At 44.7% G+C, this 67,801-nt stretch overlaps 1 protein-coding gene across 2 annotated transcripts; it reads right to left on the bottom strand.

The window, feature by feature from the left end:
• Positions 1 to 22,296: 22,296 nt before the first annotated feature.
• NSMF (NMDA receptor synaptonuclear signaling and neuronal migration factor) lies at positions 22,297 to 67,568 on the bottom strand. 2 transcript variants are annotated; one of them, XM_044306573.1, is made up of 16 exons: positions 67,400 to 67,568; positions 52,701 to 52,762; positions 40,419 to 40,901; positions 39,920 to 39,995; positions 39,109 to 39,114; positions 36,347 to 36,415; positions 34,202 to 34,254; positions 33,488 to 33,577; positions 33,258 to 33,382; positions 31,609 to 31,692; positions 31,423 to 31,456; positions 30,851 to 30,921; positions 28,341 to 28,420; positions 26,997 to 27,099; positions 26,358 to 26,433; positions 22,297 to 25,116 (listed from the first exon to the last, which is right to left on the bottom strand). In XM_044306573.1, exons 1-16 carry the CDS (start codon positions 67,468 to 67,470, stop codon positions 25,019 to 25,021), a joined length of 1,581 nt encoding a protein of 526 aa, XP_044162508.1. In that variant the 5' UTR covers positions 67,471 to 67,568; the 3' UTR covers positions 22,297 to 25,018. The 2 variants fall into 2 exon arrangements, with proteins under 2 accessions (XP_044162508.1, XP_044162507.1); XM_044306572.1 differs by lacking the exons at positions 36,347 to 36,415; positions 39,109 to 39,114.
• Between the last annotated feature and the right edge of the window lie 233 nt (positions 67,569 to 67,801).

Here is a 67,801-nt window from a genome sequence, read left to right as displayed (position 1 = left end):
TTTTTTTTACCTGATTCATTGGTGGCCAGTGCGGCCCCCCTCCCTCCCCAATATTATATTCATTGGTGGCCAGTGCATAACTGTTCTAAATACCTATTTTGGCCTCTTGTTCCCATAAAACTGGACTCTGACTGGGACTGTGTGTCTGTTCAGCTCCTCTCCCTGGTGAGTAATTATTCCAGCAGCTCCTGCTAGGGGAATTCCCAGACAGGCTGTGTGTGAGGCTGGCTGTGATTGGTCTAGACTTCTGCCCAGCAACAACAGATTTACACTATGCTTTTTGTTGTTTCTGCTGTGTCACTGAGCTTACCTTACATTACAAAATGAATCTTAAATGCATATTATCTTTTTCTGCTTCTGTGAACACAAAATATAACAGTTATATGACGTGAGTGTCACAGTAAATAACTCTGCTTTTGTCTTTAACACATAAACATAGGAACTGTATTAAGGCTATTGTCAGGTCTAGCTGTATACACATATAAGCTATACTAGCAACCTAGGACAGGTCTTAGCTGGCCAGCTACATACCATTCCTCGGATACATAATCTTGTATGCCGGGTTGCAGATGGATCCTGAGAAATTGAATGGACTGGCCCCGCCCACAGGGTCTTTGTGCTATACAGCGCTTCCTTGGATTTGCTAATTTCTTTTGTCAGTTCATTCCAAATTTTTCATCTCTTACATCTCCGATCTCTGCTCTTACCAGGAAAGGGATAAATGCCAGAGACTGGACTCCTGAAGCGGAGGCCGCCTTCATCCAATTAAAAAGGTCTTTAGTTTTTGCACCTGTTCAGCGTCACCCCGATGTCTCCTGCCAATTCTTTTAAGAAGTGGATGCCTCCTCCATAGGAGCCGGTGCTGTTTTACTACAAAAAGGTTCCAAGGGCAAGATGTTTACATGTGGATTCTACTCCAAGCTCTTTTCCCTTGCTGAAAGTAATTACTGTATAGGAGACAGGGAGCTTCTGGCCATAAAACTTGCCTTGGAGGAGTGGCGTTAGTAATAATCTTCACTGACCACAAGAACCTTACATATCTGCAGACAGCCCAGCGTTTGAACCCTCGCCAAGACAGATGGGCACTCTTCTTCTCCTGTTTGGATTTTGAGCTGCACTTTCGCCCGGCCGAGAAGAACATCAAGGCGGATACTCTGTCGCGGTCATTTGACTTCTCCGACCACTGGGAGGAGCCCCAGTACATTGTAGATCCTGCTCTATTGATCACAGTGGCTCCTGTCCTGTTAAAAGACATTCCTCCCGGGAAGAAATTTGTGCCATCTGCAAGAGAAAACGTATTCTAGCTTGGGGGCACAACTCCAAACTGGCGGTCACCCAGGGATCCGCAAGACCACAAAACTTTTGTCTCGCCACTACTGGTGGCCCACACTGTCTAAGGATGTACGTGATTATGTGTCTTCCTGCACAGTCTGTGCTCAGAATAAAGTCTCCAGGACCAAACCACCTGGGTTGTTGTTACCCCTTCCTGTTCCTAATGCCCCATGGCAACACATTTCCATGGACTTTGTTACAGATCTGCCCTCTTCTGCCAGATGTACAGCTATTTGGGTGGTCGTGGACCGCTTTTCCAAGATGGCGCACTTTGTTCCTTTGGCTGGACTGCCCTCGGCTACTGAACTTGCTCAACTGTTCATGAGACACATATTCCGCTTGCTTCGTTTACCTTGGCATATTGTTTCCAATCCAGGAGTCCAGTTTACCTTTAAGCTCTGGAGAGATCTTTGCCGGCTGGTCGAAATTGAGCTGGACTTCTCTTCCAGTTATCATCCCCAGACCAACGGGCAAGTGGAGCGGGTCAATCAAATATTGGAGAACTATCCCCGGCATTTTGTTTCAGCCCAACACGACAACTGGGTACAACTGTTACCTTGGGCTGAATTCTCCTAGTACTAGTGAGTCTACTGGATCCTTACGCTGGGTTCACACCTGAGCGTTTTACAGCGCGTTCCTACGCGCTGTAAAACGCACAACAGGCAAGAACCAATGATTCCCTATGGGAAGGGTTCACACCTGGGCGTTTTACAGCGCGTACGATCGCGCTGTAAAACGCCCGACGCTCAAACAAGTACAGGAGCTTTTTTTGGCGCGTTTGACGCGCGTTTGGGCCATAGACTCTTTGGACAACACTGCTGTCAATCACCCAAACGCGCGTTCACTATTAAAAAAAACGCGCATAAAACGCGCGACAAAAACGCGTGTTTGAGAAACGCCTAGGTGTGAACCCAGCGTTAGTGTCTGTGATCACTGAGGATACCATGAACGTTACATCTCTCTTAATGGCCAAAAGGACTCCTGCTTTTTTTCCCCTTAAATGCAGGATAATGAAAGATGTGGGAAAAATCTGGGTGATAACATCTGTGTAAATCTGCTGACAATAAATGGGATTCTTGAACCATGAGGACATTGCAATGTGCGCTTAAAGCATCTGACCTTAATTGCCTCTTTTTATAAGGGGAGTTTAGCCCTTTCACATTTAAAGAAAATACTTTAAATCCCATCATAACAATAAACCATCTATTCTTCATTCAATTCTAGAAGACCATCATGTGGGCCTTTCTTGGAAGTGATAACAATGTTGTCACATGCCTGAAAAAATATGAAAGAACATATAGAAATAAAGGGAAATTAACTGTGTTAAACCATAACTAGTACTGACCCAGAGAAGTCCAGAATGCTTCATATGAGTGAAGCCATAGATGAGGCATCTGCCCCTGGGTGAAGAGGGTGCGAAGGAGCAAGTCATGCCGCTACCTTACAGCACCGTACTATTCAGATTAGTCCAGCTCAGGCCGGGGTCCACGCCAAGGGAATCTTGCCCTGTCTGCGATGTGTCTCGCCGGCCAGCAAAGAATCTTCTGGCAGTAAGCCCAAAGCTCTCATCTTCTGTGCGGCTGCCTTTGGGGAGCTACACACGTGCAAGGCGCCATTTTGTGAAATTACTAGATTTACTGGGAATCCCCACCTGTAGTGGATTTGCTTCTATCTCAGGATTCTGGTTATGGCAGCAAATTCCCTTCTTTTAGCTAAGGTTTCCATCGACAGGTCAGGGAACACTGCTATGCCTGTAAATAGGTCTGAAGGTTCGGAGTGTTTTCTTAGAGCTCTTAGAAAAGCTTCTTTAACATGAAAAAAATGAATTCTTGCTAAAATATCCCTAGAGGTAGCAGGGTCTAAGCCTGCAGGGGATCCGGTGGATCCTGTCTATGGTCATGTCCAGCTCTGATAGGCCTGGTATGGCATCCTTAAGGAGGTTTTTTTAGTAAGGAGCCGAGTTCATCTGCACCTACTGATTCAGGCACCCCTCTGAGGCTTATATTATTGTGCCAATTACGATCTTACACATTGTGCCATTTGCCTGCTAGCTTTCCAACTTCCTACTCGAGGGCTTCGTTGGCGTCTATTAGCAGATTGTGGGAAGCGGTCAGTCACGCCATCTTGCCTTCTAGATGAGAGGTGCGCTCCTCAAGCTGTGAAACTTCCCTTTGCACTTCTCTGAGTGTGTTGTGGATGTCCTCTTTCAAAGACGTGCGCAGTGACTCCAGCGTGCCTCTAAGCAAGTCCTCTGTGAGCACATGAGGACCTCGGGCATCTGTATGGGTACAGCAGTAGTCCACCCAGGGGAGGAAGCAGGCGAGCCCGAGCATGATGGTGATGGTGTTAGCTTTGGTCTTCCACTCTGTGACGCAGGTTTGTGAAAGAACTCTGAGATTTGCCAGGCCTTGACATTTTTTCACTCGTTCCATTGGAAGTCCTTCTTTAGGAGCTATATTCCTCATGAAATAAGGTGCTAGAGTAGCAGAGGTTAGCTGTGCAGGCCACGCCCCGAAAATGTTGCGTTTTAGTCATAAGCGACCATAGGATTCCTGTGTTTTCTTACTCCTACGGTTTTGCAGCAGTTGGTTATAATGGCGTCTATAAGGGAACGTGTGCCGCTGGCACAGGCCGCAGTTGTCTGGAGGGATACACCAAATAGAAAAGGACTTAGGAATACTAGAGGAATGGTCAAAAATCTGGCAACTAAAATTTAATGTTGATAAGTGCAAGATAATGCACCTGGGACGTAAAAACACAAGAGCAGAATATAAAATCAGTGATACAGTCCTAACCTCAGTATCTGAGGAAAGGGATTAGGGATCATTATTTCAGAAGACTCAAAGGTAGGCAGACCATGTCACAGAGCAGCAGGAGATGCTAGCAGAATGCTGGGGTATATAGGGAGAGGAATTACCAGTAGACAGAGGGAGGTGCTCATGCCGCTCTACAGAGCACTAGTGAGACCTCATCTGGAGTATTGTGCTCAGTACTGGAGACCATATCTCCAGAAGGATATTGATACTTTAGGGAGAGTTCAGAGAAGAGCTACTAAACTGGTACATGGATTGCAGGATAAAACTTACCAGGAAAGATAAAGGACCTTAACATGTAGAGCTTGGAAGAAAGACGAGACAGAGGGGATATGATAGAAACTGCTAAATACATAAAGGGAATCAACAAGGTAAAAGAGGAGAGAATATTTAAAAGAAGAAAAACTGCTACAAGAGGACATCGTTTTAAATTAGAGGGGCAAAGGTTTAAAAGTAATATCAGGAAGTATTACTTTACTGAGAGAGTAGTGGATGCATGGAATAGCCTTCCTGCAGAAGTGGTAGCTGCAAATACAGTGGAGGAGTTTAAGCATACATGGGATAGGCATAAGGCCATCTTTCATATAAGATAGGGCCAGGGGCTATCCATAGTATTCAGTATATGGGCAGACTAGATGGGCCACATGGTTCTTATCTGCCGACACATTCTATGTTTCTATGTTTCTATGGTGGCCATAGCGCCCCTTGGAATTAATACTGTATACAGTATATCATGCATCTTATGTACCAGCATGGCGCATCACGCCAGGCAGTGGCGTAGCTATAGGAGTTGCAGCGGTCGCAGTTGCGACTGGGCCCCTAAGCCCCAGAGGGCCCCCCTTGCCAGTGGTACTGTACTTTTCCCTTTTATAAGATGCAGTGCATCTTATAAAGGGAATACTAGTGAGCGCTACCATAATGGAAGCTCTCACTAGTCTGCAGGAGGAGGAGGCGGGGTGAAGCGCTGCGAGCGCTGTACTTACCCCTCCTCCTGCTTACTCTTCTCAGGTCCTCCTGCGCTGCTGTGTCTTGGCTGCTTGCAGAGTCAGGACGTACAGAGCGCACTCTGACCTGACGCTGCAGGAGGTAAGGTGACTGTGCAGCGTGGGACCTAAGGAGAGTGGTGGCAGGAGACAGGAGAGGTAAGTTATTTTATTATTTTACAGTCTGATCTGAGGTCTGATATGGAGGTCTTATTGGGGGTCTGGAGAGGTCTAATGGGGGGTCTGGGGAGGTTTAATGGGAAGTCTGGAGGTCTTACTGGGGGTCTGAAGTGGTTTGACTGGGGGTCTGGAGAGGTCTCACAGTGGGTCTGGAGAGGTCTAATGGGGGTTCTGGAGGTCTCATTAGGGGTCTGGAGTGGTCTCGCTGGGGGGGGGTCTGGAGTGGTCTGACTGGGGGGTCTGGAGGTCTGCCTGGGGTTCTGGAGAGGTCTGACTGGGTGTCTGGAGATGTCTAATGGGGTTTGCTGGTCTGACTGGGGGTCTGGAGAGGTCTAATGGGGGGTATGGAGGTCTGACTGAGGGTCTGGAGGTCTGACTGGGGGTCTGGAGAGGTCTAATGGGGTATAGACATCTGATTGGGGCCTGGAGAGGTCTAATGGGGGTCTTATCTGAGGTCTGATATTGGGTCGGGGTCTTACATGGAGGTCTAAAGGGGGGGTCTGATCTGGGGTCTGACATAGAGGTCTAAAGGGGGTTTGGTCTGAGATGGGCGGTCTCATTAGAGGTTTTATATGAGGGTCTGATCTGAAAGGGGTATTTTTTGTACTGGCGCACAATATAAAGGGGTGTTTTTGTACTGACGCTCTGTGTGGTACCAGTACTTTCAGGGGGACTGTTTCTGCAGGATAACATTGGGGGCACAGCGGAGACATTATTGGACGTGGCAGGATGGGGTGTTGAGAAGGTGAGGAGGAGGATGAAAAGTAGGAAAGTAAGATGTCTGTTTGTTAAACTCTGCAGAGACGAGGTGCGGCTGAAAGAAGTCACTATGGCGGTCTGGTCTGAGAGGAGAAGAAGAGAAAATAGAATATCTACTTCAGAAAAAATAAGTCACTGGATGGAAGAAGTACATATGTGGGGCTGTATGACCCTGTATGTTCTGTAGCGCTGTATGTAATATTTTCCAAGTATGTCTTTAAAGGGGTTGTCCGCTTTTTTTTTTTTGTATGAGCGCTGCCTTCTCTGTTTACCTGCTCATCACTGCCAATGCTACGGCGAGCAGGTGAACAGAGCAGAGAAAGCAGCTCTCATATGAGCGCTGCCCTCTCTGCAAACAGCTGATCGGCAGGGGTGCTGTGGGACCCTGCCGTTGTGATATTGATGACCTCAGTAGTAAAAAGAGGACAACCCCTTTAACAGTAGGACTGGAGGGAAGGGGTTAGGTTGAGAATTTGGCATGGGGGGGGGGGGGCGTTTCAATTTTTGCCTCGGGCTGCAGAAAAGCTAGGTGCACCAGCGCTGAGTGAAGGGGGGGCGGGGGGGGGCCCCAAGCTGAACTCTTGCACCAGGGCCCATGAGCCTTTAGCTACGCCCTTGATGCCAGGTGTAGCTCATTGGCGGTATACGTCATACATGTACCTAATAAATAACAGTAACTATAGGGTACCATCATAAAGAATCACATGTGGTATACGTTTTTTGCAGCTGCTCTCCGTGTAGAAAAGCGTGGTCTACTGCAATAGGAACAGAGGTATGTCAACGTGTACCGGCCTGGCGAAGCCAAACTGGCGCTCTTTCCTATGGACACGCTTTATGTGTATGCTGGGAGCTAATCCTCATTTATACGTCAAATATAAGGCTCAAAGGCAGTGGGGGTCATTTACAAAGACCGGCGTAAGGATTCCCCCCTGCGCTGTTGGAGAATGTGCCTAATTAATTGTGAGATGGGGAAACAGCTCTCATTGTTTGAACACTGTGTGGATTAAATTAAATATTCTGGACTGACATTCTGCTGTTTGGCCACAAGATGCCGCTATTTCCTAAACACAGGTACAGACTTCATATATATATTCATATTCATAAGAGAAGTGGGGTTTTACACAGAGTCTGGAGAGGAGAGAAGGAGACAGCAGCCATTAGAGGGAGCAGAGACTGAGGAACTGTGTGAGCATCACGGCATCCAGGTGTGAGAACATCCCTCAGTTACCAGAGCTGCAGCTAAGTGAAGCTGATCGTGTCCAAGACCCTGATCCTGTCCAGAGGAAGGAAGATTGCTGCCAGGAATGCTGATGAGAGCAGAGGAACAAAGCAACACACACTGCGGTACCGCATGCTTGTTGGAGAGACATTTGTTCTGTTCAGAGTCACCAGCGGATGCTAAGCAGACCCTGGTTGGTAAGATCGTGCACGCACCTCATTACAGTGTTGGCGCCTAGAGACTGAGACCAGGCCTGTAGTTAGTTAGGGCTTTCGGTTTGTGTCAGGCCACAAGTGTTACTACTGTTCATTGCAAGGACTCTATAACTTAAAGTGACATTTCACATTGGAGAGCTGATAACATTTTCACAAACTCAAGCCAGGCTGGTGTTTTTGCTCCGGAGGAATACTCAGGCATGTGCTACAGGACCATTTATGGGAGAGGGAATACTGTAGAGCTTGGTAAGATTGCAAGCTGTTGTGCTGCACCGCAGGCTAGCCCATACCACACACCCATACAGTAGTTTTTGTTTTTAGGGTAATAACAGGTAAGGTGTGGCAGTTTAGTTGTGCCCGCCAGTAGGTAAATTACTGCACTGTCTCCCTGCATCCATCAGAGGGCGCCGTGCTGTGCAGCGCAGGGGCCTCAGCCTTCGGGCTGGGTGTATGTAAATTTATTGTATGTTCCCAGCATTTGTGGTCGTGTTTATTGCCACATTTAAGTAAAATTCTGTTTTAGCAAAAGCTGGTGTTGGGGTTGCTTTCCTCGTTCGTGACTTCACTGTATCCTGGGAAGCCCACCCCGGTACACGGCTTACATAATGATCAGGCCTTGTCATAAGTTAGGCTCATAATCCAGAAGTATGCCGAATGACCCCCAATGTGCATGAACAAAAAAGTGGAAGTGGTAGTGGTGGAGGGGCTTGAGAAATGATGTGCCTGACTACTTGTCCGTTGACTTGTGCCCTGCCCTGGCAAAAGCCGGTCAGACAGTATTCTGCCGCCAGATATACAATTTTGGACATTTTGTTTGGCGCCGTAGTTTTTGCACATTCCCCCCAGTTCTGGCTTCCTTCCCTCCTCTAGAGTTTACAAACAACCAAACATTAATCTTGCCTTCCTGTTCCAGAAGCTGGCACAAAAGGAGGAGCTCGGGGCATATAGATCACTTCTACCAGAAGAGATAAGCGGTGCCTGTGTAATCTCTGTATAACTGGAAAGATCTGAGGCCAGAATGCACCAATTCATTCAGATTGCCTCAGCCAGAAGAGATAAGTGGCGCCTGTGTAGAACACCTCATCTCTGTATAATTGGAGAGATCTGACGCCAGAATGCATCAAGTCATTCAGATTGCTTCTACCAGAAGAGATAAGCGGCGCCTGTGTAACATGTCTCATCTCTGTAAGGCCTCATTCACACAAATGTATTTTCTTTCTTTTATTTTTTTTGCGGACCCATTGAAATAAATGGTTCCGCATACGGTCTGCCATAAAAACGGAAGTTACTCCATGTGCATTCCATTTTCGTATGCCCGTTCCGCAAAACAATAGAACATATCCTATTATTGTCCACTGTTCTATTAGGGGCCAGCTGTTCCATTCCGCAAAATACAGAATGCACACAGACGTAATCCGTATTTTTTGCGGACCTCAAAATTCATATGGTCGTGGGCATGAGCCCTAACTGGAGAGATCTGAGGCCAGAATGCACTGATTCCTTTGGGTCGCCTCTGCCAGAAGAGATAAGCGGCGCCTGTGTAGAACACCTCACCTCTGTATAACTGGTGAGATCTGGCGCCAGAATGCACCAGTTTTACCAGTTGGGGTAAACTGATCAGTCCCCTGTGCAAATGTGCGACTACGTCAATAAGGGGAGTGCGCCTCTAATAATCTGTCCGTATGTTACCTCAGCGGATTTTGTATTAAGACTGAGGCATGAAACGTGCGTCTTGGTGAATCTGTTTACAGGCACAATGTATACATATATAGATAGATAGTATATATCCCTCCAGCTTTCCCGTGATGGCCGCCTACAGTTGGATTTCCTGCACTAACATCACACTAGTTACAAGATATTTTCATGTTTGTGTCTTTCAGGTCCTCTTGTCGATGTTTGCTCCGCGCAGAGGTCACCAGCACCGCTATGAGGTAAGTCGGCCGCTAATTATCTTCATATTCTATAATCTGTACAGATTGACGGTTTGGTTATAAAGCCATCAGTAATGTGAGGTATTGATCTTAGTAATTACTGCTCTTCCCAAACAGCAGAGATAACCCGCAGATAATCCATATCAGCTCCACGGTATGTCCATTAATGTATTTCACGAAGAGTCTGCAAATCAGACGTGATGTAATAGCGCAGGGATCAGCCACACTGTATTCTGTACGGCTGATCCCCCAGAAGAGGCGCTGCGGAGCATACTGCTGCCAACGTTCCTGCTGCCGATGATGGGTGTCGGAATACCACAGCTGCCTGTACATGGGGCTGTGAAGCGACAGACCAGGGTGTCCATGCGGACCTGGTCTGATGAATCGGGTTATATCATGTGCATGGCCAGGTGTGTATGTGTCACTTACCAGGAGAAGAGATGGCACCAGGTGTACTATAGGAAGAAGGTGGCCTGTTCTGATGAGTCAGATTACATCATGTTCATGGCCAGGTGTGTGTGTGCCACTTACCTGGAGAAGAGATGGCGCCAGGTGTACTATAGGAAGAAGGTGGCCTGGTCTGATGAGTCAGGTTACATCATGTTCATGGCCAGGTGTGTATGTGTCACTTACCAGGAGAAGAGATGGCACCAGGTGTACTATAGGAAGAAGGTGGCCTGGTCTGATGAGTCAGGTTACATCATGTTCATGGCCAGGTGTGTGTGTGCCACTTACCTGGAGAAGAGATGGCGCCAGGTGTACTATAGGAAGAAGGTGGCCTGGTCTGATGAGTCAGGTTACATCATGTTCATGGCCAGGTGTGTATGTGTCACTTACCAGGAGAAGAGATGGCACCAGGTGTACTATAGGAAGAAGGTGGCCTGGTCTGATGAGTCAGGTTACATCATGTTCATGGCCAGGTGTGTGTGTGCCACTTACTTGGAGAAGAGATGGCGCCAGGTGTACTATAGGAAGAAGGTGGCCTGGTCTGATGAGTCAGGTTACATCATGTTCATGGCCAGGTGTGTATGTGTCACTTACCAGGAGAAGAGATGGCGCCAGGTGTACCATAGGAAGAAGGTGGCCTGGTCTGATGAAGCAGGGTGAATCATGTGCATAGCCCGGTGTGTGTGTGTCACTTACCTGACGAAGAGATGGTACCATGTGTGCCATATGGGAAGAAGACGGCCATATCTGATGAATCGTGTTACATCATGTGAACAACCGTGTGTGTCACTTACCTGGAGAAGAGATGGCACCAGGTGTACTATGGGAAGAAGGCGCTTGGTCTGATGAATCAGGTTACATCATGTGCATGACCAGGTGTGTATGTGTCACTTACCTGGGGAAGAGATGGCACCAAGTGTACTATGGGAGGAAGGTGGCCTGGTCTGATGAATCAGGTTACATCATGTGCATGGCCAGTTTTGTATGTGTCACCTACCTGAAGAAGAGATGGTACCATGTGTGCCATGGGAAGAAGATGGCCAGGTCTGATGAATTGTGTTACAGCATGCAAACAGCCGTGTGTCTCACTTACCTGGAGAAGAAATGGCACCAGGTGCACTATGAGAGGAAGGTGTTCTGGTCTGAGGAATCACATTAAATCATGTGGACGGCTGGGTGCATTCATGTGAACAACCGTGTGTGTCACTTACCTGGAGAAGAGATGGCACCAGGTGTACTATGGGAAGAAGGCGCTTGGTCTGATGAATCAGGTTACATCATGTGCATGACCAGGTGTGTATGTGTCACTTATCTGGAGAAGAGATGGCACCGTCGACAAGAAGGTGCAGACAGTGCAATGCTCTGGACAATGTTCTGCTGGAAACCTTGGGTTCTGGCATGATGTGGATGTGACATTTACCCCCTTCATGGCAACAGTGCCCCCTAATGGCAGTGCCCTCATGCAGAATAAATGGTGTCTTTTGTTTGCTATTTGCTTTTTGTAATTTAATTCTAATTACGCCCCTGCCTCGCCATTAGTCTCTCGCCCATACAGTTTTTAGAAGTTTTGTGGGTTAAAAGAGCCCCCTGCATATTTCTGACTTGGTTGTTGGCATTGCCAGAATCCCCCTCCTCCGCGCACATACAGTGTATTATCTACCTCGCATCTGTTGCTGATGGCAGAACTTGTGGTGATGTTTTGGTAATAATGTTTTTGTCATTTAAGCATTTCTCAAAAAAAAATATTTCTATAAGTTCACCAAAGGTAAACCTATTAACTGTGTGTTATTTTCGTGCAAGGGCTATGCAAAAAAAAAGCCTTATCGTGCTCTGCATCTGTTTACCCTGTAGGCGACCATTATAATGGGTGCACTTGATAAACGCGGGGCACTAAGTCTGGATAATAATTGCATTGTTATGGCTTTGGGTATAAGACGGTTGTACTATTAAGACCACAGGGGATGCGTGTGATGGAACGATCCCACATTAGGACAGACTATGTTATTGTTAATACCAATGGGAAAAAAGACGAAGAATTTGTATTGACCTGTAATTCAGTATATCATCATGGTAAGTTAAAGGGGTTCTCTGCTTTTGACAATCCCTACTTATTAGAAGGCCTTCTTTTGACAAGCTGGGACCCCCGGTGATCACCTGTGATCTGTGAAGAAACTTGGCGGTAGGTAATTACTTTCCCTGCAGCGCCCCCACAGGTGAAATTAAACATTACACAGTGTCCTTTCAGGTTGTCTGTGTAATACAGGACAGGTCCTCCAGAGCGAGGGAGAGGAGCTTTTTATAACCGCCCTTCATTCTGGCCAAGAGACGTGGACCCCCTTTTATGAACAGGGTGTTTAAAAATACGTTTTCTAAACGGGACAACACCTTTAAGTTACACCTCAATACTGGATGTCCTGGATGGATGCGCTTTCTTCGCACAGCTTTCTCTTTCTTAAAGGGGTTCTCCTGGAATGATTTAAAGTGGCCTCCAGCAACCTGTCCTAGTATGTGAGCAGCACTGGTTGCCTCCACTTGCACAGCTCCCTAGGTGGGTGATGGGGTGTGTCCTCACTGCACACTACACATTGGTGAGCGTTTCTGTCAGGCTGCTCAGCCAGGATTGCATACTGTAGTCAAAATTATACCTTTACCATCTATTGTAGAGCAGTGCAGTAAGTCCCCGCCACCTCACTGTCAAGGCCTATGGTGTATGCCGTGACACTGTTGCCACACCTGCTGTTGCCGATGGCAACATGTTGCTGTTTTGGCATGTTGTGGCAGTGTCACGGGTTTTGCTGTGTGCGCCGTGACTTGCTGGCCACGCATGCTGTTGCCTGCGGCAACCTGTTGCCTTTTGCGTGTGTGTGCAATTCCCCTTTAAGTAGTGTCTCCCTGCTGTGTGGTGTGTGTGGGGTTAATTCACTGGCTGGAGCAAAGTGGTGAGTTGGGTGAGGTCTCAGGTCTCTTTATATACTTTGGCTTGGAGACTGAGATCAGTTTTGGTTTGTCTGCCTTGCATGAGAGATGGTTGCGCTGTGCATGGATAAGATCTGAGGGCCATCCAAGTTTGACATACTGTCACGGTAGGGAGTGGGGGAAACTCCCCACCGTACAATGTCACCAAATACTAGGCTATAGGAGCTGGTCACCTCCTAAAGCTTCCCTAAAATAGCCCTAGTCTCCTGGCTGTATGAGCCGCCTTCAATGTTGAGGGGGCTCATACCCACGAACCTAGAGGTCTAGGAATCCCTGCATCGCCCTCAACATCGTGACAGGGCAGAGACCTCCTGTTCATCCATCACCACGGATGAAAGGCGTCTCCAGCGGCCCAGTAGCAGACAAGGAGAAAGACAATGCAGCAACTGCACGGCAGGTAAGAACACAGTGTAACAACTGAACATCAAACACTTACCTGCCGCTTGCAATTGCTGCATTGTCTTTCTCCCTGTCAGCTACTGGCATCATCCGTGGTGATGGATGAACAGGAGGTCTCTGCCCTGTCACGATGTTGAGGGCGATGCAGGGATTCCTAGACCTCTAGGTTGACTTTATGTTAGGATGCCTTTCCCGTGACCCTCGCGTTATACGCATTTTGGCCAACACTGATTACTGGTTGTTCACCCTTCTCGACCCCCGCTACAAAGAGAACTTCTCATCTCTCATTCCTGTGGTGGAGAGGACGAGCAAAATGGTGTAATACCAGAAGGTCCTTGTGGAAAAATTGCTCCAAAAATTTCCAGCTGACAACGTTGGCGGCAGAGTCCGTAGTTCCTTGGGCAACCGAGGGGAACAAACAGCAGTTCCAACAGAGGCAGGACAACACTCTCCAAGGCCTGGGACAGTTTCATGACACCCCGTCAGCACCCTCACCCTGATGCGCGGCCTAGTGTCACAAGGAGGTATATGTTTTGGAAAATGGTAAAGGAGTACGTAGCAGACCGTGTCAGCATCCTCAGTGATCCCTCAGTGCCTTACAACTACTGGGTGTCCAAGCTGGACACGTGGCACGAACTGGCGCTCTACGCCTTGGAGGTGCTGGCCTGCCCTGCCGCCAGCGTTTTGTCTGAGCGGGTATTTAGTGCTGCTGGCGGCATTATAACAGATAAGCGCATCCGCCTGTCAACTGAAAATGCTGGCCGGTTGATTCTTAGCAAAATGAACAAGGGCTGGATGGCCCCCGACTTCTCTGCTCCACCAGAGGAAAGCGGCTGAACATAAAGGCACTTTACATGTGGCTCTTATGGGATATTGAATACTCTGTATTCCCATGGACTCCTTCCACCACAAACAAGGGTATATGGTTCAATCTCTCTTTTCTCGTCCTTCTCCATCATATCAACATGCTTATTAGGCTGCCCTCACCCCTAATGTTTTAGAGGGTCAGATCAGCAGCAGACCTTTACCCCCCTAATGTTTTAGAGGGTCACCAGCAGCAGGCCCTCGCCCCTAATGTTTTTGAGGGTCACCAGCAGCAGGCCCTCGCCCCTAATGTTTTTGAGGGTCACCAGCAGGCCATCAATCATAATTTTTCAAGGCTGTGTATGATGCCCTCCTTCATGTGTAACAAAGGGTGTATTGGAGCGCCGGATCCTTGTAATTTTTGGCAGCCCTTTCCCTTAGTGCATAGGCTTTGAGTGTAGGAGTCCCACTACCTGAACCATTGTACCACAATGTGAATGAGGCCCAGCAGCGACCTTGGAGTCCAAGATGTATCCAGACATTCTCCCCCTGCTGTTCCGGAAACATGTTGGTGGTGTTTCCATCAATTTCTGACCTTTTCCTAACCCTCCCCTCTTCAGAGCAGGGGGTGCCTGGTTTAATGCTTGGGTTCTCCCATTGACTTCTAAAGTGTTCTACTCGAGCACCAGAGCACTTTAGTGCTCGATCAACACAACTGCTTACTTTCATAGATCAAATGCATATTGCTCAGGGGTCGAGTCGAGGGGGAACGGTGGGAACGGCGTTCCTGCACTTTTTCTTATGGCAGGAACGCCGTTCCCTTTCATCATAGTCTGTGTGCGGCGGGGCAGGCAGTGTGCGGCGGCGGCGGCAGGCACTGAGATGAGCGCTTCCATTGTGGAAGTGAAGCGCTCATCTCCATGGTGATCTGTTTCTGTTTATATCGCTGTCCTCAGGACAGCGATACAAACAGAAGGCTGCGGAGGAGCAGGGCAGGGAGGTGTGTCCCTTTTCTGTTCCTCTGATAGGCTGCCGGCACTACTAGGCCGGCAGCCTATCAGAGGCCGGCGTAGGCAGTGCGATGACGTCATTGCGCCGCCGGCCTGAGCCGTACAGCGCTGGAGTCAGGACACAGGCTGGAAGAGGCCTGCATCGCTCCAAACAGGTAAGTATAAGTGTTCATCTTTTTATTTTTTTAACTATATTATACTGGCACATGATTGGGGGATTTGGGGGGGCCCTGGTATTATGCTGGGCTGGCACATGATTGGGGGATTTGGGGGGGCCCTGGTATTATGCTGGGCTGGCACATGATTGGGGGATTTGGGGGGGCCCTGGTATTATACTGGGCTGGCACATGATTGGGGAATTTGGGGGGGCCTGGAATTACTGGCACAGATTGGGGGGGGGGGTGTCTGGTATTACTGCCACATGATTGGGGGGGTCTGTCTGGTATTACTGCCACATGATTGGGGGGTCTGTCTGGTATTACTGCCACATGATTGGGGGGTCTGTCTGGTATTACTGCCACATGATTGGGGGGTCTGTCTGGTATTACTGGCACATGATTGGGGGGGGGTCTTGTATAGTGGCACATGATTGGGGGGGTCTGGTATAGTGGCACATGATGGGGGGGTCTGGTATAGTGGCACATGATGGGGGGGTCTGGTATAGTGGCACATGATTGGGGGGTCTGGTATTACTGGCACATGATTGGGGGGGGGTCTGGTATTACTGGCACGTGATTGGGGAATTTTGGGGGGGGTCTGGTATTACTGGCACATGATTGGGGGGGCTGTTATTACTGGCACATGATTGCGGGGGCTGTTATTACTGGCACATGATTGCGGGGGCTGTTATTACTGGCACATGATTGGGGGGGGTCTGGTATTACTGGCACGTGATTGGGGAATTTTGGGGGGGGTCTGGTATTACTGGCACATGATTGGGGGGGCTGTTATTACTGGCACATGATTGCGGGGGCTGTTATTACTGGCTGATGAGAGGCACTGGGGCTCTTATCTGAGGTCTGATTGGGGGTCATTCATATTGGGTTCTGAGCTGAGGATTGATCTGAGGTCTTATTAACATTGGGGATCTTATTGGGGCTGTTAGCTGAGGTCTGATTAACATTGGGGGTCTGATTGGTGGTCTGACCTGAGGTGTAATAAAAAATATTTTTTTCTTATTGTGCCCACTTCCAGCCCGGAGCAGCTTGGAGAAAAAAGGCCTCACAGTCCCACACTCCTTCTGCTTGGCCAAGCCTGCCAGCACCCCTGAGTCTTCAGAACTGTAAGTAAATTATATATAAGGGGAGGTTTTGTTTTGATCACAATGTGTACATTTGGCTCAGTCCGCAGCGACACAAATTACAGCATGCTAGACTTTCTGTGCTTTTTTTTTTTTTTTCATTCACATGTATTGTATTTTAAAGGGGTTTTCCCATCTCAGACAATGGGGGCATATCGCTAGGATATGCCCCCATTGTCTGATAGGTGTGGGTCCCTATATATATTTGTTTATTTCATGTTAATTTTGCAGTTGTTTATGTAAACTGGCACTTTACAATAAATGTTGCACTGAATTTTCAGCGAAATATATATTATAAAAATTTTTTTTGGGGGGGGGGGGTTTGCAGTGGATCTTGGGTGAGTTCCCACACTTTTTTCCCCAGGACTTGACCCCTGATATTGCTCCTCTAGGCAGTCCTCTGTGAATCACTTTAATGCCCTCTGCTCCAGATCAATTGCTCCTATCGACACCAACACATTGGAACAACCTGCGACTGTGGGAAGGAAGGACTTCAGTCTCTGAATGCAAAGAATGTTCCTGATAGCAATGAATAATTGTTGTGTACTTCATCTTATACAGTGATTATGGTGTGTTCCCATCTTGTAAAGTAGGATATGAAATCATCAGGGTTCCCACCTCCAGGACCCCGAATGATCCTGAGAATAAAGGGGCTATAGTGCTGATGTAGTGCTGCATGTCCTTCACAGTTTTTCCCCGACCACCTACTATATGCGGACAGCACAGCCTCAATCAAGTGAGTGGGGACAGCTGAAGTTTTCTAACCACCGCGTAAGGAAAGCCTAGAAGGGGGTGCTGCGCTACACCGGCGCCCCTTATTCAGGATCATGGGAGTTGTCAAGGTTGGACCACCACTGATCACAAATTCACTTCTTGAAAGTTTATAGCAAATCTGAATAATACCCAAGCATTCTGACTCTGCTAATTTCGGAAGTGCTTTTGAAGTGAACGGAGAGATTCGCACTTGCGTGAACACCTCTCCTTTCCTGGTCGGTCTACCATTCCTGAAATAGGAGCAGGTGTCAGAGGTGGGACCTGTGACAATCAGACATTTATGGCATACCCTCTGGATACGCCATACATGTCCCCAATAGGAATACCCATTTAAGGCCTATTTCACACTTGCGTTGTGGCATTCTCAAAACTGGGCCAAAACGGATCAGTTTTGTCCCCATTTATTGTCAATGGGTAGAAAACTGATCAGGATGCATTTTGTTCAGTTTTGTTGCGTTTTTTCACCGGACACAAAACCGTTGCAAGCTGCAGTTTTGTGTCCAGTCTGTGAAAAGCTACAAGCCGCATCCGTTACCATTGACTTACATGGATAAAGTTTGTACCGTTTCGCTGACCGGACACACAACCTCAGCTTGCAACGGTTTTGTGTCCAGTCAAAAAACTGAAAACTGAACGGAATGCATCTTGAAGCTTGTTGGCAAAAAACGGTTCCGGTGCCCATCAACTTGATTTTCATACCGGATACCGTTTGTTCCGTTTTTATTTAATACAACCGGATCCGGCTGAAACGGATGCATCCAGATGTATTAAATAGCACAGATCCGTTTAATTCCGGTTCTGAGATCCTCTGCCGGATCTCATCACCGGAATGCCACAACGCCGGTGTGAAACAGGCCTGAGATTAAACCATGAAATTGTCGAATACAAAAAAAATGACCCAGTGAATAAGAATATTTTTCTTTTTATTAATAAAATGACAGTGGGAGTACAGATCACGGCACTGTCCTCACATCTCCTACATAGAATAGAAAATACTATTTATTTTAAAAGGCTTGTCACTCTCTACAGTGAATTGGAGCCAGTTACATTATAAACCTAGAGGGATGTGGCCATACGGTGACTGACCATACCAAAGAGAAGCAGATTTATCATGTCAGCGCTCGGCAAGTGACCAGGGACAGCGCGACTGATAAGGGAGAGGTTATCGAGCGGCCCCGAGCTGTGGCCACTGCTAGTATAGGATCAGCTACCTCCATGGGTCAACCATAGATCAAATAACCGACGTCAGACTGATTTGGCGGGGTGATCACACCATTTCCAATCACACTAGATTGATAAAAAAAAGTTCATTAGGGACACACTACAAGTCCCAGCAGGTATGGAAATACACTGAAAAACTATAAATGTTACCCCACAGTAATATATCTCACCCCTAGGCATAACGGGCATGTAGAAATAACAAAAAACATCATGGTACGACAGTGAACCCCAAGTATTGTCTAATCGTCTGGACACAGAGGTCTCAACCGACGCCAGCAACAAGTGAATGGGCCTGAGCTAAACTGTGATCAACAGGGGTGTCGGGAGCTGGGCCCCCACCAGTCTGATTGGGAGGAAATCTAGTCTTGTGTTTATGACCATAATGGAAGAAATTTGGCCACCGCTTCCTGGGGTATCATCTGGGAAATGCTCAGCAAACTGCCAGATTTTCTTGCCAAAATGTTTCTTTAATTTGAATTTTCTACGTGTGTTAATTACCAACCAGATGCTTCCTGTTCATTATATATATATATATATATATATATATATATATATATATATATATATATATAAAATATGTCTAAATTTATGCCATCATAATGTCCCAGTCCTGAGGGCCCATGCCGACCATCACCATCAGTGTTCTCCCAGCTCCAGGCCCATACAGGGATAGGACATCAGCCTGGATTCTGCAAAACCTCTTCAGGATACCTGCACATGGGTGTGGGTTGTGTAACACAATTTCTGCGCGTTTCTGCAACAAATTTGCATGTGTTTTTTTTAGGTTTTTGGTACAGGTTTGTCTCATTGCATTGCAAAGGGTGAAATATGCACCAGAAAAATAGCACATGCTGCGTGCGGATTTCTAAATCTACACGGGCAATTTCCGCACGGTAATGTCCAATCTCATTCACTTTGCTGTAACTGTATTAGGCCTCATGCACACGACCGTTGTGTGTTTTGCGGTCTGCAAATTGTGGATCCGCAAAACACGGCGTCCGTGTGCGTTCCGCAATTTGCGGAACGGCACGGACAGCCATTGACAAGAAAATGGACAAGAATAGGACAGGTGATATATTTGTTTGCGGGGCCACGGAACACTCCGTGTGCTGTCCGCATCTTTTGCGGCCCTATTGAAGTGAATGGGTCCGCATCCAAGCCGCAAAACAACGGTCGGGTGCATGAGGCCTTGCACTGCGTATTCTCTGCACGTAATCTGCATCTTGTGCAGTTACCCATAGGCTGTATTCGCAGGCAAACACCTCAAATATCTGCAATTTATATATGCATTTTTTGGTGGCTTATTGTACAAGCCATTTCTGAAGCTATATTAAACCCCCGTGGCCGTGTTCATTGATTTTCTGCTGCGGATTTGCAGTTTAAATGCCCGTGGGTCTGCACGCAACTCATTCACACATGGCCGCCCGCCTCGGCTTGCAAGCAGAATCCACCCAAGTTATTTCCACCCACAAAGCGGATTTCAGATTCTATGGCCTCAAACAATGATGAGGATTTCCATGAAAAAATGGAGGCAGATTCCAGTTGGATTCAGGCCCGGAATACGCACGCGATCCATGTGAAAAATCAGCGGTGAATATACCCCATGACAGACTGCCTAAATATCTGGCCGCAGTGTGTTAGCCCCCAAAAATAACTATTGTCAAAAGCAGCTGATGGCTTTACTAGCACCGCACCGAAAAATACAGAATAACCAAGAAATAGTCCCAGTTGTGTATATATTTTTTTTAGGTAAATTCTACATTATATACATTTTTATAGTTGTGGATTAAATTCATACTATAAATGGAAACTGCTAAAATAGTTTATTTTTTATTTTTTAAAATTAATGGCCACTTTTTCTATTCTCCAGCGTTTTCCTTCGTCCTGGTGAAGTGATAAGAAGAAGCGATCTTTGGTAACGACTACTGAACCTGAATGACGACCCCAGGTAAATGCTGAGAAACACTAAGGTAACTATTTCCTGACACATATCGCAGGTTCAGTGTGGAACATCACCGGACACTTTACATACAGATATGGAGGGTTTATTTGCAGATTCTTTACTTGCACTGACCCTAGGATCTGATCCTGCATTTACTGCTTGTTCAGTGTCTGCAGAGGATTTAAAGTGTGTGTGCTGACAAAGGTTTTACTTTCCAGTAACAACCAGGTGAAATTTGAATGCAGCCCCGGAGTATAATACAGGATGTAACTCAGGATCAGTACAGGATAAGTAATGTATGTACACAATGACTGCACCAGCAGAATAGTGAGTGCAGCTCTGGAGTATAATACAGGATGTAACTCAGGATCAGTACAGGATAAGTAATGTATGTACACAGTGACTGCACCAGCAGAATAGTGAGTGCAGCTCCGGAGTATAATACAGGATAAGTAATGTATGTACACAGTGACTGCACCAGCAGAATAGTGAGTGCAGCTCTGGAGTATAATACAGGATGTAACTCAGGATCAGTACAGGATAAGTAATGTATGTACACAGTGACTGCACCAGCAGAATAGTGAGTGCAGCTCCGGAGTATAATACAGGATAAGTAATGTATGTACACAGTGACTGCATCAGCAGAATAGTGAGTGCAGCTCTGGAGTATAATACAGGGTGTAACTCAGGATCAGTACAGGATAATAATGTATGTACACAGTGACTGCACCAGCAGAATAGTGAGTGCAGCTCCGGAGTATAATACAGGATATAATTCAGGATCAGCACAGGATAAGTAATGTATGTACACAGTGTCTGCACCAGCAGAATAGTGAGTGCAGCTCTGGAGTACAATACAGGATGTAACTCAGGATCAGTACAGGATAAGTAATGTATGTACACAGTGACTGCACCAGCAGAATAGTGAGTGCAGCTCTGGAGGATAATACAGCATGTTACTCTATATGTAAAGTGTATAATGATACACAAAGGTGAACCTATTTTTAATCGCTGTTGTGCTCTATGTAGTTCACTCCCCATTATATGTATGTACATTATACATCCGTTGTCTCCTAACAGTCGGCACTTGCATCACTTTTTACATATTTGCAAATTAACCAAATGAAGTAACTCTAACAATTTGCTCAAGAACTAACGCATCTATACATCCTGGTTAATTTCTCACTGTACAGTAATAATCCTTTGATAGATATTAGTATTTCCCTATAAATATTCTTATTGGAGAATAGGATTCATGACATTGCTTTATGTATATCATGTCTACTATACACATTCAGAAATTCGCTCATATACTTCAGAACGGTCGTTCCACACATAATAATGGCTTTGCCCTTGTGGGAATGCAAGTACTTTAATACAAATAATGTGTAATCTACAGGATCATATTATGTGATAGAATGGTGCCCAGTACACATATTTAATGGTCATCACCCTCCAAACAGTCAATGACAGGAGATTCATGTACGTCAGCAGAACTGCGAGTTCAGATGCCCACAGACCCCTGATGACATCACCAGTGAGTGTGGTAATGGGGGCCCATGGGTGTAACCTTCTATATCCTTGGGAAAAGCTTCATCATCTTAAGTAACCCAGAGAAGGGGGTAAGACTGCACCATCTCATTCACTAATGTGAACATGGCGTCCCGGCAAGTCCAGCCCGGCTACAAGAGGCCTCATATTACTTTTTGAGGTGTACATAATGGGCAGGACTGAGACAAACATGGCATTAATAGGGTTATATGCAACAACAAATAAAATGTGTAATCTCCATCTTGATGAGATTCTGTGCAAAATCTCGCATGGTGACGTGATGACATCATGCCGGACGGTGTGGTGACGTCATACATCACTGCGCCCAAGATTTTGCACGGGATCTTCAACCAAGATGGCTGCGGCGGCCTCTTCACTTGCAAATAGATAAGGTGAGTATGAATTCCCCCCCCCCCTCCCAAACTGATTTGTTACCACGAAGGACAAGGACATTTGTCTTCACAGCAAATTGAATTTTCCCTGAAATTTGGATACTTCGGATACTTCGATTTGCTCAACGCTGGCCATCAATATTAGGGATGAGCGAATCGACTTCAGATGAAAAACATCCAAAGTCAATACGCATAAAAGTTTATTAGAATACTGTATGGAGTGAGCGAGGCTTCGGGTAATAACTTCAGAAATTAATTTCTACTGTAAAAAAACTTTTACCGAACTCGGGTTTGTTTCCAAGGTACCAGGGCAGCACAGCGCCATGCACTGGTTAGTGGCCATGAGTGGTACTGCAGCCCTGCTTCAAATAAATGGGGGCAGTGTTGCAGTAACCAGGCACGGCCACTACACAGTGTATGGCAGCCTGTTCAAACGTATGATCGGCAGGCTGCTGGGTATTCGACCCCCACCGATCTGATATCGATGTCCTCTCATTGCTCTGGCCACTGTTTGGCTTAGACTCGCTGTTTACTACTACATTCCCCCTACATGCAGCAGTCGGTAATCTGCCCATCAGTATAACATCGATCCGGTCGAATTGATCAAACTGGAGGAACGCTGCTAAAGTGCAAACCTGCAGAAAGTAAATGGTACGTCAATGATCTATCCGTTCCCTGCAGTAATGGAGCAATCAATAAATCAATGAGCTCTGACGGCTTTCATCAGCACCGATGCAGATCTAGGGCTGCATGTCATGTCAGCGGGCAGATATTCATTATCTTCCACAATGCTACATGGAGAAGAGACCGTCATCTCCACTAGCCTCAGTGCACATTCCACCAGCTGTGGCCGGGTCATAAGAAAATAAACAGCCTGTACTACGGATACCCCTGAGAAACAGCACCACCGCTGACTTATAGGCAGGGTTTGGTATTGCAGTTTAGCTTCATTCACTTAACTGGGAAAGAGCTGCAAGAACACAACCCATCGATGAGACTGGAACCGTTTCTGGAATCTGCCATCATCTTACGAGGTTAGATTAACCCTTTAAGTCTGGGTGTAATTAAAATGAATTAGGCACGTATGTTACCGGGTCCAGTGACACTATGACTTGTCACTACCACAAATATCTACCGTACTAGGGAACCGGACATGTTCATGGATCACTTTAACATTTTCTCAGTACATCCCCAATTTGTATTGTTTTCTTAATCTAAAAAATGATCTGTACCTTTTAAATTTTTTTAAAAATGAGGCAAAATATGAATTACATTATTGAAACTTTTCAAGGGCCTTAATGTTTAACCCTAAACTTTAAGCCAGTGATGGCTCCCCCTAGTGGAAAACCAGTGGAACAGCGACAAGTGGCTCTAAAACGGGCATAGACAAAAGACAGTAAAAGTCCTCCTTGACAAACGAAGCCTAAGAAGAAGACATTTTGGATACTTAACGTTTTAAAAAGCAGAATTAACGACTTGGGTTCTAGTCTTGAGATCGGTGACATCTGTCCCGCTCCAACAAATAGATATGATTGATAAGGACGTGTAACCTCTGCTTACTCAAGACCCAAAATCAATCAAAAACCTGGGTCGAGAGGGCGAAAGCCTCTAAATGACACAACGCTATATATATAGAGAGTATAAAATGCAGCAATATATCGATAAATCAGTTATTTCACTCATCCAGAAAGATCAGCACTAGGCAACCAAACGGGCCGAGGATGCCAGTGCAAACCAGGCCTTCACGTGACCATCAGTGAGCGCCACAACCGGCGTCACGCAACCCTGTCGCTCACCCCAATGGCTAGTCTCCCCGATATATATAATAAGTAAATGTATATTGATTACAGCTATCCCTACTGTACATAGGTTTCTACTATGTTCACATGACGATAATTATCAAGTGCTAACTGGAGCCGAGCCTAGATAATGAACCGGCTACCTAGAAGATGACTACCGGCACGGAGTACACGTGAGTATATGCACGGAATCGGCAGGAGAGTAACAACACTTATTTGCTGGTGATCTACACGTCTAGGACCCCAAAAAAAGAGATGTTGCGCTAAAGTGTCCCGCGCTGTCACTACAACCGTGCAAGACGGCTCAAAGGCCGTTGCACTTGTGTCATGATTAGATACGCTATTTGCTTGGTTAAAAAAAAAAATTGCACTTAAATTCTAAGTCACCCCACGTGGATAATCTAAAAACCCCACTAATTAGATATACATATATGTCCTATATAGATATATCCCTCTATAATACTACTTCCGCAGCCTCGCAGGCAGAACGGGCCACACGACCTTCCTTCGCGCCGTTCTCGGCTTCCATCCCATGAAGTATAAAAGTCACCTGGGTTTTGCTACAAAAAGTTCACTGTGGGTTTTGAAGGCTCGACGGGATCCTTGCTCTCTAGTGCAAGAAGTGTTATTAAACCTGAGCTTAAGTCTCAAAAGGGCCTCGGAAAAAAAAAAAAAAAAGAGAGGACCCGGCGTTTCTTGGTTAGCGTTTGCCCTGAATTGGTGAAGCTCAGAATGAAGACGTCTTCTCGTTCTTCATCTCTCTACATGCCAAAACTTCTCAAGCCTTCTTCCAACTCCTTTTGTAAGATTTGCCAGCCGTCGGCTCGGCCTCTGTTACCTTACAACTTCTTCAGTTTTCCCCTGTCCTCCACTCTCCATGGCAGGGGGATGTGGGGGAGAAGATCCCAGTAGACTCTTTCAGCCCCCTTGAAAAAAGAAAGTACTCCTAAGATGGCAGCATTGTGAAAGGCTCATAAAATGTCGTCGTAATCCAGCAGCTTGGAGTGTTGGCGAGTCTTCCAGAGACGATATAATCGGAAATCGAAATATCTTTCGATCAATTGCTTTCCTGCAAAATGAGGAGAAAAAAACAAAAACATCAGTATCGATGTGCGTCTGGACCAGCAGCCCACATGATAATGCAAGGTCCCTGAAGGGCTGAAACGATGACCTGATGCCAACTGAGAAGCCATGAGGCCCCATAGGCTCGTATGGGTGCCAGCCTACTCGGAGCTTGTACAAAGCCATAAGGCGGCAGGTGCATGAGGCTCTCATTTCCAGAATGTGCCCAAGGCGCTGGGCATTTAGACACAGGGAATGTGCGCTGGTTGCATTGCAGCGTGGCCTCTTCTCCATTGAATTCTGTGGGGAAGGCGGTCACTGTAAATCAGGGTTATAGGGACCCTAAACCAAAGGTGGGACATGCAGACAGATGGGATTACTATGTAGATACCCATGATAACACAGTACGGGAGTATGGGTCCTGTATCTGCATATGTCCATATAAACCTTTACAGGCTGGGGCCCAGTCACAGAAATGACCTCATTAGGCCCCATGCACACAACCGTATGTGCTGTTGCGTTCCACAAATCATGGATACCGGCCATGTGCATCCCGCATTTTCCACTTCCACAGGTCCCGCACTATGTTACAAATTCCTATTTTTATCTGCAAAATGGACAAGAATAGGAAATGTTCTATTTTTTTTTTGCGGAGCTGCGAAATGCACATATGGATGCGGACAGTACATGGTGTACATGCTGCTTCTTTTGTGGCGGCACTGCATCCAGACCAAAAATATCATCATGTGAATGAGTCCTTTACCAGATAATCCCCAGGATTTATGATTAAGTGCAATCATCCTTATTATTTGCAACCCACATTGCTACCTAAATATAGGAGCCGACCAGCGCTGTTTAAAACCATGGGCCAGAATAATACATTTCTGTTGTTTCCCGCACCCTGGTCGTTGACAAGATAAGGATAAGCCTCTCCGCGAATGATCCGTAATTATCGTCTTATTCCTGAAATCTTTCCAAAACTCGCCCAGGAATCTGCTTGTGACAAATATGGACAGTGTGACTGAACCCGATTACTCCAGGGAGATCTAATCAAATGGTTTCAATTATCTGAGCAGAAAATTAAACCGCCAAGCAGATGCTCGCTCCATCCTCCCTGATGTGACATCCGTCACGAGGTGCTGGGCAGGAGGGACCTGTCTTTAGTGCGCCGCTCACTGCCGAGTATTGGCATGGGGTGTGCGTGACGAGCGTCAAGTGAGATGTTTGGACCATTGCTGGGGGTCTTACCTTGTGCTGATAACTCAAGGGGGGACTTGAATTCGATCTGGTGCGGACTCATTAGGTTCTTCAAATTCTGGAAAAGCTGAGAGGGCAAAGTGACACGATGAGTACAGGATGTAAAATAAGGACGGTCCATTATGCCAAGCAGATTTTACAAGCATACACGGGCCCCCATAGCTGAGAAGCAAAGATAGGAAGGGCCACAATTTCTCCTAGATTAGCTTCAAGCAAGTCTTCGGGCCAATAAAGCAGCTACAGTCTCCTTTTAGTGCTTAAAGGGGTTGTCTGGGTAGATACATTTTTTTTTAAAGGGGCAGAATCCAGTTTGCTGAGCCTGAGGACAGGAAGTGGAGAGGAGCGTGGATCAGAACAGCGGCATGACACTGCTGCAGCCAGTCACTGGCCTCAGCGGTCGCGTCACATGACCTCTGAGAGCAGTGATTGGTTGCAGTACTCATTAGGAGCATACTGGCACATCATCCCTGCAGCCGAACAAACAAAACCGGGCCAGAAGGATTGGAGCACCAGTGCTGGAAGTGGCAGGGAATTCTATAAGTATACATTATACAACCCGTTTAGCAACCCCACAGACATCCCACTTAGAGGCATATGTCTCATTATCTTCCCTCCCTGGACCCACCATACCTTCTCTCCATTGGGGTTCCCCAGCACGTAGCACCCCATAATGTGTATCACATTGGGTTCTGGATTAATTTTGCTCATCAGTTTACTCAGTCTTTTCCAAAATCTAAGGAAGCAGAAGAATAAAATATTCAAAAGACTGTTCTATGGATAAAGCTTCTTGTACATAAGTTATACATCTTCTTATATAATAATCTGCACAGCTGGTATAAGTTATACATCTTCTGTATATAGTGATATTGACCATGCTGGTATAACCTGGGTATCTCCTGTATATAATTATATATGTAAAGCTGGTATAACCTGGGTATCTCCTGTATATACTTATATATGTAAAGCTGGTATAACCTGGGTATCTCCTGTATATAATTATATATGTACAGCTGGTATAACCTGGGCATCTCCTGTATATAATTATATATGTACAGCTGGTATAACCTGGGTATCTCCTGTATATACTTATATATGTAAAGCTGGTATAACCTGGGTATCTCCTGTATATAATTATATATGTACAGCTGGTATAACCTGGACATCTCCTGTATATAATTATATATGTAAAGCTGGTATAACCTGGGTATCTCCTGTATATAATTATATATGTAAAGCTGGTATAACCTGGGTATCTCTTGTATATAATTATATATGTACAGCTGGTATAACCTGGGCATCTCCTGTATATAATTATATATGTAAAGCTGGCATAACCTGAGTATCTCCTGTATATAATTATATATGTACAGCTGGTATAACCTGGGTATCTCCTGTATATAATTATATATGTACAGCTGGTATAAGTTATACATCTTTTTGTATACAGTGATATGGACCATGCTGGTATAACCTGGGTATCTCCTGTATATAATTATATATGTACAGCTGGTATAAGTTATACATCTTCTGTATATAGTGATATGGACCATTCTGGTATAACCTGGGCATCTCCTGTATATAATTATATATGTACAGCTGGTATAACCTGGGCATCTCCTGTATATAATTATATATGTACAGCTTCTGTAAATAATCCCTTCCCCGCTAAGGGATATTTGACGTGATTGGCAGATTTCATGTTCGGCATAATGCAGAAGATCAATTATTGATAAAATCCACATCTCTCCTACGTCATTAACCTGTAAACACATATTCCTTGGAGGCCTCTGCGCACAAGGAGATTAAAAAAGATGCAGGGATCTGGGAAGGATCAATTATTCATGACTTTATTTTACTTACACTGTGCTGCAAATCTACAATATGGAAATTATTATGCCGGTAAATGTCTTATCATAATGAATAGGCTACAGGGTTATTGCTCAGTAAATGTAACCTTTAGTTTGCTTAACTTACAGAATAAGATCCTCCTCCTTCTCCACTTTGGCAAAAGTAGCGACCTTATTCTTCAAAAGGTAGAGGTAGCCGGGTCCTCCCTAGGAAGGAAACAGGGGTGAGATGGCAACATGGATCAGGAGGTGTCGGGAAGCTTCACTGCCGTGGCCAGGTCATCCTAATACTGGGTTAGGGCAGAGAACTGGTGAAGGAAAACCCTGCTATTACTCCCCACAGTTTCATAGCACATCTAGGGCATATATACACTCCTCAACATTGAAAATGCAACACCAAGAAGGAAAGATAGTGGAATTCTGAAAATCACAAGCTCAGTATGGAGTATGAGAACCACACGCCGAAATCTACGCACTTCCACGGCTTGGCATGTTATCAATGATCTTAATGGTTGTTTGAGAAAAGTTCTGCTGCACTGATCTCACTTGGGCACGGAAATCATCAAGATCTACTGCTGGTAGCTCCCTTTGCAATGGTTGATCAGTGGTGTCCTAAATCCACTTGATGGGAGACAAGTCCAGAGAAGCTGCAGGCCATGGTAGCAAGATTATGCCATGCAGGCTGCTCACAGTAGCACGAGCAACATAAAAACCTGGTGTTATCCTTTTGAAAAACAGCTTCTGGGACACTTTGGAGAAATGGCCGGACCACTCATTCCACGATTAAATTAATGGAACGCCAAGCTGTTAGTAATAAAGACTAGAGAGGTCCAGCTGCTGTATATTATGCCACCCCACACCATAATCCTGGGAATAGGACCGGTGTGTTGGTCCCAAGACCTCTACTTGGTGTTGTTTAAGTAGTCTCCAGACCAATCACTGGCTATCATTGCATCCAAGCCCAAAGTCGTGTAGATGCCTTCTGATGGTTTGTGTAGACACTTTTTGCCGCCCTAGGCCTGAGATGTGACAAATTCACTTGCAGAATGGACCTCCTATGCCCCATTCTTCTAATCTGACGAGCCGTCCAAGTAGAGGTTCTCCTCTCTGCATCTCTTTCTGTCTGTCACGAACCAGCGGGTCTGAACCCACTGTGTCACGTGTCCTACCTCCTCTAAGGGCGTTGTCTAAGTGAACCCCTGGATCTTCACAGTACCCCTGATGGTGGGGCTAGACTTTCCTGAGGGGAACACCAGGTCGCTACCTCTTGAGGAGGATAGGCACACAAGGCAGCTGGTCCAGGAGGTACCTGAGAAAGGTACCAGAGGTGCAGGACCGAAGGATGAGGCAGAGGCATAGTCAGACAGGCAAAAGGTCAGTGCAGGCAGCAAAGGTACAGGTCAGGCAATCCGGGTCGGCAACAGGAGAGCCAAAGCAAGCAGGTAGGGCTATAACAGGTAGCAGAGTCCAGAAATACAGATACGACTCAGGAACCAGGAACCTTAGCAGGACACAAGGACCTTGACACTGAGGCATCTGGTAAGGGGGCTGAGCCACTTATACAGGAGGGCTAGGATAGGTCAGCGAGGTCACATGGCCTAACCCATAAAGCCCAGGAAGTGACGCGCGCCGGCCCTTAAGGGAGTGCTGCAGGAAACAAGCAGCAAGCATGCTGTGGCCAGGGATGAGAGCAAACTGTGGAGCGGATCCCAGAACAACCGCACCCACACAGACAGAGCCCGGGACTGCAGCAGTGAATGGGAAGCACCGGCCGCAGATCACCGCTGAACAAGACGCCCGGGACTGCAGCGGTAAGCAGGGGAACAGTGGCGCACAGCAGCTGCTGTTACACGGTCATTCCAGTTGGTTGTGTTCTCCCAACCCCCGGGAGCCACAACATTGCCCAGTTCTGACATCTCGGCCTAGGCGCGTAGCCATCTGCCCCAGTGATAAACCAAGGTCTCAGGTCAAGGACTCTGTCCCGCAGTTTGCCACTTGTGATGATCGCTGACATGTTGACGAACAGAGGGCATCACACAATCATCACACATGACTTGATTCTATTTTTGAGATTTCATGTGGCTAAAAAAAAACGTTGCTTTCATCTCAGCTTTTATGCCGCTCTCACATGTCACAGATTGGAGCTAGGTGCTAAAAATGTGTTCATCTGCAGATCTTAGAGACATCTGCTACTTCATCAATTTGTCCTTCTTGGTGCTGCAATTTAAATGTGGAGGAGTGTGTTATGGCTGTATAGTGGCCATTAGCTGTAATATAAATGAAACATGGACTCTTGAGTCTTTGAGAGAACCTTATATATATCTTTATAGGGTCAGAGGTACATTTTCAGATGTAGAGTTTCAATTCTCCTGCGTTCCTACACACAGTTGTAAAGTTAATTGCTAAAACTTCAGCCACCACTAGGGGGTGCTCACCACATGTGATCTGCTGAAGTGTAGAAATCCGCATGCAGCGTGCTCTACCTAGTGCTGACAACAGGCAAATGCGATGACTGTGACAGAAAGCAGGGGAGGCAATTCAATGCTGGACCCCCGTCTCCCCCACCCACAGCAGTCTTGTCATCTGCCTCTGTAGTAGGTATAGCACCGGACCAGCTTTACCGTGATTATCACTCACCTGGCAGAATATAAGCATTTCCCAGATCTTGCAGCCCTTCCTATATACATTCAGCTTTTTCTCAACTTCCTCTGAAAAAAAAATAAGAGTAAAATGGATACAATGTATAAATGTATGGATATAATGTAGAAGATGTTCTCTGCAGCGTTACATTGTATCTGTCAACACTCAGCCCTAATCCGGTCCCTTCAGAGCTGGAAATAGACGGCTGCTTCTATAATGACACTGGGTAAATTGAATGTCACGTTTACTTAACATCAAATTATAACTAAGATCCCAAATGTCATGACTACGACAAGATGAGGATATGAAGCCAAATATTCTTGGCCTCACAAATAGTCACCTCTAGTGGGAAGATTTCATGTAAAATACCTGGAAACATTAGAGAGATCTGGGTATAATGGAGTCCAGGCATGGGAAGCTAGTCTACTCTGCTCAGTGTTAAAGGGTTAAAGTGTCTGATCACTTTCTGATCAGTGGGGGTCTCGACTCTAGAAAGGGCTGCAGTGCTGACTCAGATGGGGAGGCCCCTTTAAACCCCCTCACCATTGACCCAATGTAAGAAAACTCACCTAAAATGTCATCAAATGTAGCATGTTCATGATCCTAAGAGAGAAGGGGAATAAGGAAAGGGTTAGGTGTATAAAAGGCACCATACAATTCCCAGCATATGAGATGCAGTGCACCGATATATATATATATATATATACACACACAATGTACAGCATCATCGTAACAGACACACAAGCAGCTCTTACATAGAGAATGGGGATGATGGAGGGGTCATCTCTCCTGATTATGGTTGGAATATATTCTGCTTTAGGAACTTTGGATGATATTAGCTGCAAACGGAGAAAAACATCATCAGAGGACTAGAAATGCATCACGTATCTGAGAAAAATATCACGTGTCTACATATAATACACCCACATCATGTCCTAACATCTCAAACATGGAGGGATATAGAGAGGAGGCCATAGCTGATCACTGTGTCATCACGCCGTAGGATTAGATGCTGGGGAACTGCATGGACTGCAATTAGATAGATAGATAGATAGATAGATAGATGTGAGAGAGAGAGAGAAAAGTGTGAGAGAGAGAAATGTGTGAGAGAGAAAAGTGTGTGAAGGAGATGTGAGAGAGTGAAAAGTGTGTGAAGGAGATGTGAGAGAGTGAAAAGTGTGTGAGAGAGATGTGAGAGAGTGAAAAGTGTGTGAGAGAGATGTGAGAGAGTGAAAAGTGTGTGAGAGAGATGTGAGAGAGTGATGTGAGAGAGAGAAAAGTGTGAGAGAGAGATGTGAGAGAGAGAAAAGTATGTGAGAGAGTGAAAAGTGTGTGAAGGAGATGTGAGAGAGTGAAAAGTGTGTGAGAGAGATGTGAGAGTGAAAAGTGTGTGAGAGAGATGTGAGAGAGTGAAAAGTGTGTGAGAGAGAGATGTGAGAGAGAGAAAAGTGTGAGAGAGAGAGATGTGAGAGAGGGAAAAGTGTGTGAGAGAGGGAAAAGTGTGTGAGAGAGAGATGTGAGAGAGAGAAAAGTGTGTGAGAGAGGGAAAAGTGTGTGAGAGAGAGATGTGAGAGAGAGAAAAGTGTGTGAGAGAGAGATGTGAGAGAGATGTGAGAGAGAGAAAAGTGTGTGAGAGAGAGATGTGAGAGAGTGAAAAGTATGTGAGAGAGAGAAAAGTGTGAGAGAGAGAAATGTGAGAGTGAAAAGTGTGTGAGAGAGATGTGAGAGAGTGAAAAGTGTGTGAGAGAGATGTGAGAGAGAGAGAAGTGTGTGAGAGAGAGATGTGAGAGAGTGAAAAGTATGTGAGAGAGAGAAAAGTGTGAGAGAGAGAAATGTGAGAGTGAAAAGTGTGTGAGAGAGATGTGAGAGAGTGAAAAGTGTATGAGAGAGAGATGTGAGAGAGAGAAAAGTGTGAGAGAGAGAGATGTGAGAGAGGGAAAATATGACCAGGGAGAGACACGTAATATGAAGGTTGCAGGGTTGCGGTGCCGTCATGTTCCTTACAACTACTACCTGTATATATCAGTATAATATAAGATATTTTTTCTGAGATAAAAGACAAATGAAATATATACAGATTAGAGATGAGTGAATTGATTCTAAGGAATGTGTATCCGACAGATGTATGATTTTCAGGAAAAGACATCCAGCCTGGCACTGTCAATCTCCTGCCTGCACCGCTGCTGAAGCAGGAGAAACTACTGTGCACGCGCCACGACACTTCCGGGTAGAGGCGGGTGAGCAGTAGCTGCTTGCAAAGCCGGATTTGAGCTTCAGCAGGAGACTGACAATCATACAGCAGGTGGGCGCTGGCACATCTGTGGGGGCTGCCTCACAGACGTTTAGCTAATGAGATGTATGGATTCATTAGAACGGATTTGCTCATCTCAGATATCATTCTTACCATGATCTTGGGTGGAATAAAATCTTCTCCTTCACAGGACAGAACTTCCATTTCTCTTTCTGACTCCCAGTTCAGGTCCTCACATTCTTCATCCAGAGCGGTGCAGGAATTCTGCAAATCATGGCCTGATGGTGGGGGGTAAAAAAACCAAAACATAGTGGTCAGTGGAGGTGCCGTCTCAATCTGCCCCGGGTTTCATGTTCAGATTTTCCTACATTCTTGATACTCACTTTCTCTGGAGTCGTGAATGGAGTCGGCTTTCATTGGGGTGGGGTCGCTCCAGGACCTGCTGAAGCTTCTTTCTCTTCGGTCAGCGAAGGCTAATGATATCAAACACAATGGAGGCAGACGATTAACATACATGAGGTTCTCCATCGCTTCATTACTTCCCATCACTGCTTCTTGTTAATGATTCGTTTTTCCAACATCAATGGAGGAAATGGCCTTTCCCACAGCGGTCATCTATCTGGGACCATTGGATTTTAAACTGACCAATTCCTCTGGCCTCATCCTTTGTACCCAAGGAGAGCAACCACCTAATGTGTGTGAGGGCCTCCTGACTCTCCATGGAAGGGTAGATAAGGATGGGGCATGCAGGATTGTTCTTAAGGTGTCTGGCGGGGCTTTCCCACTTCTCCCCTTCAGGACACATGGATGCTCAGCTAGGCCGAACTTACACGTGAATCAAGGGGCCATTGGCCAAGCGAGCGTTTGACCAACAGCTACATATCTAAAAATGTAGTAAAATTGTAGGACTACTGTAACCTCCCTATGAAAAAACCTTGCAATCTTTCTCAAACCACGGTAAGAAAATAAACGAGTATATATGTAATATGGGCCCTGACCCATCTGCCCACATGGGAAATCCTATATGAAAATCCGTAAATACACCTAAATGGCTCATCCGAGGGCAATTTCACACAACATTCAAGCCAGCCGCTTACTCTGAGCTTTCATCCTCCGGCTTCCCACCATCCGTAAGTGTTTGCGGAAATTCCTGTGGGGAAGAGAACAGAGCAGGAATCAGATGAGTCTGTAGAGTGCGTCTGAAATATGTTTATTAGGCTGCCCTCGCTGCGGAGGTATGATTAAAGGCTGGAATAAGACCGTGACGCTTCGGCCAACCGCACAAATGTTTTATTCCAGAGCTTAGTTAAGGCCGGCGGTGTTAACACTTGCATAGCGGCAGCATCGGCAACCATAAGAATCTCTAGCCGGCACGTTAAGCCAGTCTGTAGTGCAACTTAAAGGAGAACGCCAGGCCCCGGGTGGGGGCGGAGCTTGACTACACCCGTCCACAGGTCGTGCAGCTCAGCCTGATTCACTTCAATGGAGCTGAGCTGCAATACCAAACAAAACCTGTGCATAGGTGTGGCGCTGTTTCTGGAAGAAAGCAGCCATGTATTTCTAAAATGTGTGTCAGGCACCTCCCCTACACTAGGCAGAAAACAAGGTATCAGTTTGGCCTGGAGTGTTCCTTTAAATTTGGTGTATTTTGCGTGTTTCCAAGCAGTCTCCCAGTGAATTTTGGTCTGGCGGTGTCCAGTGCTGTCAGCTCTATAATCCAACCAGGGGCGTAGCTATAGGGGAAGCGGCTACTTTGGGGCCCTGACCCAGAAGGGGCCCACCCAGGAGGAGGAGGACTAAAAGATTTTGTCAGGGCCCCCTCAACAGTATTACACAATGAAATTATATACAGTGGCAGTATAGACAGTGTAGAAAACGGATGGACCAGCTGCCGGGCCTGGTCTGAGAGAGCGATCTTTACTAGCCACAGGAATGGGGGCGGCATGATAGGAAGGGAATGCGAAAAAATTACTGGGGGAGGGGGGCCCCATTCAAAAATTTGCTGTGGGTCCCAGTCATTTCTAGCTACGCCACTGAATCCAACCATATAAATGTAGCTAGAGAACCACTAAGTTCTGACATGCTAGTTATTAAAGGGTAACTCCACCCCAGAAGGAGGAAAAATTTAATTCTGGAAGGGTGCTGAGCACAGCACTGCTATGAACAGTATGGGCGCCATAGTGATTTCCAGGCCACCTGGTGGCTGATTGGTAGCAGACTCCAACCCCCAACCAAAACTGGATATTATATCTGTTGGTGGAGTTTTCTTTTAAAACATCAAAAATACTAAACCTGAGTGGAACTAAAAGTCCCAGCACGGAGTGACATGTTTATAACCCAGAGATCTCAATCCATTTATAAACCGTTTATAACCTTGTGCTGCGGAGCAGTGACATGACGCCTTGTCACGGGGGATGCGGCATAGAGCAGCTGCCATGTTGAAGGCTCTCCTACAGTGACACATGGCAGCGCCGTGATAGGGCTTCACACCGTGGGAGTCATAAATGGATACTGTAGCAGCAGGGAGATTTTCCACTTGATCACCCCCTTTGAAAACACTCAGTGGAATGACAGGAAGATGAACTGATTCCGTAATGCGAAGGCACTTGACAAACTGCAGTTTTTATGGAGGAAAAAAAAACTGCTTTGAAGCTTGGAATGGAAATGAAAGGGAAGAAGGAGAACAGATTCAGGTGAATTTTATTAGGAAAATTGTGACTTTTTTTTTTACTTTGCTTAATTTATTTTAGTAGAGAAAATGAAGATTTCAGGCTCAAAGGGATGATGCTCTACTGTCATATTACTAGTCAACCAGCAGGGGGCACTGCTACGGCACACAGGTTGGAACCTGCACTATTTCTGTAGTTTCTAGGAATCACAGTGTCCAAATAAACTATAACAGGCAGATAGTAGAATTAGGATACGTAAAATGGATCTGTCAGATTCCATTTCACAATTACTGCACTTGCTCATATGGGCAGAGTACAGTATAAGTCATGGGATTCAAATATATACGGCGTCTGATTAATGTAATGTATGTGGAGTATGCAGCGCTATATAGATTAATGTCACGGTCCTGCATTATAAACATGTGACGAAATTCATGTCATTTAGGAGCAAAACAGGACGTCAGATGATTTCTATCCCCCTTCCTCTTCAATCTAATCAATACGTGAACCAGGGAAAGAAGTGTCTGCGCAGACCTGGGAGGTATAGGCATGCATGCTCGGAGCTCACCCTACCTCTGTATAACAGCTGCAGAGTCATTTTCTCGCTTCCGTCTTTTCCTCTCGGCATAGCCCCGGAAGGCCCTGAGAAACCGGTTTGTGTCAATAACTCAACCCATCAAAAGAGGGACAAGCCAAAACAGTAGCACACCACGTCCAGGTGAGGAGACAAACCACGAAAAAACACAGGACAGAGGCCAAAGCGATGCTTCTGACCACACACAGGCGGAGAGATGGAGACAACACAGACCTGGGATCACAGCCAGACCAAAATCCAAGAGGGCGGACCACCGGATTGTCCGTGTGGATTACGGTATACTCATACAGGGCAGTCACCTCAATGTCTTCAAAAGTCACGAAACGCGATATTCCCCTAGAGCCCCCTTTACGTATGTGCATTGCTGTCTGCAGCTGTGTTTTGTGGATGAATAAAAATAATAAAATGGCATTACATAAAAAGCTGCTCCTTACTGGGAGAGGGGACTCGAAAGGATTGGTACTGGATTTGCCGCCTAAGCATAAGCTTTTCCATATTGGTGCACATTGAGTAGAATTGGGTAACAAATTATATCCCCTAGCCCTGACTACGTGCTCTTCCCCATATTTATTAAGTAATAAGAATTTTGTAAAATGTGCCACAATATTGACATCCACTGTCCTGTCATACTAAGCTCGGTATTTTTGACATAATACCTCTGGCCACATTAAAATAAGAACTACTGTAATCATGTCCTTATGTACAAGAGTAAAGCATCTATATAATATGGCAGAAAAGGAAACACCAGCTCAGCTACACATCCACAGGACGCACGGACAGGCGCAAAGCAGCACCAAAATATGTGAAGACAAGAAACAGACGCTCCAGAGCCATACAGCAATTTTATTTCCACAAGTAAAAATCCATCTGTAACAGCGGGAAGTACGGCACTTCATGTTCTTCCAGATAGATTTATTTGCACGGGTTAAAATCTTTCAGAATTTTATTTACCTACAGCTCTGGAGCTTGTGTTTCTTCTATTCTATAATGTGCCCCCCTATGTACAAGAATATAACTACTATAATACTGCACCTATGTACAGGAATATAACTACTATAATACTGCTCCTATGTACAAGAATATAACTACTATAATACTGCCTCCTATGTACAAGAATATAACTACTATAATACTGCCTCCTATGTACAAGAATATAACTACTATAATACTGCCTCCTATGTACAAGAATATAACTACTATAATACTGCTCCTATATACAAGAATATAACTACTATAATACTGCTCCTATGTACAAGAATATTACTACTATAATACTGCCTCCTATGTACAAGAATATAACTACTATAATACTGCTCCTATGTACAAGAATATAACTACTATAATACTGCCTCCTATGTACAAGAATATAACTACTATAATACTGCTTCCTATGTACAAGAATATAACTACTATAATACTGCCTCCTATGTACAATAATATAACTACTATAATATTGCCTCCTATGTACAAGAATATAACTACTATAATACTGCCTCCTATGTACAAGAATATAACTACTATAATACTGCCTTCTATATAAAAGAATATAACTACTATAATACTGCCTCCTATGTACAAGAATATAACTACTATAATACTGCTTCCTATGTACAAGAATATAACTACTATAATACTGCCTTCTATGTACAAGAATATAACTACTATAATACTGCTCCTATATAAAAGAATATAACTACTATAATACTGCCTCCTATGTACAAGAATATAACTACTATAATACTGCCTCCTATGTACAAGAATATAACTACTATAATACTGCCTCCTATGTACAAGAATATAATTACTATAATACTGCTTCTATGTACAAGAATATAACTACTATAATACTGCTCCTATGTACAAGAATATAACTACTATAATACTGCCTCCTATGTACAAGAATATAACTACTATAATACTGCTCCTATGTACAAGAATATAACTACTATAATACTGCCTTCTATGTACAAGAATATAACTACTATAATACTGCTCCTATGTACAAGAATATTACTACTATAATACTGCCTCCTATGTACAAGAATATAACTACTATAATACTGCTCCTATGTACAAGAATATAACTACTATAATACTGCCTCCTATGTACAAGAATATTACTACTATAATACTGCCTCCTATGTACAAGAATATTACTACTATAATACTGCCTCCTATGTACAGGAATATAACTACTATAATACTGCCTCCTATGTACAGGAATATAACTACTATAATACTGCCTCCTATGTACAAGGATATAACTACTATAATACTGCCTCCTATGTACAGGAATATAACTACTATAATACTGCTCCTATGTACAGGAATATAACTACTATATTGCAGACTAAGGCCTGAACACTTTATGATGTTACACGTTGCGGGTAGAACCGTCTCTCTCTGACCAGGCTTTTACATACGGTCATCCTCATGGGGTCTACACGGGTTGGAGGAAGATAACAATGGATTTGGGATCTGGTTGTTTGCTGTGGGTAATGCTGTCATTCCTTTCGCTCTAGTTCTTATCAGTAAATCCCAATGAATTCTGTTGTCCGTTTTTATCATATGTCACGACCAGTCCATCACCACGACACACGGGTCAATACAAACACAGCATGCAGATCCATGATAAAGCACCACGGGTGCATGCACAGAGCGGCCACACGGATGGATGCAGGGCTACGACTACCGGTAGATGGTCACAAGACACACATGGTGCATTCTGCGGGATACTTACGAGATACTGATCACAGCGACCGGATAGGAGGAAGAGAAAAAGTAACATTTAAGTGTCATTCATTTCTATGTATGACTATGGTGTGATATATACAACCCCATAAACTGAGGCCCACCCTTGTACCCCCCGAGTGCAGACCGCCTGGATAATCCAGGAACATATGGGATCTACAGATTTCAATAGTCATTACACAGATTTCAGCGCAGGAGCTCATAGTCCTGCCTTGTTTGCATTACAAGTTCTTACTTAGTAGAACTTATTTTTCCCACCAAAGCAATATTCTAATTCCTCCGCCGAGGAGCCGTTTATTGGCATAATGAGAGGAAAAACTCCGGTTTGCTGACTGTCCTCAGAGATCCTGATTTGTGAAAGCAGCAAAAAGCGTAAAGCCTCAGGATATTAATCCTTGTCAGGTAGCGCTGGGGGGAGGCTGCAGCACGCGGGAGATGCTGACGAGGGCAGGTTTATCTACAGGACCAGGTTAGTCTCATTCTGTCAGCATCCATAGATCAGAACATGAATTGAATCTCTGTGTCAGCTCACTGGTCCAGACACAGGTGGATCTAAAAAAAAAAAAAAGCCTGCAGTGGCTGACAGCGGCCAAGGGCAAACTTAACCAAGTCAAGGAGATGTATGTGATTTCTTGTTTTTTTACAACGGGTCGTCCTAGGAGCGAGCATCGTACGGTGCTCACAGCCGTCGGAGACGGTCAGATCTGAATAAGCTTTTCGTCCTCTTCCCCCCCCCCCCTCCATGCTAGAAAACGTAGCAAAAAAAGTAGGACGAGGTGATTGAATGGGACATTACTCACGCTTGCATAGTTGTGGTGGCAGTCTGAAAGGTGAAGAGATTTTCCTTGGGGAACCAGGTCCGGGCAGGAACTTCATCTGCCCAAAAGGGGGAAAAATTAGGTTGAAGTGCAAAATTATAAATTGAATTACAAAAAAGATTACATTGTATCATTGTGTCTATGCTATTGTGTCACACCCAGGTGTGTAACTGTAGTTATAGGGGTGCAGAGGTCACATCTAGGCCCTGAGGTGTCTCTGCCACATGGAAGGACCAAATGGTAGATGGTGGAGTCCTGTTAACGATTTTGCTTTAAGCTGAGCCTTTGGGCACACCCTTTGTAAATGTTTGTATAGCAATAGTGGATAACTGGCGAGATCCCTGGACGGGACTACCTTCTACAGATGTGGCATGAAACCCAATACCGACCAACGTAACTATAACTGCCTTCACTTTTCTGGGGTAAGATGGGAAATGATGACCATTTGAGTGGTCAGGACCACCTATAGACTGTGACTCACCAGATACTCTATCGATGCTGTACATACGTTCCAGCTTTTTCTTGCGCCATCCAGACTCGTTGGATTGATGTTGCTCTAGATCAAATGAGTGCTGTGCTGGCACAGTGAGTTTGGCACAATTCGGGCACTCTTTGGAGTTCTGTCGGCTCCCTGACCAACTTTTAGAAGGCCTTGTGATGTTGTGAGCACTGCCTGAGTTTTGCAGGGGATGATGATGATGATGGGAGTGATGGTGGTGATGTCTTTCGCCCTGCTCGGTCTTCAACACCACCAGCTCCATGCTGTCACTCTCGTGGTCGGACAACATTGGCCTCTCTCCGGAGATTGTGTACACATGAGGCTTTGGTCCGTCACTGGTCAACTTCTCCCCGCGTTCCTCAGAGAAGCTTCGTTCCAACTTGCTGTCAGAGATAGCAGAGAGACGACGCTTGTTCTGAGAGGCTTGGAGCATTTCTGGTGAATCTTCTTGGACAAGGAGGTGGTCTGTGGAAACCGAGAAGACAAAGAAGATGTCTAAAGAATCTGATCGGTAAAAATATTGTTAAAACTTATATTTTTATGCCCAATTACACAGTTGAGTCCCATGACTGACCACTTCCTACTTTTGACATTGGCAGTAGCTCATGAAGGAAGTCAGTGTTCTGAGCTGGCTTGGTGGGTATATAAGGTGCGATAGGCTGTCTGCACACATATCCCTCGGTGGGTATATGGGGTGTGTTATAGGCTGTCTGCACACATATCCCTTGGTGGGTATATAAGGTGTGTGATAGGCTGTCTGCACACATATCCCTTGGTGGGTATATAAGGTGTGTAATAGGCTGTCTGCACACATATCCCTTGGTGGGTATATAAGGTGTATAATAGGCTGTCTGCACACATATCCCTCGGTGGGTATATGGGGTGTGTTATAGGCTGTCTGCACACATATCCCTCGGTGGGTATATAAGGTGTGTGATAGGCTGTCTGCACACATATCCCTCGGTGGGTATATAAGGTGTGTGATAGGCTGTCTGCACACATATCCCTCGGTGGGTATATAAGGTGTGTAATAGGCTGTCTGCCCACATATCCCTCGGTGGGTATATAAGGTGTGTAATAGGCTGTCTGCCCACATATCCCTCGGTGGGTATATAAGGTGTGTAATAGGCTGTCTGCACACATATCCCTCGGTGGGTATATAAGGTGTGTGATAGGCTGTCTGGACACATATCCCCCGCTACCGTCATGGGTAAAAGGGACAATTTATCAGATTGGGGATGATTATTAGATTTCGGGCCCCAGGTGACGGTATTTCTGAGATTGCGCAGTTTGTAAACAGTTTTCATGCTGCTATGGTGAAATTGTATCATGGGTGGACAGATAGCACCATTGCGAATAAGCAATGTTCAAACTGCGGAGCACGACATGCCTTTGATGTGAGAGGTGAATGTCGGCTACGAAGCTGTGCGAGGGCAGACCGACATACTACAGGAGAGCAGTTCACCCCAGAATGATCCAGGGGGCTCCCAGACTTGTGTCTTAAACAACAGGTCAGTGAACACTACTGTGTATGGGGCTCCGAAGCTGATGGACGGTCACTGCACATCTGCTAACCAAGCTGCATCAGCAGCAATGGCAGTATCGGAATTGGACTCCGCTGACTGGTAAAGGGTTGTCTGGTCAGATGAGTCACGTTTTCTGCTTCATGGAACGGATGGACATTGGTGTGTCAGGAGAAGAACCTCAGAGAACAAACCCCCTGCAGCCATTGCTGGAAGAACACAAGCTGGTGGGGGCAGCGTTTTGGTTTGGGGTATTTTCTGGACCTATGTGGAAGGCACTCTTAGCTGATTTGGGTATGAATCCATCCTTGCAGATCATGTACACCCATAGATGCCGATTGTCTTCTCTGGGGAGGATGGGATCCTTCAGCAAGACAATAAGACATGTTATATGGCTAGAAATGTCCAACATTGGTTGGAAGAGTATGACCAAGACGTCCAAGCACTACCCTGGCCCCCTAATTCCCCAGATTTGAACCCAATTGATCATCTATGGGACCACCTCGATGGGCGTGTTCGCTCTATGCATCCTCCCTCACACCCGCTCCAGCAGCTGAGGGATGCACTGCAATCAACATGGCTCCACATACCAGTGGCAACCTACCAGGACCTTACCGAGTCACTCCCAGCCTGTCTAGCCGCTGTCCGTGCTGCACACGGCGATTACTCGAGTCGGGATATTAGCTTCTGGTCAGAATAATGGAACTCGACTGTGTAGATAACCTAATTAATATTGAACTTGAAAGGACTTGGTGTCCTGAAAACATTTTATCTGGTGATTGTTGGACGTCTCCATCACAAATGGAAGGTATCATGGAGTAAACAATCGTACTGCAGAATGATACCCATGTAGTGTCTGAATGAGCTCATTTTTGGAGGTTTCTGTTCCTCACCAGCACAGGTAGTGATGAGTTTGCTGGGATTCAGTAAACAAGTTGCATACACACCGCTTCTATTCCTGTTCTATTGTCTGAATTTCTCTATTTCTTCTGTGCCGAGGTCAGCTGCTCCAGGAAGCACAATGCCCGTCCCTCAAGAGCTGGCAAGGCTGAATAGGCATGAGCCAGTAGTGGTATTTAAGGCTGCAGCTCAGTTAATTAAAACTGGTCAACCAATAATTAAAACCAGCTTAGGCGCAATGTTCTGCACGCAGCGTTCAAAGCTCCACATGTAGGACTGTGTCTCGAGAGGGAAAGACAATCTCTATTATGTCAGAAATCCCAGTAGAAGCTGCTAAAAGCCAGGATTTATTTCTTATGTGAGATTCGACAGAAGAAAGATTGGGCCGACGGAGGCAACACTGACTCACAGCTGCAGCATATTGTGTACAGCCTTAGGCACCAGTGTTCAAGGAGGCTAGAAAGGGGTTCGGAGGCCAGCAACCTCATTACAGGAGGGCAGGATGGGGTCGCATTGCCAAGAAGGGTTGGAGAAATGGGCTTTATTAGTGACATAGTTACTGTGTAGAAATGTAGCAGAGGTCAATACAATGGATATCATTTGTAATATTTAAATTAGAATTTTTAATGACATTATTTTTAATTAGTTTAGTCTGTTTTTTACGTTTTATACTTTAAATATATTTAATAATTAAAAACTATTAATATACAGTTGCAAGAAAAAGTATGTGAACCCTTTGGAATGATATGGATTTCTGCACAAATTGGTCATAAAATGTGATCTGATCTTCATCTAAGTCACAACAATAGACAATCACAGTCGGCTTAAACTAATAACACACAAAGAGTTAAATGTTACCATGTTGTTATTGAACACACCATGTAAACATTCACAGTGCAGGTGGAAAAAGTATGTGAACCCTTAGACTAATGACATCTCCAAGAGCTAATTGGAGTGAGGTGTCGGCCAACTGGAGTCCAATCAATGAGATGAGATTGGAGGTGTTGGTTACAGCTGCCCTATAAAACACGCACCAGTTCTGGGTTTGCTTTTCACAAGAAGCATTGCCTGATGTGAATGATGCCTCGCACAAAAGAGCTCTCAGAAGACCTACAATTAAGAATTGTTGACTTGCATAAAGCTGGAAAGGGTTATAAAAGTCTCTCCAAAAGCCTTGCTGTTCATCAGTCCGCGGTAAGACAAACTGTCTATAAATGGAGAAAGTTCAGCACTGCTGCTACTCTCCCTAGAAGCGGCCGTCCTGTAAAGATGACTGCAAGAGCACAGCGCAGACTGCTCAATGAGGTGAAGAGGAATCCTAGAGTGTCAGCTAAAGACTTACAAAAGTCTCTGGCATATGCTAACATCCCTGTTAGCGAATCTACGATACGTAAAAGACTAAACAAGAATGGATTTCATGGGAGGATACCACAGAGGAAGCCACTGCTGTCCAAAAAACACATTGCTGCACGTTTACAGTTTGCACAAGAGCACCTGGATGTTCCACAGCAGCACTGGCAAAATATTCTGTGGACAGATGAAACCAAAGTTGAGTTGTTTGGAAGAAACACAGAACACTATGTGTGGAGAAAAAGAGGCACAGCACACCAACCTCAAAACCTCATCCCAACTGTGAGGTATGGTGGAGGGGGCATCATGGTTTGGGGCTGCTTTGCTGCGTCAGGGCCTGGACGGATTGCTATCATCGAAGGAAAAATGAATTCCCAAGTTTATCAAGACATTTTGCAGGAGAACTTAAGGCCATCTGTCCACCAGCTGAAGCTCAACAGAAGATGGGTGCTTGCAACAGGACAACGACCCAAAGCATAGAAGTAAATCAACAACAGAATGGCTTAAACAGAAGAAAATCCGCCTTCTGGAGTGGCCCAGTCAGAGTCCTGACCTCAACCCGATGGAGATGCTGTGGCAGGACCTCAAGAAAGCGATTCACACCAGACATCCCAAGAATATTGCTGAACTGAAACCGTTCTGTAAAGAGGAATGGTCAAGAATTACTCCTGACCGTTGTGCACGTCTGATCTGCAACTACAGGAAACGTTTGGTGGAAGTTATTGCTGCCACAGGAGGTTCAACCAGTTATTAAATCCAAGGGTTCACATACTTTTTCCACCTGCGCTGTGAATGTTTACATGGTGCGTTCAATACAAACATGGTAACATTTAACTCTTTGTGTGTTATTAGTTTAAGCAGACTGTGATTGTCTATTGTTGTGACTTAGATGAAGATCAGATCACATTTTATGACCAATTTGTGCAGAAATTCATATCATTCCACAGGGTTCACATACTTTTTCTTGCAACTGTAATAGGTAATAAAGCAAAAAAAAAAGTGTTGGTCTAATAAGTGTTTTATATGCAGGACTGTACATATAATAATTTGGACATTCACAATGTGTAGAACAAAAAAACAGGTTGTAAGAGTTTTTACTGTTAGAGCGTTACCACAACAATAAAAAAATTATATTCATCCTCTCACTGCAGCGAATGGCATTTATCATTTAGAGACAGTGAATACAAGGAACTTACTAATGTATTGCGATTCTCCATATTGCCTCCTTTGCTGTCAGGATTCATTTTTCTACGGCATTATACACTGCACCCTTTAAGCTGACAGAGTAATGACACGGTAACATCTGGGGTAACAAGATACACTGACACTTATGGGAATGGAATCTACTGACACCTGAAGGAATAGGGCACACAGACACTTGCGGGGGAATATGGGACTCACGGACACTTGCGGGGGAATATGGGACGCACGGACACTTGCGGGGGAATATGGGACGCACGGACACTTGCGGGGGAATATGGGACGCACGGACACTTGCGGGGGAATATGGGACGCACGGACACTTGCGGGGGAATATGGGACGCACGGACACTTGCGGGGGAATATGGGACGCACGGACACTTGCGGGGGAATATGGGACGCACGGACACTTGCGGGGGAATATGGGACGCACGGACACTTGCGGGGGAATATGGGACGCACGGACACTTGCGGGGGAATATGGGACGCACGGACACTTGCGGGGGAATATGGGACGCACGGACACTTGCGGGGGAATATGGGACGCACGGACACTTATGGGAATGGGATCTACTCACAGTTGGAGGAATGGGACGCACGGACACTTCGGGGGGCTGGACATACTGATACTTATGAAAATTGGATCTACTGACACTTGGGGGAACGGGATGCACCGACTCTTTGGGGGAATGAGGTGCACAGACACTGGAGGGAAGGGACGCAAGGACACTTTGAAGACGTGGAAGGACACACTAACACTTTGGGGGGAAGTGCACACAGACGCCAGGTAGATGGGACATACCAACCCCTTACTGTTGTATAATATCTTGCTCAGCACCAGGGGCGAATTGCCCATAGACCTTACAGGGAAATTTCCCTGTGGACCGCTGCCCAGGGGGCTGCCTGGGCCCTCCTCACAAGCGGCCAGTGGAAATTTTTCGGGACGTACAGTCATGTGAAAAAATTAGGACACCCTTTGAAAGCATGTGGTTTTTTGTAACATTTTTAATAAAAGGTTATTTCATCTCCGTTTCAACAATACAGAGAGATTAAAGTAATCCGACTAAACAAAGAAAACTGAAGAAAAGTCTTTTCAAGATCTTCTGTAAATGTCATTCTACAAAAATGCCTATTCTAACTGAGGAAAAAGATAGGACACCCTTGCCCCTAATAGCGAGTGTTACCTCCTTTGGCTGAAATAACTGCAGTGAGACGGTTCTTGTAGCCATCTACCAGTCTTCGACATCGGTCTGAGGAAATTTTACCCCACTCCTCAATGCAGAACTTTTTCAGCTGTGAGATGTTTGAGGGGTTTCTTGCACGTACAGCCCTTTTCAAGTCACCCCACAGCATCTCAATGGGATTCAAATCTGGACTTTGACTTGGCCATTCCAGGACTCTCCATTTCTTCTTTTTCAGCCAATCTTTGGTTGATTTACTAGTATGTTTTGGGTCATTGTCATGTTGCATGGTCCAGTTCCGCTTCAGCTTTAATTTTCTAACTGATGGTCTCACATGTTCTTCAAGCACCTTCTGATACACAGTAGAATTCATCGTGGATTCTATGATGGTGAGCTGACCAGGTCCTGCTGCAGCAAAGCAGCCCCAAACCATGACACTTCCACCTCCATGCTTCACAGTTGGTATGAGGTTCTTTTCTTGGAATGCTGTGTTTGGTTTACGCCAAACATGTCCTCTGCTGTTGTGTCCAAATAATTCAATTTTGGACTCATCTGTCCAAAGAACATTATTCCAGAAGTCCTGGTCTTTGTCAACTTTATCTCTGGCAAATGTCAGTCTGGCCTCGATGTTTCTCTTGGAAAGCAAAGGTTTCCTCCTTGCACACCTCCCATGCAAGTTAAACTTGTACAGTCTCTTTCTGATTGTAGAGGCATGTACTTCTACATCAACAGTAGCCAGAGCCTGCTGTAGTTCTCGAGATGACACTTTAGGGTTTTTGGAGACCTCTTTTAGCATCTTGCGGTCTGCTCTTGGGGTGAACTTGCTGGGGCGACCAGTCCTGGGCATGTTGGCAGTTGTTTTGAAAGCCCTCCACTTGTAGACTATCTTCCGGACAGTGGAATGGCTGATTTCAAAATCTTTTGAGATCTTTTTAAATCCCTTCCCAGACTCATAGGCTGCTACAATCTTTTTTCTGAAGTCCTCTGACAGCTCTTTTGCTCTCACCATGGTGCTCACTCTCACTTCAACAGTCAGGAGCACACCAAACTAAATGTCTGAGGTTTAAATAGGGCAAGCCTCATTCAACATGCAGAGTAACGATCTACTAATTATGTGCACCTGGTGTGATATACCTGTGTGAGATCTGAGCCAATTTAAGAGGGAATACATGTGAGGGTGTCCTATCTTTTTCCTCAGTTAGAATAGGCATTTTTGTAGAATGACATTTACAGAAGATCTTGAAAAGACTTTTCTTCAGTTTTCTTTGTTTAGTTGGATTACTTTAATCTCTCTGTATTGTTGAAACGGAGATGAAATAACCTTTTATTAAAAATGTTACAAAAAACCACATGCTTTCAAAGGGTGTCCTAATTTTTTCACATGACTGTATATTGTGCTGCTGGCAGTATGTATTTGGTGTGGTATAATGTGCCACAATATGGTATTGATGGCCCTGCCTTCCATCAGTTTGGACCCAACTACAAAATGGGGCCACTTTAAGTATTTTTTCCAGGGCCACTTTAAAGGGTTTCTACCACTTCGGTTTCACATATTTAGCTGTCAGACACTAGCGATCCGCTAGTGTCTGTTCTGCCCAACCATCCTAATATAATTGCTTTTGGGGCAGCCGTTTTGCTAAAAAAAGAACTTTTATTAATATGCTAATGAGCCTCTAGGTGCTATGGGGGCGTCATTAGCACCTAGAGGCTCCGTCTACCTTCAGAAACTGCCGCCGCCCAGCGCGTCCCTCCAGCCCGCCCATCTCCTCCTGAATGCGATCCTCCTTGTGAGCGCCTGTATTCGGCGCATGCGCAGTGAATGTCTGACAGCTTCCCTGCTCAGACATCTCCACTGCGCCTGTTCCTCGGAGCACTATGGCGTCATCGCGCAGGCGCAGTGGAGATGTCTCAGCAAGGAAGCAGTCAGACATTCACTGCGCATGCGCAGAATACATACGCTCACAAGGAGGATAGCATTCAGGAGGAGATGGGCGGGCTGGAGGGACGCGCTGGGTGGCGGCAGTTTCTGAAGGTAGACGGAGCCTCTAGGTGCTAATGACGCCCCCATAGCACCTAGAGGCTCATTAGCATATTAATAAAAGTTCTTTTTTTAGCAAAACGGCTGCCCCAAAAGCAATTATATTAGGATGGTTGGGCAGAGCAGACACTAGCGGATCGCTAGTGTCTGACAGCTAAATATGTGAAACCGAAGTGGTAGAAACCCTTTAAGTTCCCAGTCCGCTCCAGCTCAGCACAATACATTAAGGGGGAATTTATCATGAGGGTAATCTCTGAAGTCAGTGCTGCTTAAGTCTGTGCCGAAGTACTTTGCACCAAATTTATCAAATATTACAAGGTGTTTGTTACATTTGGTTCATCTTTAAACCCAACACTTTTGTCTAGAAACGTCACTCCAGTTTTTCTACATCACATCACCCTTGTACATAGCTAGATACGAAGTTTTACCAGGCACTTTTTAAAACTGGAGTGTGTGTTTGTAAAAATCCCAAGTCACTAAATTTTTGCGCAAGGGACCCAAAAAGTCGCAAAAGCACCTATTTTGCAATTTCTATGAAGCCATAATTCTGGAGCGCAGGGCGCGATACATTCCTCCCTTTACTGGCATCTTTAATACATGATATTTAGTTTCTTGCTGACTCCACCTGAAAATGACAGTAACTCATTCACGTTTAGCTCAAACAAGATCACTACAGATAATATCCTGCCTTTGTGTACATTTGGCCTCTGAGACGTCGCTTTTCCCCCTTTTCTTTGGAAGAACGCCGTTTTCCTGGCATGGCACATCATCTGCGCGGATGCCAAGATAACTGAATACCACACAAGCCCAAATTTCCAGAAAAAGACATTAATAAGAGACAAGTCCTTCAAGGTCACAGCAACAATGCACTATTAAGAAAGTGATGAATAATGAAACTTATAAGACACCTAAACAGGATGCAAACGACTAGAAACATCTTCTCTAAACTTACAGGGTCCAACATGTTCATAATGGTAGTCTCAAAAACAAGTATTTGTCGCTCACCCCCACTGCTTACAGCCATCGCTGCCTACAAAGTGCTTTGTGGAACATAAAATTGCAAGTTTACATCCTGAGAGATCATGCAGCCTTTTGTGTTCTGTACAGAACGCGCAGGGCAGGAGCAAATTAACTTTTCTGAGACCTAATTACTTGTTTCAATCACTAAAGGGAGCATGTTGCTGAGATGGGAGCCTGCCGGGTAGGTGGATAATGAGATAAACAGATCAAAGTAATTAGTTTCAATAAATGTTTTTTTTTATATATATATATACAGATGCTCCCTGTTGGAGTATCGAGCACCCCATGCAAAAGTATAAAGGGTTGCCAGGCTACGGGTAAATCAGAATAGAGCTTAGCAGCTGGTGCACTGTTAGAGAGATGTAATACTGGTGTCTAGATCTGCAGTGTCACCTTGCATTTTCTGGTCCCCATTGCTGTTTTTTAAAACAATGGTGATCAAAATGGCAGTGTTGTTCGCATTCATCGGCTAGATGCCAGTTTAGTTTACAATATTACTAATATAATACTGCCCTACTATACAAGAATATAACTACTATAATACTGCCTCCTATGTACAAGACTATAACTACTATAATACTGCCTCCTATGTACAAGAATATAATTACTATAATACTGCTCCTATGTACAAGGATATAACTACTATAATACTGCCTACTATGTACAAAAATATAACTACTATAATACTGCCTCCTATGTGCAAGCATCTAACTACTATAATACCGCTCCTATGTACAAGAATATAACTACTATAATACCGCTCCTATGTACAAGAATATAACTACTATAATACTGCCTCCTATGTACAAGAATATAAATACTATAATACTGCTCCTATGTACAAGAATATAACTACTATAATACTGCCTCCTATGTACAATAATATAACTACTATAATACTGCTTCCTATGTACAATAATATAACTACTATAATACTGCTTCCTATGTACAAGAATAGAACTACTATAATACTGCCTCCTATGTACAAGAATATAACTACTATAATACTGCCTCCTATGTACAAGAATACAACTACTATAATACTGCCTCCTATGTACAGAATATAACTACTATAATACTGCTCCTATGTACAAGAATATAACTACTATAATACTGCCTCCTATGTACAAGAATATAACTACTATAATACTGCTCCTATGTACAAGAATATAACTACTATAATACTGCTCCTATGTACAAGAATATAACTACTATAATACTGCTCCTATGTACAAGAATATAACTACTATAATACTGCCTCCTATGTACAAGAATATAACTACTATAATACTGCTCCTATGTACAAGAATATAACTACTATAATACTGCCTCCTATGTACAAGTAATATAACTACTATAATACTGCCTCCTATGTACAAGAATATCACTACTATAATACTGCCTCCTATGTACAGAATATACTACTATAATACTGCCTCCTATGTACAAGAATATAACTACTATAATACTGCTCCTATGTACAAGAATATAACTACTATAATACTGCTCCTATGTACAAGAATATAACTACTATAATACTGCTCCTATGTACAAGAATATAACTACTATAATACTGCCTCCTATGTACAAGAATATAACTACTATAATACTGCCTCCTATGATACAAGAATATAACTACTATACTACTGCTCTATGTACAAGAATATAACTACTATAATACTGCTCCTATGTACAAGAATATAACTACTATAATACTGCTCCGATGTACAATAATATAACTACTATAATACTGCTCCTATGTACAAGAATATAACTACTATAATACTGCTCCTATGTACAAGAATATAACTACTATAATACTGCCTCCTATGTACAAGAATATACTACTATAATACTGCTCATATGTACAAGAATATAACTACTATAATACTACCTCCTATGTACAAGAATATAACTACTATAATACCGCTCCTATGTACAAGAATATAACTACTATAATACTGCTCCTATGTACAAGAATATAACTACTATAATACTGCTCCTATGTACAAGAATATAACTACTATAATACTGCCTCCTATGTACAAGAATATAACTACTATAATACTGCTCCTATGTACAAGAATATAACTACTATAATACTACTCCTATGTACAAGAATATAACTACTATAGTACTGCTCCTATGTACAATAATATAACTACTATAATACTGCTCCTATGTACAAGAATATAACTACTATAATACTGCTCCTATGTACAGGAATATAACTACTATAATACTGCCTCCTATGTACAAGAATATGACTACTATAATACTGCTCATATGTACAAGAATATAACTACTATAATACTGCCTCCTATGTACAAGAATATAACTACTATAATACTGCTCCTATGTACAAGAATATAACTACTACAATACTGCTCCTATGTACAAGAATATAACTACTATAATACCGCTCCTATGTACAAGAATATAACTACTATAATACTGCCTCCTATGTACAAGAATATAACTACTATAATACTGCTCCTATGTACAAGAATATAACTACTATAATACTGCTCCTATATACAAGAATATAACTACTATAATACTGACTCCTATGTACAAGAATATAACTACTATAATACTGCTCCTATGTACAAGAATATAACTACTATAATACTGCTCCCATGTACAAGAATATAACTACTATAATACTGCCTCCTATGTACAAGAATATAACTGCTATAATACTGCTCATATGTATAAGAATATAACTACTATAATACTGCTCCTATGTACAGGAATATAACTACTATAATACTGCCTCTTATGTACAATGTTAGATGTTTTGATACACTTGTTAATAATAGGGTGGCACATGTTACCTCATACATTAGTCGAATTATACATTTGTATGAAAGTTACCCAACGTAATATTCTTATACCTCCACTGGATGAAAACAGGATTTGCTGTGGACGGTAAAGATTTAGCAGCATGTCCTGAGTGGTGGCTTTACAGCCCCTGAATTATTATATAGAAATATCCGATATTAATAGGCATGGGACTATTAACCCATAATTAGGTGAAGCGCGGTCTTACCTGAGCCGTTCTGGCTGTCCGGATGAGTCTGTGACAAGTATTCTCCAAAGGCCCTTGCTGCTCTTAAAAAGAAAGAGAGAGAATACAGTATGTCACAATCCGTCTACATATAACATCACTGATACATGCAACATAAGCACAAACAGCCATATATCAAGGGGGAAAATGATAGGAATACACTGCAATACCAGGCATGGCCTCCGGACAATAGAAACGCTGTTTAGTTCAACTACTGACACAGAGAATGAGACACAGAAACATCTAAACCTTTCAATTGGGTTGCAGGAAGTTGAGGCATCAATTTAAAGGTTAATGTACACCTTTGGTGACATTTTGTTTTAATGACTGTATTTTACCATTTTGGGCTAAAAATCATTTTTTTAATTGGTCTTTATTAAAAATGTTAAGCCATTTCTGAGATACAAGAGTTGCAAAATCTGTTTGTTTGCAGCCTCTGAGTTTCTGTTTTCTTTGAATCCCATCATCTGATGGCTCATGTGTAGCTCTTATCTCTGATATCCTGACCTCATAAAACAATTATATAAGCCATATTCTTATCAGTTTAAGAAGAATTAAGCTGTAATAAGCATCAGGAGATCAGAAATAAGAGCTGCACATGAGCTGTCAGATGACGAGATTTAAAGAAAACAGAAACTGACAGCCTGCACACTGTATTTTAGGTAGGTCATCAATTGTTATATCCTTGTTATAAACCTTGAAGGGATTGTCTAGGATCAGAAAAACATGGCTGCTTTCTTCTAGAAACGGCATCACACCTGTCCATTGGTTGTTTCTGGTACTGCAGCTCAGCTGTATTAAAGTAACTGGGATTAAGCTGCAATATTGTACCCAACCAGTGGACTGGTGTGGTGCTGTTTTTGGAAGAAAGCCACCATGTTTTTCTAAACCTGGACAACCCTCGAGTTTGTCTTCATCAGACCTACAGGTGCCTAGAATCATGTCCTGTTGTACAAAATGAGTCTGTAGAAGATGGACATTTGGAGATGTATGTGCAGGAGAAGCTCCAGGGCCGGACATGGTAATACACATGTATATGCGTGTGTATGTGGCAGGAGTGGGAAATAGCTGCGTGGCTGTGCTTATAATGATGTCACCTTTGTGATTAAATAATTACAAAGCAGCAGGGACACAACTGTAATTACTCGCACTTCTACCGCCTCACCATGGAGGTCTGAATAATGTAACGCCGTCATACATAATGAAGCTCCGGCATGGCTACAAAGCCCGGTGCTGTGTCAGAAATGTGCCACCGCGGGGCCCCTCAGGAATGTCACTTCTCTACGCTGTGCTGCAGATACCAATGAATATCTAACCACGAAATATACTGTATATATTAAAGGGATTGTCCGAGTTAGTTTTTTGTATGTTTCTAACTAATCTAATGTAACAGCTTTACCATGCACTTACTGCATCTGTAGTGGCTCCTTTCTCAGATGTCACTGAGGGTCACATGACCTGTGATGTCAGCTTCTCTCCCTGCTCTGATGAAGTTTCCTGCACAAGCCTGAGAGAGCAGCTATGTGTCTGTACACCAGACCTCACTGTGCTGGCCATGCCCCCCTGCACTGGGAGCTGCTGCTGTCTTCCCCTAGTCTCCCTCCCACTGGATACTTCAGGAAAGATTAACCCCTTCAGGAGCCCAGACTCAGGGCTGAAAGCTTTACTGATGAAAGCTTATTGAGTAGCTGCAGGCAGCGAGGAGACAAATGCTGGGCAGAAATTGTTGCATGAAAAAAAAGGGCCAGAAGAGAACCAGGGAAATATAAAAAAAAAATTTCATTTAATTTATATATTGCTGCCCATCAGATTTACAGTGCTATATATTTTTTTCATAACTCGGACAACCCCTTTAACAGGGTGAAAACCAGCAGTACCAGATGGTATACAAGAGAAAGGAGGCCATCAACAAAGAAAACCTAATGAAATGATATCAATATAGAATGGAGGCTTTATATCTCCATGCTCCGCTTCTGTCTTTTGCTACAATCTTGTCATAAGGTCATAGGGAACGGTATTATAGTAGTTATATTCTTGTACATAGGAGCAGTATTACAGTAGTTATATTCTTGTACATAGGAGGCAGTATTATAGTAGTTATATTCTTGTACATAGGGGGCAGTATTATAGTAGTTATATTCTTGTACATAGGAGCAGTATTATAGTAGTTATATTCTTGTACACAGGAGCAGTATTATAGTAGTTATATTCTTGTACATAGGAGGCAGTATTATAGTAGTTATATTCCTGTACATATGAGCAGTATTATAGTAGTTATATTCTTGTACATAGGAGCAGTATTATAGTAGTTATATTCTTGTACATAGGAGCAGTATTATAGTTGTTATATTCTTGTACATAGGAGGCAGTATTATAGTAGTTATATTCCTGTACATATGAGCAGTATTATAGTAGTTATATTCTTGTACATAGGAGCAGTATTATAGTAGTTATATTCTTGTACATAGGAGGCAGTATTATAGTAGTTATATTCTTGTACATAGGAGGCAGTATTATACTAGTTATATTCTTATACATAGGAGGCAGTATTATAGTAGTTATATTCTTGTACATAGGAGGCAGTATTATAGTAGTTATATTCTTGTACATAGGAGGCAGTATTGTAGTAGTTATATTCCTGTACATAGGAGCAGTATTATAGTAGTTATATTCTTGTACATAGGAGCAGTATTATAGTAGTTATATTCTTGTACATAGGAGCAGTATTGTAGTAGTTATATTCTTGTACATAGGAGCAGTATTATAGTAGTTATATTCTTGTACATAGGAGCAGTATTATAGTAGTTATATTCTTGTACATAGGAGGCAGTATTATAGTAGTTATATTCTTGTACATAGGAGCAGTATTATAGTAGTTATATTCATGTACATAGGAGCAGTATTATAGTAGTTATATTCCTGTACATAGGAGCAGTATTGTAGTAGTTATATTCTTGTACATAGGAGCAGTATTATAGTAGTTATATTCTTGTACATAGGAGCAGTATTATAGTAGTTATATTCATGTACATAGGAGCAGTATTATAGCAGTTATATTCTTGTACATAGCAGCAGTATTATAGTAGTTATATTCCTGTACATAGGAGCAGTATTATAGTAGTTATATTCTTGTACATAGTATGGGGAATGGCTCTGGTAGGCAGGTTAGTGGACTCAGTATAGAGGCAAAGGACCAGGTGGTAAGTCACTCTTCAGTGTTTATTCACACTTATAACATAACACAACAGTCACTTTTCAGACTTGGTGCTTGTTCACACCCATAAAAACAAAATAAAGTTCACCTGGTATCCTGGGTGTCAGATCACACCCAGCTGAATGTTCAGCATCAGAAAGTCCACTTACAGGCTTTAAGGCGGCCTGCTCGCCTGACAAACGGCCTTCAGACCTCAGCACAGAGATCGCCAGAGCTCCACTGTCAGAGGGAGGTAATCCACACCACCTGACAGTGCTGGCTGTTTTTTTTTTTATAAGCCTGCCAAGACCCGGCCTGGCACGTGGGGAGTAGTTACCCACCCAGCACTTTGACTACTCCCAGTAAGAGCCGCCCCGGATCAGCTATTTACAGCCATACTAAATAGCAAAGTGTCAATCAGCATTAGCTGCCGCTGACACAAGAAAGTACCAGCTCTTACTTCACTGAGGCCAGAAGCCTTGGTGACACATACCTACCATCAATGACGACCCCTTGTACCTTCCTACAATAGGAGCAGTATTATAGTAGTTATATTCTTGTACATAGGAGGCAGTATTATAGTAGTTATATTCTTGTACATAGGAGGCCGTATTATAGTAGTTATATTCTTGTACATAGGAGCAGTAATATAGTAGTTATATTCTTGTACATAGGAGCAGTATTATAGTAGTTATATTCTTGTACATAGGAGGCAGTATTATAGTAGTTATATTCTTGTACATAGGAGCAGTATTATAGTAGTTATATTCTTGTACATAGGAGCAGTATTATAGTAGTTATATTCTTGTACATAGGAGGCAGTATTATAGTAGTTATATTCTTGTACATAGGAGCAGTATTATAGTAGTTATATTCTTGTAGACAGGAGGCAGTATTATAGTAGTTATACTCTTGTACATAGGAGGCAGTATTATAGTAGTTATATTCTTGTACATCGGGGGGGGCAGTATTATAGTAGTAATAATAACCTTTGCTGTATCTTGAGACATAATTTGAGTGACATCCAGAATAAAGAAGACAGTATTTAGCAAAATGTATTCTTCTTTATTATGCCATTGATGTTAATATACATTTTCTCTGCAGTTGCTCTTTACTCTAACAATGGCTCTAGCACAATGATCTGGGAAATCTATAGTCAGTTTTTAATGATATTTCAGTTTTATATTTTTCACACCCCAAATGATGAGGAAACCAGTAACATAGATGCAGTATTAATGGCCCTGTGTTTACCAGATGTTTAGGCCTCAGTAAAGTCAATGATGGGAGCACTAACACTGACTGACCTGCTGAAGGGTAATGCATCGTCTGCTCTCACTATTATTATTACCACAAGTCAATTGCTCTGAGATTTCTGGAGGAATGGGCGATCTCTTTCTATCTTCTATCAGAGATCTGTCCCTGCCGTGGTGGCTGAGTGAGGACCTTAAAGAGCCAGTGCACAATGAGTGGATCAGTGCGTGCACCCTGCAAAGTCACAACGGTTTTATAATGATGCTCAGGGTGCTGCGACATTATCTTTTTATCTCGTTAGAAACACTATGAAATTCGTACGTTTATTAGAATTTCCTCTTGGCCAACATCTGACTGCAGAGTTTTTTTCATTAAAAATAAACCACCATCCTCCACATGGCAAGATTTTACATGTAAGTCTCTGTTCACCAACATTTTGGGACCTCGACAAAGGCAGTTAGGATCCTTTTAAAGGAATGTGTTCTTTAAAGGGGCATCTGTCAGCAGTTTTGTCCCTATGACACTGGCTGACCTGTTGCATGTTCACTTGGCAGCTGAAGACGTCTGTGTTGGTCCCATGGTCATATGTGCCCGCATTGCTGAGAAAAATTAAGTTTAAATATATGCAAATGAGCCCCTAGAAGCAACGGGGGTGTTACCATTACACCTAGAGGCTCTGCTCTCTCTGCAGCTGCCGTCCTCTGCACTTTGATTGACAGGTCCAGGCAGAGAAAACATTCACATCTGGTCCTGTCAATCAAGGTGCAGAGGACGTGATGGTTGCAGAGAGAGCAGAGCCTCTAGGTCTAACAGCCACGCCCACTTTGCTCCTAGAGGCTCATTTGCATATATTAAAACTTCATTTTTCTCAGCAATGCGGGCACATATGAACATGGGACCAGATGCCTCCAGCTGCCAAGAGCACATGTAACAGGTCAGTCAGTGTCATAGGTACAAATCTGCTGACAGATGCCCTTTAAATTGGGGTAGCCGTCTGATATCTTGTCAATGCTGAACTATGGCAACCACCACGTGGCTGTCACAATCAGTGGGGGGGGGGGGGACTCCACACTGAACACAGGAGGGAAGGGGAACAGCAACTGGGCCTGGAAACTACGGAAGAGACAACCCTAATCCGGGTGGTGAGTGTAGGAATATTCATATGCAGGATACCTAGGCCTTTATATCCCTATTAGGCCCTGAAAAAGGTTAGGACCAGAGACAACCCATTTCTCCCCAGATGGACGAATGGAAGTCTTTGTCTCAGGCCCAGATACAAACAACAGGGAATATAACAAACACAAACAAACGCAACACTTAACTTCTGTAGAGACGGAAGAAGAGGAACACCAGAGACGACCTCACACCAGCTCAGCCAAACCCAAATGAAGCTATCAACCGCATAGTCAGAAGGGTGGGGTCAGACTATAAAGGGTAGGAGTGATAACCACTGAGCAACAGCTGAGAAAAGGGAAGTGGTCATTAACCCCATCAACACTGAATCAAGAGAAATCAAGGAGGCTGTTAGATTCCTCCACGCTCAGCCAATCTCCTTGATTTCCTGACATCCGTCACCTGAGGGACGGTGACCATGGCTTCTCAAAATGCCAGTTGCAGAAAAAAAAAAAAAAAAGTATGTCCCCCCCACCCCCAGCACAGCTAGTTTCCACTGTTTTCTAAATCATATACTATGAACTGACTCTCTAGAGGACCACTGCTGGATGCTTTATGTCCAAGGGCAGTTTCAGAAGTGATTGCCGGTCCTACCCAGTCCATTTATCACCTCATGCCAGCATGGGGGTCGGTGGGTCTGTGAATGCTGTGAAATCTCGGAGGTCTCTGCATGATCCTTCCTACTGTGTTCACCACTCGTGCCCAGGCAGCAAGGCCTCGCGACGCCCGCTACGTGTGGACTATTTGCTATCCGCCCCCGCTACCTCTGCTCATGCTGTATTGCATCCGGTATGAAATAAAGGATCATTTTTATTGATCTGCACGGGTGAGCGCCGCCTCCTTTACCTTCTACTACAGTGGTTTGTATTCTTTTGATTGGCTTGTGCACCGCCGTTGTGCAGTGAAGACTCAAAAGGTGCGTTCACTTTGGTTTGAGGTTTTGTTGGCATGATTTTTGACTGAGCTTTTAGCGCGCCGCCTTCGCTATATCGCTTTCTTTGCACGCCCGCTGGATTACTGCCCACTAGGCAGAGCTGAGGGTGATGCCCTGACCCTATCCGTGCGTCTCCTTCCCGTGGCCCCGGTAATCAGATCAGCACAATGAAAGCTGCAGGAGGCCGAACGTTTTAATGAAGATGATAATGAAGACGTTAGACGCTGATTAGTCAGGCGGCAAACTTCAGCCAAATACACTGTTTAGTGAATAAGTCCAATCTCCGCTCCACTGGCAGGAGCACAAATTAGCTTCTTGGCTTGTCTCCGCCATGTCCTCTCCTTAACACCCGTAATCATCTTGTTTGCAGCCCACGCCACATCTATAAAAATAATCCGCGTAGCTGCCGCCCACCGCTACAGGCCCTGTGATTTGTGTCGTCCCCCCCCCCCCAGCTCAAACATGGCTATGCTCAACTAATATCTTTTCAGTGGTCATTCATTATAATCCAGTCTGCACTCATGCTGCTTCTCTCCTTGTCCCTCAGAGCTTGCAATCTAATTTTTTTTCCAGTACCTGTGATGCTAGGGAATGGAACGCGGCGGTTATATATTCTGCATTTTATGGGTGCTCCTTCCATCGGGCAAGGGTAGATGCCACCCTTCTTATACTGTAGAGGGCAGCACTTTGGCAGGCCATGTCTGTGCTTTCCCAATTCTATATGACTCTTGGGCCAATTTAGCCCTCCGGTGTGTGCGAAGTAGTGCAGTTCATCTAGGGATGCAGACTCCTATGGGGCCCCTGGGGTCCCTCCTCTCCACATGTGCCCTGGCAGCTGCTCTACGGTATGTATGCTTTATATATTGTCCTAGCTAATCTCCTCACTGGGAGATAAAAGAATACATGGCAAGAATGTTCCTGCATAGTATGATACCCTTGGTCAGGGCACTAGATGGCGGTATACAGTCTGTTTGTACTGGCACCTTGGGCTCATGTGGATTGTTACACGTAGATATTAGCCAATCCTGCTCACAATCGGGAGGCGGATGAAATGCACAGATTGTATTCATGGCCGCCTCTCCCAGTGTAGCTACAGCTTTCTGTAGGCAGAGTAATGGAAGAAATTCACTTTATGTCCCTGATTTAAATAGCTGGAAAGTGCAGGAAGATGGGCTGAAATATTATAGAGTTTTATAGTCGTCTCCAAGGGCAGACAGCGAATTATTACCCTCAATACTTCTGCTACAACTGCTGGTGGCAAAGGTGTCTTTGGATGACACCGCAAAACTGCTGACAGCACCTAGGTAGGAGCCGTGGAGAGGCAGGCAGACATACCTGTATACATGCTTTTATTATCAGAAGCAGTGTGAATAAGAACTTATATTCTGCTGCTCCTGCAATTGCCCCAAAGGCAGCAGCTCATACTGAAGTGCCCTCTGCAGTGAGCTGCTCCACAACCCACTGAAGCAGCCTTCTGGATCGACACTACAACCATCAGAAAGTCAATACAGACTGCTTCTAAAAATGAGGACTACAGCTCTACTAGTGACAGGGACCACTGCAGAATAGTGAGTGCAGCTCTGGAGTATAATACAGGATGTAACTCAGGATCAGTACAGGATAAGTAATGTATGTACACAGTGACTGCACCAGCAGAATAGTGAGTGCAGCTCTGGAGTATAATACAGGATGTAACTCAGGATCAGTACAGGATAAGTAATGTATGTACACAGTGACTGCACCAGCAGAATAGTGAGTGCAGCTCTGGAGTATAATACAGGATGTAACTCAGGATCAGTACAGGATAAGTAATGTATGTACACAGTGACTGCACCAGCAGAATAGTGAGTGCAGCTCTGGAGTATAATACAGGATGTAACTCAGGATCAGTACAGGATAAGTAATGTATGTACACAGTGACTGCACCAGCAGAATAGTGAGTGCAGCTCTGGAGTATAATACAGGATGTAACTCAGGATCAGTACAGGATAAGTAATGTATGTACACAGTGACTGCACCAGCAGAATAGTGAGTGCAGCTCCGGAGTATAATACAGGATGTAACTCAGGATCAGTACAGGATAAGTAATGTATGTACACAGTGACTGCACCAGCAGAATAGTGAGTGCAGCTCTGGAGTATAATGCAGGATGTAACTCAGGATCAGTACAGGATAAGTAATGTAATGTATGTACACAGTGACTGCACCAGCAGAATAGTGAGTGCAGCTCTGGAGTATAATACAGGATGTAACTCAGGATCAGTACAGGATAAGTAATGTATGTACACAGTGACTGCACCAGCAGAATAGTGAGTGCAGCTCTGGAGTATAATACAGGATGTAACTCAGGATCAGTACAGGATAAGTAATGTATGTACACAGTGACTGCACCAGCAGAATAGTGAGTGCAGCTCTGGAGTATAATACAGGATGTAACTCAGGATCAGTACAGGATAAGTAATGTATGTACACAGTGACTGCACCAGCAGAATAGTGAGTGCAGCTCTGGTGTATAATGCAGGATGTAACTCAGGATCAGTACAGGATAAGTAATGTAATGTATGTACACAGTGACTGCACCAGCAGAATAGTGAGTGCAGCTCCGGAGTATAATACAGGATGTAACTCAGGATCAGTACAGGATAAGTAATGTATGTACACAGTGACTGCACCAGCAGAATAGTGAGTGCAGCTCCGGAGTATAATACAGGATGTAACTCAGGATCAGTACAGGATAAGTAATGTATGTACACAGTGACTGCACCAGCAGAATAGTGAGTGCAGCTCTGGAGTATAATGCAGGATGTAACTCAGGATCAGTACAGGATAAGTAATGTAATGTATGTACACAGTGACTGCACCAGCAGAATAGTGAGTGCAGCTCTGGAGTATAATACAGGATGTAACTCAGGATCAGTACAGGATAAGTAATGTATGTACACAGTGACTGCACCAGCAGAATAGTGAGTGCAGCTCTGGAGTATAATACAGGATGTAACTCAGGATCAGTACAGGATAAGTAATGTATGTACACAGTGACTGTACCAGCAGAATAGTGAGTGCAGCTCTGGAGTATAATACAGGATGTAACTCGGGATCAGTACAGGATAAGTAATGTATGTACACAGTGACTGCACCAGCAGAATAGTGAGTGCAGCTCTGAAGTATAATACAGAATAGGTAATGTATCTAAAAATATTCTGGTGGCAAAAATTCCACATGATGACAGAACTTTAATATAACTGGACAGCCTTTAATATAACTGCCTATTCTTGTCCGCAAAGCGCGGACAAGAATAGGACATGTTATTTTTTTTGGCGGGGCATGGAACGGAGAAACGGATGCGGACAGCGCACTGAGTGCTGTCTGCATCTTTTGCGGCCCCATTAAAGTGAATGGGTCCGCATCCGAGCCGCCAAAACTGCAGCTCGGATACTGACCAAAACCACGGCCGTGTGAATGAGCCCTTATTGTGTAAATATTGATAGGGAGGGACATGTCTGATAATGACTCCAGGGTAGACAATACAGGGAATTATTAGTTCCAGTTGCCTATAAAACAAGTCACTGGAATCTCTGCTCTGATGAGTTGCTCCACAGCGGCCGGGGATCAGCAATTGGGAAAGTGTAAGAAAACATTTAAAAGTGCAAACTGTTATTCCCCGTTTCCCTGTGATCTACATGGCCTTTGGACACGTTTAAGTATCAGCAGGAAATGTTTGAGTCTTTCCTGCTAAAATCATAAAATCCCCCAAAATTCCTTGAGTTGTCCTCTTTCAATATGGCTGCCACGGCATCCTGTCCCAGCAGGTGGTCAGCCTTCCCTGACTTATCAAGGTGATCACTGTGTAGAGAAATACAAGAGGATGGGATGTGCAGGTGGACATGATCAGACACAACCCGGACCAACTGCACCCTAGATGTTAGCCTCTTGCCTCTTGCTGACTTTTCAAGGTCGCTTGGAAAGAGAAATCTCAGGACGGAGGATCTGGGTGTCAGACGTGTGATGGCGGTTATTTTATTATACTCTGCACCCAAGTGATATAAATGATTTCTTCTCCCACCAACCCCATATACCAAGTGTCCATCTGATAACTCCATGGCCGTTGCTCCCTGCCATCAGTAGTTGCAGGCTGGGGAGAGGCTGACCACAGTCCAGGGAAATCTCATGGTCACTACTTCATGGCCACACGTGTCGGGCCCCTGGCCAATATTACCCATAGAGGACTACAGAAGAGATATCCATGTCCCCTGAGATACCCGAGCGCCCACACAAGCCTCCCCAGTAATGAAGCCCCAGCCTTCCTGGCTGTGACTATGAAAGTGTATATCCCTCCATAAACAGGCAATTTGTAAATGTTTTATTCCTGTCACGTCCAGTGGTCGTTCCCTGCAGTGTGTCCCTTCATCCAAATGGCAAAGCCATCTTTTTCATGCTCTTGGGGCATAGCCATTGGAGATGAATCTGGACCTCTCCATATGGGAGACTGGCGGAGCCCCCAATGGGCAGTGCAGGGGCCAGCGACATGTGATGAGCTTCTTAGTAAATATGGGTCCTGTTCACAGCATGATCTAGGTGAGGGCAGAGTCACGTCAGCAGCAGGAGCTTCTATGTCTCTGCCTTGAACCCTGTCCCTAAAATCTCAAACTCAAGTCAGTGACGCAGCTTGGATTCCTGGCACCCGCCTGTGATCCCAGAAGGTGACACTGCCACTTAAGATGTGGGAAAATGCAAACCTCCAGCCGCTGTGCCCAGTCTACAAATCACAACCATCATATTTCTGATCATTGCACATCAGCATGGGCAGAACAGACAGCAAATCATCATTATATAGCTCCAACATATACCATAGGGCGGAGAACATTGGAAGAACCTCCAAACTACCTGCAAAGTGTTACCTTACTGACAGCGAAATGCAGGGAATTACTTATGTCACCCCAGGATACATCATATGACACTGACATGAGCATCAGACATATCATCTATACATGACCACCACTGATCACTGCAAACGCCCTGGTGTCCACATCTGTCCTGCAATTCCACCCATCCCAGGACAGACCAGTGCTGTCTGACTATCTCATCCTTCTCCGGACACCAGTTTACCACATTAGATGGAGGCTGAAAAATCTTCTCAACCTCTTCGTCAGCTGTGGCGCCGCCATCTCTCAAGGTCATATAGAGTATACATGAAAAGTGACTTAATAGCCTTGATTTTGGGGGATCTGTGCAGCTCACAGAGATACATGGGTCCATGCATCCTGTAGGGGGTCCATGCATCCTGTAGGGGGTCCATGCATCCTGTAGGGGGTCCATGCATCCTGTAGGGGGTCCGTGCATCCTGTAGGGGGCCCGTGCATCCTGTAGGGGGTCCATGCATTGTGTGCGGGGTCCATGCATCCTGTAGGGGGTCCATGCATTGTGTGCAGGGTCCATGCATCCTGTAGAGGGTCCATGCATCCTGTAGGGGGTCCCTGCATTGTGTGCAGGGTCCATGCATCCTGTAGGGGGTCCGTGCATTCTGTAGGGGGTCCATGCATTGTGTGCGGGGTCCATGCATCCTGTAGAGGGTCCATGCATCTTGTAGAGGGTCCATGCATCCTGTAGGGGGTCCCTGCATTGTGTGCAGGGTCCATGCATCCTGTAGGGGGTCCGTGCATCCTGTAGGGGGTCCATGCATTGTGTGCAGGGTCCATGCATCCTGTAGAGGGTCCATGCATCCTGTAGAGGGTCCCTGCATTGTGTGCAGGGTCCATGCATCCTGTAGGGGGTCCGTGCATCCTGTAGAGGGTCCATGCATCTTGTAGGGGGTCCATGCATCTTGTAGAGGGTCCATGCATCTTGTAGGGGGTCCATGCATCCTGTAAGGGGTTTGTGCATCTAATTCAAGGTAATAGCATTGACCCAGAATGCATTTGATTCACTAATGTTATTACCCTGTGCATCCTGTAATGTAGTCAATGTAATCCATCCAGCATATATCTCTGATGGACATCAACGGTCTTTTATTAGTTCATATTCCAGACATAAGACTGTTTTATTTTAATGTATTACAGCATAGGGAGGCAGTCAGCAGCTGGAGCAGTAGGGTGCAACCTGTGGGACTACAACGCCAAATGTGCCAGGGCATGATGGCAGCTGTCAGAAGTGGCAGACCACATGTGGATATACATAAGGAGCAGAGCCATCCACCCTTCCTATTACAGTTTATGACACATGGAGAACTGCTGACAGCTCTGCTCTCTGGGCTTGTGGCTATTTAAGAAATGCTGGTCCCATATGTATTGGCATATTGAGGGTCCAGCAACTGGTTACTATGGTTTCTAGCAAATATAAAAGACTGGACACGATGGGAGTTGTAGTTTTACAACTTAGGAAGACTTTCACACTAGCGTTTTGGCTTTCCATTTGTGAGATCCGGTCAGGGCTCTCACAAGCGTCCAAAACAGATCAGTTTTGCCCTAATGCATTCTGAATGGAAAAAGGATCCGCTCAGAACGCATCAGTTTGCCTCAGTTCCGTCTCCATTCCGCTCTGGAGGCTGCTTGCAGCGTTTTGGTATCCGTCTGATGAAACTGAGCCAAACGGATCCGTCCTGGCACACAATGTAAGTCAATGCGGACAGATCCGTTTTTCACTGACACAATCTGGCACAAAAGAGAACGGATCCGTCTTGGCTGTGTTACAGATAATACAAACTGATCCGTTCTGAACTGATGCAGAAGGTCCTATTATCTGAACGGATCCGTCCACGACCGATCCGCACAAAACGCGAGTGTGAAAGTGGCCGATATGGACGGCATATCTTAACCTATCTGCATAGTCATGAAACAACATCTTTGCAGATTCAGCAGAGCTGACGTTGTCGTGTCATGCATCCTGCAATGAAATGTAAACCCAGAAATAACGAATGGCGAGTTCGGCCAATGACAAACCCAGCTCTGCTACATCTTTACTATGTAGCAAACCCATAGATTTGTGCAGAATACTTTAATAGACTATTTGCAAAATTGACTCCAAGACGTGCAGAGAACATAAGACTTCCACAAAATCCCCAGGGTCCATCCCTTTGTGTCTGCTTTAACACTACACTCAGCTCAACTTCACCACCAGCAAATACCACAAGGCAATTACTAAGACGTCCTTCCCAGAGATGTCTCCGGTCTGTGATGACACCTAATATCCCCCCCATTATCCCGGCCCATGGCAGCTGCCCGGCCTCTGCTCCTTTCCATCAATAACCCAAAGAGGAGGACTTCCACCAGCTCCCTTCACTGGTTCTACTGGTTCCCACCTTAATCTCCACTATGGTAAATCCAGGAGATGTGTCCTCATCGCCAGCTCCTGATGACAGAGCCCTTCATCGATGACCTTGGCTACAAAGTGTTAAATGTGACCAAGTGGAGAAGGGGAACATAAAGGAAGATGCATCCGGCAATTCTCTATGATATTGGGGGGTGGGCTTCCTTCTAAAAGTTGGGGGCAGACTACCATCCAATGGTGACAAATGTGTAAATCTGATGATTGCCAGCAGTGGCATACAGAATAGCATATATATATATATATATAGTATAATATACCACTATATAATAGTGTATATATATATATTTATAGTAAACTGTGTTTGGTGATACATTTTGATACATTGTATACCTTGTTCCTCCGCAGCCTCCTGTTCTGTGCAGTGTTGCTGGTGTCACCATAGAGCCTGTGGTCCCCCGGGTGCCATCGCTTGGGTGACACTATAATTAAGCAGGGTGCACTGTCTGCTTTCACTACTCCTATGATAACACTTGTAAAGCAAGAGTCTATTAAGCTTCCCCCTCTGTACCGTGCAAAGGGATCATCTGAGGATCTACCGGAGCTGGAATGCAGATGGTTAATACCATAGGGGGGCATATTCAGGAGTAAGGAGGTCTCTGCAGATGGCACAGCTGCCATCCTGAACCCACCGAATTATGTCATATCACCAGGGCCAGTCAGGTGGATGTGCAAGTGGTAGCATGTAGCCAGAGAATAGACCCATGAGCTTGCAATCTATACCCCTCCAGCTGCATGCACTCATCTGCTCATTCCTAAAACACAGAGTTTACAATCTAATGCCCCACAGGTTTGCTGCCATGCACTTACCTAACTTTGGCTGCTACATGAGAGATGGTGTCATTCCTCAGTGCCTTCTTCTTGGAGACAGCTGTGCCCATTCTTGATGAGAGAAGAGATTGGGGGCCACATCCGACCAGCCCAGGGTGGGGAGCAGCCACTAGGATGAAGCTGGAGGTGCAGAGGAGCTGGAAGGATGCTGCTCCTGCCTGGATGGAGACTGAGCCCGAAGCCTGTGCAGCTCGCATTGATCGCTGCAGGAGGGCGGAGGGAGCTGCTCCTGCCAGGAAGCCTCCACCATGTATGGGCAGAGGATGCGTGACCCAGTCCTCCTACTGACAGCATGGGCAGGGCCAGGTGGAGGAGGGGGCACCCAGCACATGCCAGTGTGCAAAGTCTGCGCCTGCTAGGGCATCCACTGCAAGTCACTGC

The sequence above is a fragment of the Bufo gargarizans genome, chromosome 9 (genome assembly GCF_014858855.1).
Source record: "Bufo gargarizans isolate SCDJY-AF-19 chromosome 9, ASM1485885v1, whole genome shotgun sequence".
NCBI classification, from domain to species: Eukaryota; Metazoa; Chordata; class Amphibia; order Anura; family Bufonidae; genus Bufo; species Bufo gargarizans.
This window is presented reverse-complemented; position numbering and strand designations above follow the sequence as displayed.

Coding starts and splice junctions, on each gene's coding strand:
- NSMF (XM_044306573.1), bottom strand. CDS start 67,470: ATGGGCACAGCTGTCTCCAAGAAGAAGGCACTGAGGAATGACACCATC. Junction 40,902..52,700: donor GGACAGCCAGAACGGCTCAG/GTAAGACCGCGC, acceptor CGGTTTCCACAG/ACCACCTCCTTGTCCAAGAA. Junction 27,100..28,340: donor AAGGAGGAGGATCTTATTCT/GTAAGTTAAGCA, acceptor CTGCTTCCTTAG/ATTTTGGAAAAGACTGAGTA.